Source organism: Adiantum capillus-veneris, chromosome 24, assembly GCF_014529385.1.
Source record: "Adiantum capillus-veneris isolate H3 chromosome 24, ASM1452938v2, whole genome shotgun sequence".
NCBI classification, from domain to species: Eukaryota; Viridiplantae; Streptophyta; class Polypodiopsida; order Polypodiales; family Pteridaceae; genus Adiantum; species Adiantum capillus-veneris.
This window is the reverse complement of record NC_140954.1, coordinates 55398872-55470960: the sequence shown is the minus strand read 5'-3', so window position 1 is coordinate 55470960 and position 72089 is coordinate 55398872. Positions and strand designations below refer to the sequence as shown.

Here is a 72089-nt window from a genome sequence, read left to right as displayed (position 1 = left end):
AGGACCAAAAGCTAGATCTCATTAGACACAATGTGAATGTCTCGGGATCTACGACCAGTACTAGTTTGTTAGAAGAAAAGAAAAAAAAAAAGAGGTAGAGCGTGGTACTTGCTATGCTTCTTTTTTGGCGTTATGCTCCCTCATTTTAGCTTGGCAATCAAGGGGCTTGTTGTAGCAAGGCTCTCTCCTAGGTGGCAAACCCAAGGAAATTTATGTTCCCCTTTTCTTTGGGTGGCTCCCATAATAATATCAGGGTGATGCCCTTTATCAACTATTATATATGGCTTTTTGGTCTTTGATAGATGTCGTGGCTCGTTGGGAGCATGGCTTCATTGTAACTTTTTCTGGTTTTTAACATAATCCACTTACTATTGTGAGTTTCGAAAAAAAAAAGGGAGGAAGAAGAAGGAAAGTAGGTCTCTAGAAGGGGAGAATACTTTTCCTATTGTTGATTCTTAGTTTTAGTTTTGTAAACGGAAAGTGAAGCTTGAGGTGGAAACTTGATGGTAAGAGAAGGGTTGGGCACCCAAAAGGGGGGGGGGGGGGGTGTGTTTCCCCAATTGATTTTTTTTCTCGCTCTCTCTCATACTCGGAAATGACAATGGCTTGAGAAGTTAAAGGACAAGTTTTAAAGGGGGACTTTTTTTGGGATTTCTTTTCCTCTTGCAAACTTTTTGAAAGCACGATTGACTTTTGAATTTTGAATTTGAAGAAGGCAAAGAAGTAGGTAAAGCAGCAAAGACGACACACATAAGCCCTCAAAACTGGAGTATGTACGTGACTTTGAAGATCCAAATAAGCAAGAGAAGTTGGCGATGTTAAGGCGACTATAGTAGCTAGGGGAAAGAGCAAGGTGGGAAATAAGATTACGCCCTCTCTTGGGCTCTCCTTTTGCCCACATCCTAGTTTTTTTCTGTCTTTTTATTTTGATCGTAAAGAACGGAAGGGGTTCATACAACCAATTTGGACCAATTTTTGTAATCAGATTTTGAATTCATTAAGTAGTATAAATTTTGGGGTGAAGGTGTCTTTTGTGCAAAATTTCTTGTGTTGAGCATCTTCTCTCTCTCTCTTTTTACCATAGCCAGAGGCCCCATGCCTTCTTGGCTCACCTCTCGAACCCCCGATCCCCCAACATCTTTGGTGAGCAATGCAGTAGATGATGCAGCATTTTGGTGCTTTCATACAACAACAACAACAAGTTCCCGAAGAGCAATTTGGTTTGAATGAATAGGTACAAGCAAATTTATTATGATGATTGATCAACCAAATGAAGTCGAGATAACGTAGGCAAAAGTGGACAAAGTGGTGGAAGAATCTATAGATAAGGTTTATGCTGAAAGCGGAATGTTTGATGGCCACGATAGTGACAAATACCTTGCATGCTATAGGTTATAGATGGAACGTAAAGGTGTTTTGATTAAGTGCATGATCAAAGAATTTGAGCAATCAATTAATAGCTCCAAAAATTGTGTGAGCAAATAAAGGGGTTGAAAGCTAGGAAAAAACTTAGGCTACCAGAATCCCCACAACGAAAGAGAGGGCAAAAATGATTGTACCTAACCCAAGCTAATACGAACCTTGTCAATTTTTGAAACTATGTGCTCTCTAAACTTTCTGTGATATATGGCCATCAAATGAAACTAAAATGATGCCGCCAAAACCTAAATTTAACCCACTATTCAAAGGCCTTTGCCACAAGAAAAGAAGTACATGGCGTAGTATGTGGAAACTTGAAAACGGTTTGCACTTTTGAATGACCCTCAAAACAAGAAGTGCAAGCAAATTTTGTGGTGGAATTATCTAGAGGAGCTTGCAGAGCCCTTAGTGGTTGAGTAATCACCTTGTACAAGCGTAAGGTTGCAAGAAACCATCCTTGGTTGGGTTGGGTCGGGTGCCCACAAGCTATGTGTCCCTTAAGGAACTCCATGGTTATGACAAAACGCATACGATCCAGAGAGATACAGTCTTGCTTGTGATAGCTTGTAGAAGTTGTTTTAGCCTTTGCGATGACATAAGCAAAATCTAAGCGGCTTCCCAAGGTGACGACTTTCAACAATATTCCATTTGAATGTGCTCGTGCCATATAGTGATGAGGGTCAACTACCTTGCTTTTGAAGGACCATTGCAAGCTCTAGCTGCCGTCATGCCTTAGGTCTGTATATTCCAGCATATCAAGCAATCTCAACCGTCCATTACATTAGCAGGACAGGGACAGTGCAATCAACAAGATTCCACCAATGAAATTCACTTAGAGAAAATTCCAACAAACCATATCACACAAACAAAATTCTAGCCAATCAAATGCAAGATTAGAAAAAGATTACAACACCTTAGTGATTCTAAAATCATATTGGGCATGACGGTTGGGAATCTCCCTCACCCCCATTGTTCCGAGACACAAAACAGGCTCGGCTCCCGTCTCTCCTTTTCTGGCCCGGAACAATGGGGGTCGGGAAGATTCCCCACCTCGTATCCGTTCTAGAATTGTGTCTCATGTAAACTTAAGTGATATTTGATAGTCAAGTGAAAATAAAACAATGCCACCCAAAACTCATAACACATTGCATGCTTAATTGCAAAGAAATGAGAAGCATACCTTGGAGCTTCAAGGTCCAAAGAAGATGCAGGTAATGTAAGTCCACCTCTCAAGAAAATAGCATTGGCAAAAGGATGATCATCGTAGAAAATAAGCTTCTAAGAGGAATAGAAGTTCATCCTTGGCTTTGTCCTCGATTAAAAAAGGAAAATGAAAACCTGCAAATAAAATTAATGTTTTCGAGAAGCAAAGTCACCTCTTTGAAACTCCTTTAGCCGCAACCACTACCTGCTTTTTGTACCATAGCCAATGGGACCACTTGCAGTGGCTCCCTCTTCTTTGAGCCGTGCTTGAGCTTTGTTAAAAAAAACTTGTACAACAAAAGAAATATTGTAGACATACACCAAAAATATAGCAAAAATCAAGAAGCCAGCATTGACTTTGAAGCTTCTTAGATCTTTGTAACTACTTTGAGAAATTGGTGTTGTTTTTTTAATTTAAAATGACGCATGCAAAAAACCTCCGGATGTGAAGAATCACTTGTGTACAAAGTCACAACCTTCCTTCAATTAGCACTCATGATGTTATAGGGTCAGATCAGCATCGAATCCGGAAATGAGCCAAGCTTTGGTTGCTACTATGCGAAAGAAAATTAAAATAGAGAGAAAAATTTATCTCCAGCTTATCGACATTACCTCTCTGATGATTCAAATCTTCTTCAAATAAGTTTCAAAAGAAGTTATTAAACTATGAGAACCTACTTTGAGTAGGGTAGGTGGCCAAAACAAGCACTAGCCAAACTATATGGCCGCTTGCTTGTGAAGACCTTCAAGGTATTGAGTATGGAGGGCAACTGACAATGCGCAATAATAGAGAAGAAGATGTATTGTGAACTAGGAGCCCTCAAGGGTGGTGACGATGAAACAAAACCTATAGAAAACACCATTGTGTAATATGCCATGATTGAAGTCAACCACCTCCTTCTCCCTTGCTTAGTGGCCATACCCACACAACTTTTAGTGCAAAAAAATAGCACAATGCTAAAATACATAGACGGCTTTCCTGCCCACAGGATTCACAACCTGACCTTTGATACCGCAGTGAAGATAGAGGGGAGCTCTTCTCCACCCAAAGACCTCCTATTATAGGCCATTGAACCTATCTTTAGGAGACCCCTAAACATAGCATGCTCAGTTGGCCTTGCCCAGGAGTCGTGTCCACGCCCTACTCTTGTCCTAGCAAAGGACTCTTTCGCTCTTTTTTTTTCTTTTTTTTTTTTGGGGGGGGGGGGGGGGGGGGGGGGGGGGGAGAGAGAGAGAGAGAGAGAGAGAGAGAGAGACCCATGGGACCAAATGCAAAACATAACAACGGTTGTTTCAAAGTGAAGACGTGAGATACATATCAGTTAGGGATTGAGGGTCCATCAAAAAAAGGAAAGCACATAACCCAAGGAGGGGCAGGTGACAGGAGAGCCTCTTTGGGAGTATTAAACTCTTGAATGATGGCTTTATCACCGCGGTAGACTTCTCATTTACCTTGTTTGCAAGCTTCATGCAAATTCTTAAGCTCACTCTTTTTATTCTCGAGTTGAGTCACGGTCAACTCCTCAGTGATCAGAGAGAGAGAGAGAGAGAGAGAGAGAGAGAGAGAGAGAGAGAGAGAGAGAACTTGACACAAGGCAAGAGAAAATACTCAATGAGAATAAAAAAATGAACCAAAGAATATACAAGATGGTGGCTTATATAGCCCCAATGAGGATGCAAATGGCCTCACTGTGTCACTGAATAGTGACTAAGCGATTGTGTTAGGTGCAGAGTGCTAACATAGAGAAGTATTCCATAGAGCTAACAAACCCCTACTTATAAGGTGATTTTAACCTATGAGGTGACACATAACTCAAAAGAGGTGATCTATTGGGAAAAAGAAGGTAGGAATGCTAGCATAAACTCCTTAGGCCTAGAGGTGATGATGCACCAACATAACACTAGATTAACTATCCATGTGCGGCTCAAAGGCTTATCAAAAGCCAACATGGCTTAGAGGTGATAATGCACCAACATAACACTAGATTGACTATCCATGTGCGGCTCAAAGGTTGATCAAAAGCTAACGTGGCTTAGAGGCATGTGTTTTGGATGTTCACAGGTTGGGCCACACATGTCCTAGGCACACTCAAAGGCTAGTATTATATTATAGTATATATTAGTTATAGATTTCCACTTATAGGAGAGGCATTTTAGTTCAAATCTTAGAAAAAACTATAGGTTTATGAAGAAAGAGGCGTAATTTAATTCCAATCCACAAACTCTGTAAAGGGTTTTTTTCTTATGCTTTGATTGCACGTGATATAGAGGATTTCATAAGCTACATCCTTGGAGGTGAAACTCATCACTTGAAATGCTACAAACTTCTATAACTGAAAAGATTAAACAACAAAAGCAAGCAAGGCAGAGAAATTTATATACGTTTGGAAGCCAAGGGAGGGACAAGCCTTAGAGATAAGACAAGTTTAGACGTGTAGTCAGGTAGGGTGCAAATAAGTTGAGAATTGGCTTGCTACTATGCTCATTAGTATGGAAAAACTTGGTGTAGTCAACTAGGATGCAAAAAAGCATATAAATGGTTTTCTTCTAGCAATGGAGTGAGAAAAACCAATCCTCCTCACTTTGTTGTCAATACACCGAATAGTCCTAGTAGCACACCAATTGTCAACTTGTTTGCAACCTGGTGGACTACACATGTCTAAAGTTTTGTTGTCTTTATGGCTCGCCCCACTTCATTGTTAACACCCCAATAATCATAGTAACAAACCAAGTCAACTTTTTTGAATGCTAGCTAACTACCCATGTCAAAACTTCCATTGTATTGATGTTGCCCCTCCCTTGGCCTTCAAACGTGTAGCTTGATCTCTATCTTGCTTGCTTCCCTATTTGAAATTCATGTGCATCCAAGTTTGTAGCATTTCATCAATGGAATCCCCATCATGAAACCTTTACACGTAAAAGTTATTAGGTCACAAATGACCCTTTTTTTTTACATACTAGTTTTTTTTTTTTATAACCCTTCTACTTACATGTTATGAGGTGATAAAATGACCCTTTATTTTGAAGAGCATACCGAATTTTTTTCAAAAATGCAATAACAAGTTTATTGTATAAATGTAATCAAGCCAATTCTCAAAATTTATCAAATAACATACCTATAATTTGAGCTTACATTGTTGTTGGGGGAGCAAATCACACCACCTATAAAGTGCATGCAACACTACCTAGATCAACATAATGTCAATCGAGGACATAAATGACACGATAGGCGCACAGAGGCAATCTCTATAGCTTGTCAGGCTGAGACCATCCCACACATACAACACTTTGGAAGGGCAACTAAACAAAAATCAGGAATCTCATTGCTCTCAACTACACCACCCAAACCCACATACACACAAAAGAAAGGAAACTCACCAAACCATACCAGAATTGTACGAAACTTAAGGAACACAATCCCCTCACTAGGATACACCTGTCTCAAAGCCTCGACACTCAAAATCCTCACTCCAAACCCATCTGTGAAAAACGCATATGAAGACAGACCAAGATTTTGAAAGTGCCCGAAATTGAAATGTATGAGTACCTATGCGTAACTCATGTCGCCACGATTCTAACGACTACTTGCACGTAGAAAACAGACATCGTTTGATACACTTACAACCACAAATAGCTCGTAGATGCATTAGCGCACGTGCTCTGTTTGCGTGGAATGCTTGGTGTTGTTGCATAGCTCTCTCTGAGCCTATCACAATGGTGCAATTGGATCTCCAATGCAATGAGCGAGCACGAAGTAGAGTCATGATGAGGCTCACGCTCTCTCTCTTCCTCTCTCACACACAGCCAGCAACAACTCAAAACCTTGATTATAATAAAGTTCTCTTTACAAAATGACCTAGGTACCTTATAAGGCTACCATAGGTTAAACCAAAAATAAAGTTCAATGGGTCAAATGGCTTTGTATTTACAATCTGGAAGTATCATCGCACTCCGGCTTCTGCAATGAGAATAGCTACTCATTAAAAATGATTTTTTTAACCATGATCCACATCATTTCATAACTCTCAAAAAATAAGACTTTGGTACGGAAATTGAGTTATGCCGTATTGTTGATCCATGGGTCAATACTCCCCCCTCCAAATTCATGTCGTCCTTGACATGACCTGATTATCAATGCCGGTGCGGTCTTTGTTGTCGTTTTTGCTTTGTTTGCTTTACTGCTTGTACATTGTCTTTTGGATACCTCTGCAAAGTTTTCGCTAGAATCTCTTTTGATGTCCAAGTGCCTATTGGCCTTACTATAACTTTAGGAATGACTTAATGCTTTGAGTCTTCAATTGTCTACCTCTTGTGTCAGCTCTTCTTCATTGGGGACTACTTTGTTCCTGCATCAAGGTGATCAAAGTCTCATTTGCCACTAGTAGCTTATGTGTGCTGTGTAAATCATTATATTGCTTCTACTTGATAAATGACTTAATGAAAGCATGAGAAACCCAAAGTTAATTTCCCAAGTTAGTAACTTGCTTCAAAAGAGCCTTATCTGACATCATTCGCGATAGATGACCATCTATGAGCTATCATTGTCCATTTGGCTCCAAAACTCATATACATGATGTACAGGGTATGTAGATGGCTATCATGGCTTCAAATTTGAAAAATTGCATCTGACATTCTAGCCTTGTGCATATGGCTTTGAGAAGTATTGTCATTTTCCTGTATCTTCTTCTCTTTGTACTGTTCAGGCATCTCTTCAGTCTTTTCTTCATCTAGATTATGGAAATTTATTTTTTTCATTTTTTCTCAAGAAAATCTCAAAAAATAACTAAATAAAATTAAAAATCAACTCAATAAAAAGCAAAATCATTCGAATAGAATTCTAAACTCTATGTACATTGTACACATGTCCCTAGGGCCTCATATATGGCTTTTGTCCCCATATTCCTCTTGTAACGCTATTATGATGGCATATAGTCTGAATTTTGTCAAAAAATTATCACAATCAAACGCAAAAATTCAATGCAACTCATAAAACATTGCCCTCTAATATTCATAATATTAGGTTCTCATTTAGAATGCCTTCCCCCCTCCTATTTGGAGTCCTCCTGGATGACAGGGTATCATCAAGGGTATGTGTTGTGCTTGGGCAATTAAAAATTGTGCCAATGCAAGCTTTGTAATGTAGCCGTATTATGCATACACGGTCAATGCATGGAAAAAATTTATGATGTGCAAGATGTGGATATAAGCAATTTGCTTATGGCGAGGCTTCCTATTCTAAGCAATGTGTTGGTCTTTGAAGCTCCTGTGTTGTTTGCTTGACTGGAGGTTGTAGAGAGATTTGGACTTCCTCTTTGGCTGCCTTTGGTTATTTTGCTTTCGAGCTTTTCCTGTGCATTCACTTTATCTTCTGATTAGTAAGCCTTGTGCAGCATGCAATGGTGAAGTGAGCGACTTGCTCCCTTCTAATTGTACTATAACCATAGGAGGAATTGAAAGAATTCAAGCAACGGTGCGGTGACAATAGTATTATTGGTTTCCTTTGGAACCCACTTCTTTGTGATTACTGGTTGTTTCTCTTAACGATGCTCATTTGGGAACCCATAATTGTCCCTACTTCGTTTGTCTTTGAAGAGACTTCTTTGAAATCCACCTTATCTTTGTGTGAGTCATTAGCGATCTTTGCTTCAACCCTTGCATGCTTGGTTGGGAACGGGATTCAAACTTTGGGAGTTGATACTTTAACCGTTTTGGAATCCAAATAAACTCTTAACATATTTGTGCTTTAATCCATTTCTTTGGAACCCAATCTGATTTGCAAAATCTTGCAACTTTGTGATTTTCTTAGCCGCTCTTGCATACTTCGATTGTTTTCCTTTTGGCATTGGATCTTGTGATTTTTCATCAAAGATATTCATCTTTGTGATCCATACCTGCTTTTGGCTGAATTGGCTCTTTGGTATCCAGATTTGTTAAAATTTTTGGCTCTGACTTGTTGTTCTTTTCTTTTGGCCTTCTATGGTTGTTACGAAAGCTGCTAGTGATAGTGATGTCATGAGTTCCTGGTAGGAGATGTCATAAGAATCATCACTATCATTACTATCCGCAACAAGGTTGATATCTTGCACTTTCCCTTGGTGGTTTGGTTGATTATGGAAAGTTATTATCTGTTTGCTCTCGGATTACAGTTTCTGGAAGGAATTTTCTAGCACATTGTTAGCTCGTTGACATGTTCGTGTTCTTCTTGACTGAGTCTTTTCTTCGTGTAGAAGAGCTACGTATGAGGATGCTTGTTGCAGTTGCGTCACCACCAGGGATTTTGGAATCCACTTCTGATGTTTATTCTTGTAGTGATGACATTGGGTCCTAAATATTTGATCTGAATAATCATAAAACCGTGCATTAGTTAAAGTGTCATTCATGTCACCTGCTGGGTTGTCTGGGTGGCATCTTCTTGAAGCTCCAACTGTTCTACAAAGTCATAGGACTTGTCTTCTTCTTCGTCTTTTAATTCGCCACATTCTTTTGTTTGATCTTCATTTCATGAACTTATTGATGCCTGGTACTCTTTGTTTTCCAGGATCACACTCACAGCAAAGTAAGGATTTCGACATCCAAGCCATCTTTATCTCAAAACTTTGTTGTTGGATCATCTTGAATAGTGCACACATCCAGAGTAGCCAAGATATGTTCCCATTCAAATGGCTCTAAAGCTTCTTTAGGAAATGGTTATGGGATATAATCCTTATCTTCGATATCCCTTTCTCGGATACATTCCTCATGCTTTAACTTCCACATTGTGAAGCTCCACACATCCACAATTCTTTAGCCATGCTAAAGTTTGGATCCTGCTATAGTAGTGAAATCAAATTATTCTATAGGGTTCTCGTCACATCCTTGTAACTATGGTCCTTCAAGTTTATCCTTGTCATGGTTTCCATGTGTCTAAGGTAGATATAGTTGTATCCTAAGTCCTAGACCATTTTCAATTGCCACATGAATGGTCTTCCCAATATTATGTCGTAATTGTTCTTCTTACCAAAGTCAACAATAGGAAAGGTATGCTCATATTCAATGCCACAAGAAGTAACAACTACTTTTTCTAGCTTTCCGACAGGCTTTTCCATGTGTCCATCTGCAAGCTGTGGTTTCATCCTGGTAGCCCTCACTGATGGCTTTCCCCATTGTTTCCAGATCTCTCTTGTTGTGATGGCAACACTAGCTCCACTGTCAAGGATTGCCATGGTTTTTACACCTTGGAATTCCACAAGAAGAGGGGGTGTTTCCATCTTCTCCCTCATAGTACTCACCTACCTTGTTCAATGGAACTAGCTTAGTGTTTAGTTGGGGCATTTCAAGCTCTTCGATCCCGCCAAATTTCTCTAGAAATTTTTCCACAGTAGTCCACATGTTTGGTCTTATTCTGAGAAACTCGTCTAATGTTATCGTGCAGGTGACTGGGGTAGATAGAATATCTATTAACCCTTTTGAATTGATGACCTTGTTGGAAGTTGGTCTTTGTTGTGCTCTCCCATATAGGACGTTAGTGTTCTTAGCAAATGGGGTTGACTATCCATAGACTGTACAGATCCTTTGTCTCCCCAATACGATTGCACTTCTAGATTCATTTGAAACTCAGTCTCAATTTCCTCTATTGGGGAAGAAACACTCCTCTTCCATCACCAGACTGGTTTACTCGTCTACTTAGCTCATTGGCTTCATTGACCTCTCTGACTTGTTTCCACAATTTGTCAAGACCATATATTTCTTTACAACCCTCAGGTATAGCTAGGTGAAATCCCTTGAAAGAGGTATCCATGGTATTCAACACTATCCTTGGTTCTAATGCTGGATCCTTGAGCTTTGATGCGTACTCGTGACTGGGATCTGGCTCTATTCATTCCTAGTTTGGTGGGATTTCTGGTGTAGGTGGGACAAGAATCACATCTTATGGTTTTCAAACTAGTGGTTCTAGTAAAGCTTGGGATGTTTGAATCATTTTCTAGCATATTTCAAGCCTTTGCTTTTATAGTTCCACATAGGGATATGTCATCCACCTCTGTTCTTGGGTTTGGTTGTTTTTGAGCTGTGTGTCATAGGCCTTTTAAAGGGCATCTAATGGCTCATTAACCTTCTCGACCAATACTGATCTTCCTGAACTAGCATTTCTTGGTTTCTCTTTCGTGGATGGTTCTTTTGGAGGTTGAGACGTCTGCGTAAGAGAAGGTGCAACCCTTTCCTCATGTTGTATTATCTTCTCTTTAGCTTGGGTAAGCTCCTCAGCTAGGGATTTCTTCTCTCGTTCCCTACATGCTTTCATCCTAGCCTTTCTAGCTTTCCAACTATTCTGTTTGCTCTTGGTATTTTGACTAGGTGCGTTGGTCTTTGGTTCACCTATCTCTGGACTCATGTCAGTTTTTGTTTTCTCTATCTCTAAGTTCTCATTAGCTTCCTTTTTAGTTTGCGCTTGCGTAACTACGTGAACTTGTATGGCGTTTTTGTTTCCAAGCTACTCGGTAGCTAAACGATTCCTGAGACATTTGTTGTGATCTTTTTTATTTGGTTTGGGTTTTTTTGATAGTTGGAGATCAAGTGAATGACACCCCAAGTGATCTCTATATGAGGACATTGTTTGACCAAGTGGTTGTCACAGCTTTTGTGACAATCCATCTCTGGTTGAGGAGCTTCTTCTTGCATTTCCTCTTGGCTGTAAACAACCTCTAACCTAGCTAAGCCGCTATTCAAATGAACCGCAATGTCCTTTCGTCCATCTCATACCTTCTTTCTTCAGGTCGAAATGCAAGAGGTGGAGGTTGTACCGGCCTCACCACTCCATGTGTTTCTCTCATCTTCTATCACTTCAAAGGGCAGTACCCGGTTTGGTTGTTACAATACATTGCAGTTGGTACTAGCGCTTGTTTATTAGATGCTTCCATCATCGGTGTGTATCTCATATCTATAGACATTCTAGCACTTGGCAGTGGAGGTTATTGTCCTAAGACATGTTGTGGCCTTGAAACTCCTGCAGGACTTGGCACATTCTTCGTAACATATCTAGGTGGAGTAGATGCTACTGGAATAGGTTGTACATACCTCCCCTTAGCATATTCCATGCTATAGCACTCTTCCCTTGTGAGGTTTGTCCATTTTCCCCCAATTCCGCACCACTTAGGCTCCCTCAAATTAGACCTTATAAGAGGAGTTAACCTCGTGACTATGTCGTTGATAAACTTTTTCGGATCGATAGGTGTCGCTTGTTTTGCAATGGACTCAGTCATCTGTGAATCACTGTCCTGAGAGGATGTGTCATCCTCTTGATTCTTACAATTCTTTTCTTTATATTCCTCACAATTATCCACCAGATCAAGAGCTTCTTTGATCAATTTTTTAAGCATCAAGATCCTTATCATATGCAGATCCTTTTGAAGGCCCGCATGTCTCATTCCCTAGATAAAGATCAGCATTAGTCGTGACTACATAGGTAGTTCTGCTCTTGGACAGAATTTGACATATCTCTTCAGCCGTAATGCTGCTTTTCATACTGATTCACCCTCTTTTTATTTGAATCTATGGATTTGTGAGATCGTATTGTGAGCTATGTCTTTCTGTGAGAATTCTTCGATGAATTCCTCAAACAGCTCGTCTAGAGTCTCAAAATCCCGTCTTTCCACTGAGTCAAACCATATAGCCACGTCATCTTCCAGAGTCAGTCCAAATCTCGCAAACCATGTTGCAAAATCTGAAACTTCCTCTGCTCTAATTACTCTTCTGAAAGTCGTTACCTGATCTCTCGGATCTTTATCTCTAGAGTATTTCTTGTTTACCAATTTATAGACTTGGGACAGTCTAACTCGCCGATTGTCTACAAGTCTAACCATAGACTCTCCCAATCCTTCTCTAGTTATCGCTCTAGGAGGGAATCTAGGTTGCTCCCTTTTTGGAAATTTCATAGGAATTCTTGTGTTTGGTGGGGATATCTATGGTTCTTCATTGACCAAATATCCACCTATTTTGAATGCAGTCTGTGGATTTGTTCTTTCTACAGCTTTGTATTCTTGTCCGTACTCGTCAACAACTACAGATTTTCATGAACAATTGACTCCATATGTATAGACATATAAGAGCTTGTAATCAGTCAGCTCTTCTAGGTATGGATTTGAGCACCTATAAAGGTTGAATGCAGTTTGTGGATTTGTTCTTTCTACAACTTTGTATTCTTGTCCGTACTTGTCAACAACTATAGATTTTCATTAACAATTGACTCCGTATGTATAGACATATAAGAGCTTGTAATCAGTCAGCTCTTCTAGGTATGGCTTTGAGCACCTATAAAGGTTGAACTTACTGCCGTCAATGTATCTATGTAGTCATTCACTCCCATGATCTGTCATCCAAAATCTCTCAACAAAATTGGTTTTTATCAAGTGCAAGTTTGGAAGATCCATTATGGGAGGATGCTCCTCCATCGTTAGGATCCCGAAGCTTGTATAAGCTGAGTTTGAATCTAAAGAAGACATGATTTCTGGGCTTAACAACTCTAATTTGATGTAAGAAGATTTATTCCAACGTGTTCAAGTGCTTCGGTTAGGAAAAAGTTGAAACTATGTCCAAAACCGCGATCGTTTCCTTACAATTCTCTCAAATTGTCACTTTTAGACATCCCTAACTTTCGGATGCATTTTGCGGCCTTAAATGACGTTTTTTTGAATACTGACCAACAATGAATAACCCCAAGGTATTTTATTGTTGTTCAAGGCTTGCACTAAGTCTTGTAGAGCTACTCTTGAGCTTTGTTTTGATAAAAAAAAGTTTCTTAATCCAATACCGGGAGCTCAAGTTATGGCCAAAACAGTCTTCTATCACATTGAGTCTTCCTGTAGGTCACAACTCTTGTGATTTCAGAGTGTCAACATTGGATACATGCTTTGGTGCACTTATAAGTGTCCAAATTTTGCTTTGAAATGATATTTGGGATTCTAAGGTCAAAAGGAAGTCCTTTGACTAGTCAAAGTTCCTTTATGGTAGGCCTTGCCTTCCAGAGTTAAGCTCGTTTGCAGAGCTCTGACTGCGTCCGGAGTACGCCGTAAGGCGTGAATTCCATCCCACTTGCTAAGAAAGATATTCACTGCATTCTTATTGCGGTCTCGGTCTTCTCCCTTAAAAATCGGTGGTTTGGTGTTTTTCAACAATTCATCCACCTCTTTTGTAGTGAGAGTATGCAACGTATCAGCATTTGGGCCTTGCCCTAGATTAGAAGGGCCTTGCCCTTGTGTAGCAACGTGCTCATGCATGTGTGTGTTAGCAAGACCCTTGGACTGCTGTTGCATTAATTGAATTACTGATGTGGATAGTTTAGTAACGTTTGCATTTAAAGCTTTAAAATTTTCATCCATGAATGTCATGCGTGTCTGAAGTGCACGAAATTCTTGAATATCGAGCAATTCGTAAGTGTCATCACCTGCCATAGCGCCGCAGGTACTCTCCTTGAGAGAATCCGGCCGCGGGCCATCATTGGCAGGATCAGGCGTACTTTTCTCAAAATCAAATGTCATATTGATATCCGAATCCATGGCAACACAGTGCGGTGCAAGGAGTAGTCATAAAAAATACCTGAGATTGAGAGCACTCGCAAAGTGTAATTAGCCTTGCTAATTTCGTCAAAATTGATAATATCCCGGTGGAAATCGATTTGAATTGTCCGCCATATACGGAAATCCGCAATTCCTTGGTAGCCGAATCAATTAGACTTGCAATGGTTAATTGATTTTGCAAGGTAATTGTACTTTGAACTCCCATCGGAATGGTTTTCTTAAATCTCTGAGTTTCTGCCGGTATTACGCAGAGAATTAGGCGCTCAAAGTTTGTGCCGGCCGTGTCGAGATGCTGTACCTCTCCGGGCCTTGCCGAATCCGCACACGAGGAAGGGGGTGGGGTACCCCACTGTGGATACCGCCCCTTATTGTTGAAAATTGGGTGTGGCCACTAACCCCCAAGGGGGTTGGGTGCCCGTGTAGTGGGAAATAAACTTCACACAGCGGCTATGGCCGCTCAGAGCAGCGTGCGAGAAAAGAAATCCGCCATGGCCGTCACTGTGGTGAGCTAGGGGCTACGGCCCAGTGTCGTGAAGTGCTCCCCCGCCCAGCGCGCAGCCGTAGAGCCCGCGAGGGGTGATTTTGATGCAGGTCCGCCTCAGTGGCTCCTCCTTGCAAGGGGGGTTTCCCACGGATTGCTTGCCCTGTCGTCCTTCGCACAGGAGAGGTGTTCCACGACTTGGTGACCCCAACATGCAACTTGCTCATGCAAGGTTGTGTGGCTCCCCTCCTCCACGGCTGTGCCTTTCCCAAAAAAAGAACCAAGCTCTTGATACCAATGTTAGACAAGGGGAACTAGAACCTAGGAGTCCACCACCCAACCACCCACTATATAGCATAGCCCCTGGCCCTTTGCCCTAGTTGGACTCCCTTTCCACACTGCCTAGCCCGGCCCTGCCCTTGTCTAGTCCGGCCTTGCCGGTGTCCTGACATACACCACCCAACCCACATACACACAAACGAAAGGAAACTCACCAAACCATACCAGAACTGTATGAAACTTAAGGAACACCATCCCCTCACTAGGATACACCTGTCCCAAAGCCTCTACACTCAAAATCCTCACTCCAAATCCATCTGCAAAAAAATGCGTATGAAGACAAAGCAGATCTTCGAAAGTGTTCAAAATTGAAATCTATAAGTACCTATGTGTAGCTTATGTCACCACAATTCTAACAACTAATTGCACGCAAAAAACAGACATCGTTTGATACACTTAATGACCACAAATAGCTCGTAGATGCGTTAGCACGCTGCTCCGTTTGTGTGGAATGCTTGGCGTTGTTGCGTATTTCTCTCCAAGCCTATGACAATGGTGCAATCGGATCTCCAATGTGATGAGCAACCAGGGAGTAGAGGCAGGATGAAGCTAACACACACTCTCTCTCTCTCTCTTTCTCTCTCACACGCAGCTCAAAACCTTGATTATGATAAAGTTCTCTTTGCAAAATGACACAGGTACCTTATATACTAAGGCCACCATAGGTTAAACCAAAAATAGAGTTCAATGGGTCAAATGGCTTTGTATTTACAATCTGGAAGTGCCATCGCACCTCGGCTTCTTCAACTAGAATAACTACTCATTACAAATGATGGTTTTAACCATAATCCGCATCATTTCATAACTTTCAAAAAATCAGACTTTGGTACGTAAATTGAGTTATGCCATATTGTTGACTCCATTTGGAGGTCCCAATTACAACTAGACGCTCCCCCAAACCGCAAGGTGCTCGTAGAGATGAACCAAGTTTTGCATTATTCTCTCATATACAAGATGGTCATTTTTTAATGATGCAGCCAAGTAGGGTCTCGTGGATTCAAGGATCAACATGTTCAACATCATACACTAATTGAACCAAAGGGCTTGTTCAATCATATTTTTTCTTCCAGCAAGATGCTATAGATTCATAGAATTTTTAGTTTTTCCTTCTAGGACAAGGGCTCCACAACAATCTATTTTCTTATTTATCTTCAAATTATTGGTTCCAATTATTGGTTCTTGTAGCAAAGTGCTCACCATGATTTTTTAGCAAAGTGGTTTCACATGAATGGCTATATAGCCAACTTTTTGATCCCCCATAGCAAGATGGAAATCTCTTTATAGATTTAGGGTCCATACTAATAGCAATTTATTTTATGGTGTAATACATACCATACCTAATTTATGGACTAAGGTAGTCTATTTCGTTCAAATCTTTATTGAAATTTTTGTGATAGGAGATGCCAAATTTGTCTTAAGTTCATCAAATAAAGAGTGGAGGTCAAATTTTTGAGTTGATTTTTAAGTGTAGCATCAAGGATGCTCTATGACATTGAGGAGGATGTGCGAGTATGATGAGTATGATGGGCTCATTGCAAACCAAGATTAAACCCAAAACCTCACATCCTCTCCTCTCTTACCCGCCTTACCTACCCTCCCTTTGTCGCCATCGTCCCCTTGCCTAATCCCCTATCCCCAACACACTCGCACCCAAAACATTAGTGCGCACTCGTTTTCACAAAACACATGTCTTCTTGTTTGTTTTAAGTGTAAGTGTCATTCACACATCACCTTGAATCTCCTATAAGAAAACCAATAGGTCTTTGAAATACATAAAAAGGAGACTCAAGCACGTGAAAAAATATCCAAACATTAAGCTTGCTCCTAGGATTTATGCCGATTTCAAAACCATCCAAAAAAATTAATGAGAATGCTTACATGTTGGAATTACCTCCTCACTTCCACATAAGTAATATAAACCACTTAGAGTCAATCTTTACACGGGAAGCACTACCACAAAATTTGGTTTCCAAGCTTTGTGAGCATGTCCACGTGGATCCACACAAAATAATATGGACTGCAAACATTTTTCATTTTCTTCAAAAATAGGAGGTGATGCAATGTTCTCTCTCTCCTATTTTTGATTTCCGATTGCAATGACACAACTGCAAACATTTTTCATTTTCTTCCAAAATAGGAGGAGATACATTTTTCATTTTCTTCAAAAACCTCTCCTCTTTGAAGTTGAAGTAGATTGTGTCATTGCAATCGGATATCTTACAATTTCCACAAGGGACACATCAATGCACCACCCTTTTGCCCTTTTTTGAAATCTGCTTCATCAAATTCCTCCTCGATGTCTTTGACTTGATACAAAAGTCCAGATCCAGCAACATCATAATTGGGGTAATCCCTCAAGTCTTTCAAAAGTCCTGGTGCTTGTAGCTACTCATCTTCCCATCTCTCAAGTGAACTCATTCTCTTTAATTTTTGCCTAAACAATCCATTTTCATGCCCGATCCTCCTTTTTGATAATAATCACAATAAGCCCTTTCCTGGACTCTTGCTCGGTTCTCATGCATTGCTATAACCAGCTCATTTTCAGCTTGTAATTGTGAACATTTTGTCTTTGCTCGTGTAGTGATAACTTTGATCGTTGGTCAAATGTGGGTGTCTCATTAATTGCATCCTTCTTCCACTTTGGTATGTCATGCACACAAAGTCTTGTACCATGAAGGTCTCGAGCTTGATGCTGCTTCTCTGTTTGTGCCTTGGGATCTTCTTAAGGAAGATTCAACTCTTATGGAATCAAGCGTAGTCCTTTGCCGATGGTCTCACAACTTTCTCCTCTTAATATTCTCTATAGGAGAGAATTAGTAGAAGAACATGAGATTTGTGAGGTAGAACATCGGTGCACGAAATGTTGTGAAAGTTTCGCATGTTATACGAAGAGCATCCTACACCATGAGGTTCTTGAGTGAGATACCGCTCCCCCTTTTCTAGCATGGGATCTTTCCAAGGACGATTTAGATCCTTTGGGATGGAATCAAGCATGATACTTTGCTGATGCTCTTCGAAATCTCTCTCCTTTGTGCCTACAACAAATTGAGTAATTGCAACACCACACATATGGCTAATTGAGGCACTTATGAAGCAATGTATGGTTAATTATTCTATAGAATGTTGATCAAAACAAGATAACTATTGCTTTAATCTAGCATGAAGCTCTTAGATTTTGGATCTTGAAGCCTATTGGCAATCAAAGCGTGAAAGGGCCCATGTTAGTATGTCTTTTTTGAAGCGTTCATAAATGTACAACAGCTCTTTCAACTCTTTGTAAAACCATGCAAATATATTTCTATACTCTTTAACGGTCTTGATCGAAATATCTTTCTCTTCAAGAGATAAGTTAATCACTCTGTATGTTCGCTTAAGATCTACACTTGGCAAGGTTAGGTCTATTTGCTTAGCATTTTTTGAGCCATCATAAGATTTCTTAAGCCTTTTCAACTCTCTTGAACCACAATCTTCTTATCTTGAAGCGTATACAGTTTGTAATGAGATGGCAAACTATACACGCTTGTACCTACCTGGCATGCCCATGATGCTGTTCTTGAATGTGCGCAAAGGAGAGATCCCAAGAGAAATGTTTACGCTTTGCGAGAGCAGATAATCACGGGCGTGTTACCCCATTAAATAGCTGGCCTATTTTTACCAGCTTCCGACTCAAAACGATTCTTCTTCGTCCATTCGTATGCGCTGTGCGAGCCCTAGTTAGTTGGCATCGCGAGAACTCGTATCGTGCGTGCGTGATCTCCAGGAAGAGGAGGAGGAAGAAGAAGAAGGAGGAGGAACAGGAGGTAGATGCAGAAGCGCTGAAGACAGGAGACGTAGCCGAAAGCATGGAGCTCTTGCGGTCTCAGCTCGCGAAAGTTAGGATTCCAGAGCCTTCCAACCGCATCTACAAACAGGAGTGCTGCATTTCCTTTGACACCCAGTGAGCTTCAACACTCTCCTTGCTTTTCTTTTTTCAAAACATGAAGGTCACATTTTAAAAGAAGTATTGCATTTTTTCCAACCCACTGATGTAATTATATGGCATTTTGGAACGACTAGAGTGGAAAATTACATGGTTGACTCCAAAGCTCTTCATCTTTATTTGGTTCCTTGCATGTTGTATCTCAGTTTGATTAAATTCAACAAAAAATTGGGGAATAAATCATTCATAACATTTAAGGATGGTATATGTAGTGGTATTGACATGCGAGAGAAAGAAAAGTCACGATGCTTTGCTACTCCATCCCTATATAAATTCACATCTTTATTGGTTTGGTTATTGCGTGCCAGAAGATGTTAGTGATGATGACTAATGGTAGAGCGAGCAACAATTTGCAACCTTTGCTTAGAAGATTTCTTAAAACTTGTTACATGCAATACTTATTGGGTCGCAAACGTAAACAACGAGATATATTTTTACATGCACACCTTTTGATTGATCCGTATTTCTCTATCTAGTGCATACACCTTGGACAAGATAATTCTTGGAGGTCTATTTGACGAAATGGCTACCAAATTACTTATGGTGTATTGAATATGGTTATCGAATTGCTTGAAATTATAGAAGCTCTTTTGGATTGGGCATAATTTGCAAGTGTTGAAGAAGTCAAATATCTTTTCACGGTTGTCTTGAAATCATGTCTCATCTTTCTTTCACTTTTTTTATAGCGTGATTATTTCACAGATAATGTTTAAGATATGAACACACTTAACATAATCAGACTCCCTATGCTCTTGCTAGAATTCCTTCAAGTGTTTTTGGCCCAATAAGAGTAAGACATCTAGAATTTTTGCGTTGGTGATTATGTAGAAGTCCTTTTCGTTGTAAGCTCCAAAAGCAAAAGCTTCAACATAAAATTCTGTAAAATGAATCAAGGTTTACTATATTTGATGTACGGATCTATACCATATTGTACGGCGTACTGTACAACGATTTAAAATTCCCCTCTTGTGTAGCTTCTTGCTCTACCACGCTCATAGCATTCACTTGAGGGGTAGGGCTAGAAGTTGAAGCAGTAGCGGATTCATTTTTAGATTCTTTCTTTGTACAATCCTTTTTCATGTGACCTATTGTGTGACAAAAAAACATCTACGTTCCTTTGCATACAATGCTTGTTCTTTACTTAATTGACCACCTACGATTCGTTGAGCAACTTTCTTATCAGGTTTGAGTTTAGGTTTATCAGATTTCCTCTACCCTTATCCTTATCTTTGTCACTCTTAGATTGAGATGTAGATGGAGAATTAGATTGAGAAGACAAATTTGGAGAGTTCTTTTTATTGTTACGATTCCCATTAGAATTTTTGTCCTTGTCTTTAGAGGAGTTAGTAGAGGAAGAGGTACCATTACCGTAGGCTGCCTTGAGCTTACCCTTGTGCTTCATTTCTTGAGTTGAGCCAAGCCTATCGCCTCTTGTAATATCTTTGGATCACCGGCTTCCATGTCAAACTTGAACGTGTGGTCAGTTTGAACGAGCGGTCCAATCCAAAGAGAGAGGCCTCCAACCTTTCCTCATCCGATTTCCTTAATTGTTCACCTAATTGGGACACACAATTAGCATACGACATCAGAGTTTTACCTTGTTGAGACAAAGCCCAAAAATCCTCCTTCAATCGCTTCAGGTGTTGTGGAGGCAAGAAGCGAGTCTTTAGATCCTCCTCGAACTCCTCCCAACTAAGCTCGAGAGGGGGAACGCGGAGAGACTCAGCATGGGCCCCCTTGTGGGTGTCCTCCATCTACATATCCTTCCAGGTGATAGCATCACTCATGAGATGCATGGAAGCCAAGAGAACAAAGTTATTATTAGACTTTTTAACAACAAAAAAATAAGATGTAAATTGATGCAACCAAGAATAGATGACAACCACATCCATCTTACCGTCATACTTATTGAACGTAATCTTCTCGAGAATTGGTTCGTTGATGGTTTGTGTAGCATTGGTCGCCTCTGCGATGGTCTTGGCAAGCTTTGTCATAATCCGGCTACGATGGGGAGGAATCGGATTGAATCGCAAGAGAGGTGATGAGATCACGTATGAGTGCTCTCTCCTGCCGTCTAGCCTCCGTGACTGTCTCACGCTATCATAAACTGTTGATGTGTCAAGACACTAAATACCGATTGGGTTAGGGCTCCCCGAGCCTAACCCTAGCCAACTTGCAGATCTTGGCTGAGGGGCCTAAACCCTAGAAGAACAAGAAGAAGAAAAAGACTTACCAACTTGTAGATCCTCGGCGAGTGGACCTAATCATCAAAGCTTATGGCACCCCATCCGATGGGGCCTAAAATAAAGCACACACACTCATAGAAGAATTATGTAGCCAATTGATGACGTGGCACGATTGTATGGATCTTTCGCAAGTGGCGTTCACTGTCATGCCGCATTGTACGGACTTCTGCGAATTGCGTTGGCAAGTAAGAAGTGACAGATTGTATGGACAACCATTAGCGCTAGATTTTGGGGAGACCATATGCTTTTATGTAAATTGCTTTTAGGGCCAAAGGCCTTTAAATATGACTTGAGGGCTCACCCTTTGGCATCCTACCACGTGGTGACTCGAGGGCTCGCCCTCGAGTCTTTGGCATCTACTACGTGGAAGGTGCAGAGGAGTGCTGTCTGAGTTGTACTGAGTTGAAGCAATATAAAGTAATACTAAAATGGATGCTAGGGTTTGGGACTAGTGCTCTCTTGGGGTGGAACTCAGCCACTTTGTGTTTTGTGTGTCGTGCATCTCTTTCAATTCAATTGTTTTGACGTGCTAAAAGTCTGATTTAGTCTGTTCTTTTCACTTGGCACGGGGTGCGGACTCTTTACCGTGGTATCATAGCTCCAATTGTGTGCTTTTTTGAAAGCATACCGATATTACCAAGAACAAACACATCATGATGGCGTTTTTGGATTCTACAGAGTACCTGCAGTTTCTCCTCGACAAGCTCCTCGACATACGTTCGCGGCATTCTCAAGAGAATCTCCCGATGGTGCAAAGTTTTCAACAGTTCTTGAACTACATTTTACCCCCTCTGATGCCCCAGGTGATACCATCCCCTTCGGCTGTCACAAACTGTTGACGTGTCAAAGCCTAAAGAATGGAGCCAACTTACAGATGCCGGTCGAGGGGCCTAAACCCTAAGAAGAACCCTAAGAAGAACAAGTACAGAAGAAGAAGTCATACCAACTTAATAATTTATAGGGGCCCCGTTCGATGGGGCTCCAAGTGACATAAAGATTAAAATAAAGTAGGACCTGCAAACTGCATGGCAGTTTTTTCGAAAATTGCACTGACATGATGATGTGGCAGGCTGTACGGATCTTTGCGTTTTGCGCTGGCTGATGATGTGGCAGGCTGTATGGATTTCCGTAAATTACGCTGGCAGCTTTTTGGCATTGCTTTTAGACCAAATGCTTTTGATTATGAAGGCTTTTCACTGTAAACTGCTTTTGGGGCCTAGGGCCTTTAAATATGAGGTTAGGGCTCATTCTTTGGCATGCTTCCTGGAGAAGGTGCAGAGTCTGGAGTACCGGCTTGTACTGTGTTGATGCAATATAAAGGAAATACCGAAAGGGGCGCCAAGGTTTTGGGGCCAATACTCCTCTGGGGTGGAATTCCACCACTTCATGTCGCGTGTCGTCTCTCTCTCTCTCTCTCTCTCTCTCTCTCTCTCTCTCTCTCTCTCTCTCTCTTTCAGTTCAGTTGGTATTGAAGTGCTAAAAGTCTGTTCTTTTCTATTGGCACGTGGTGCCTGTCTTGTGACAATTGGTACCAATCAATTATTTAAAATAGAACGGGTAAATTTTTCCAGTGTTGTTTGGGAATTTATCTGTGTTTGAATAGTATGATAAGTAGAACAATAGCCGGACGCAGCACATAATAGTTCAAAACAAGCACATGAATAAGATGGTGTCCCTAGTTTGCTTAGAAAAAACTATAATTAAATATTTTTTCGGTGGCCGCCCAAAAGTGGCTTGCCGGACATAGTGGAAATACGACTCGGTGGGAACTGACAGACTTAGACGGAGAGCTACGAAATTGGCCGGGTCAATAATCCCCCAGATTGACCAGAAAACTAGGGGTTAATGCCAGTTTTTGAATGTAAAGGTTAAAAAACCTTTAAATTCAGTGGCCGGACAGTATGAACGAGGTCAAATTTTTAAACATTAAAATAAGGCTTAAAAACTCGACATATGGCGTAGGATTTAGAAAAGGCCAGCGTGGGCAGCATGTGAGCAGCTCTCTCTCTCTCTCTCTCTCTCTCTCTCTCTCTCTCTCTGGCACCATCTGGCAAAAGAAAAACATGCGCTAGGCCTATAAGAGGCTAGCGCTATCTATTGGCACAGGTCTGCAGTAGTTTTCGAGACACAGAGAACACTCTCTCTCTTAGTGCTCTATTCAGCCCTCTCTCTCTCTCTCTTTAGCCATCTCTTGCTGAGAGCCCCTTTGAGAACAATGCGGAGCCTACACAGCTTGTGGCGAAGGTGCAAGGCAAGCCATAGAGCTTGTGTGTGTCTTTGTGGGGAGTAGACGCACTCAGACAAGCACGGTATTGGCTGTCTACACGGAATTTCAGCATTCCGACGATGTCCATAAGTAATTTTCAGCCACGAAACACTCGAGAGGATACCACCTACGCTAGTAGATAGCAGCAGAAACTTCTCCCGTGCAGAAGGATACAATATGAAGAAGAAATAGCTGTTCACTGCTATAGGTATGATGAATTTCAGCGAGTAGGCTTACGAATTTATGCACTTGTATACATCAGAATTATATCCCGGATATGAACAATGTATGCCGTTTCGGTTTTATGTGCTTGAAACGAGTTGGAAACAATAAGACAAATCTCCTTCAAGGGGGGGGGGGACCAATACATCTTCTGGTCCCTAGTGCTGTGTCCTTTCTTTTATGTCATTTTCTCATAATATCTTGTGCAGAAGAATGTCTTGTGAAAAAGTGAAATTAGCTTTAAAGTATTAAGTACACTCTTCCGTTTCTGTGACAATGGTATTAGAGCAAGGTCCTCTTGATTCCTTTCTCAAGGAGAGACGGTCCATGGCGGAACAATACCCGTCATGGCAGGACACGTAGAAGAGCTTGAGTGGCTCAAACAACAGATGACAGAATTACAGACCGCTCTCGCTCAGCTAGAAGTGCAGAAAGTGCTTAAGATCCTTGAAAAAGGGAAAGCAAAGATGGTGGAAGAGCCACTTCAAAATCCCCCAGTACCAACTCAAAGTTCAAACTTAGGGAATACCTTAGATTGGGGCCCCACCCCAACACGTCCTCAGAGGGACCCTGCAGTAGGAACCTCCAAGCAACATGAAGAAGAAGAGGAAATCCCTTCACTGACTTATTCGCCAATTTACTCTTGTATGAAGAACCTGGATAATATCATTCTTGATGAGGAACTTGAGCTACCCCAGACGAGGCTGTAGATCAACCACCAAAAGTAGAAAAGCAAGACAAAGAACATAAGAAGAGTCGGCACAAAATTCCGGTGGACAAGGATTCCAAAGCCATCACCAAGAAGCGGTCCCGACACCACAAGAAGAAGAAGAAGACGTTCAAAGTTGGAGATAAAGATATTAAGTTCGAATGTTATAATGGAAAGAGGATCGATACGAAGTCTCGCTTTTATTCGACAATTTGAGGTGGCCTTTGTAGAAGGTAATTTCTCCGCGGGCTCAAAACTACGCCATGTTAGCATGTATCCGAAAGATATAGCTAGCAATTGGTGGCTTACCACAATTCTTGAGAAACGGAAACCCAAAGACTGGGAGGAGTTCAAAAAGGAGTTTTATGCTCAGTTCTTTCCTCCCGACTTTGCCAATGATGTGAAGAAAGAATGGGATTGGCTCTCCCAAAGAGAGCATGAAGTTGTGTTCGACTACATCGACAAATTTTGGGCCCCTCCTTAAGGTTACTCCCTTTATGAAAATGTTTGATGCAGAGAATATACGGAAGTTTGAAGCGGGACTCCACCCAGGACTTCAGAAAAGAGTATGAAACTCTAGCCCCGAAACACTCTTCAAATTATGATACAATCTGCCTTGATAGTTGGTAACTTGCATTCGAAAGGAACTCCTTGTAAATAGGAGTTTAGTACCTTTTACAAAAAGCAGAAGACTCTCACTATTGAGGCAGAAACCCCCACTTGAAAGCGGCCTTCAGATCAACCCAAAGGCCCAAAAAAGAAGCCAGAGGGAACAAAGAAAAGTAAATTCCTCACCCCCTCTCAATTGAAGGCTTACTGGAAGAGGGAAAATGTTTCTATTGTGGCGAGAAAGGCCACAAGAAACTAGATTGCCCACAGCTTAAGAAAGATTCCCCTCCTCCTGCATCAAATTAAGTACTTGATGTACAAGCCAACACCAGGAAGGAGAAAGGAAAAAGGCAGCTACTCAAAGGTTGGGGCAGTTTGAAAGGGCAAAGAGTGTTGATCTTGTTTGATCCAGGCTCCACCTACAATGAATTTGTTCGAGATTAAATACCGCTTATTCGTGCTATCCTTAGATCTCAAGAAAAGCATAAGAAAGCAGTAGATAAATCTCGGCGTGATCTCAAGCTAACCGAAAGACAATTGTTCTTCTTAAGTTTGATAAAGCGCGACTTAAGAAACGAGCCAATCAGGACAAGAAAGTTGAAAAACTTTCCAACAAATATTATGCCCCATTTAAGATTACAGAACAGATAAATGACGTAGCATTTAGATTGGATCTTCCAGAGAATTGGAAAATCCATATTACTTTTCACATGAGCTTTCTAAGACTTTTCGTTGGCAAGCCTCCTGTAGCACCCGTTACAGAACTACTACTTCTAGAACAGATCATACACCATCAGGAGCACCAACTAAAGTCTGGAAGAACTCATCGTAAGTACTTAGTAAAGTTTAAGAATTACTCCCCTCTAGATGCTCAGTGGATGGGCTCGCCCTGTACCACCAACAGAGACAGTTCGGGATCTTTGGCTAGAGCCGATCCATACTCTCAGAGGACAGTTCGAGCGACTCCAGGACAGCTCCTTCCGCATGTGGTAGCGTAGAGAGGCTTTCCTTCGACTCTGGCGTCCTGGGCCTTTCTTCACTATGGTCCAGGGTGTGCTCAGCTGGCACTACCGTCCACCTGTGTGGCTCTTTCCTCCTCCCATCTCTTGATTTAGCCTCATTGTACATATGCTGTTTTTTCATTGGGAGAGTCTCCCCATCATGATTGTTGTAGCTCTCTCTTGCAAAGTCTCTTGCAGAGGTGGTTGTAGCCCTAGGGGCAGTTTTCATTAACTAATAGAAGGATCTTTTTCTCGGAAAAAAAAAAGATGCTCAGTGGATGACAGAACAAGAATTGAAAGATTTATCAGACATCGTGCATAAGTATCATGAAGCCTTACAGTTGAGGACAACTGTTTAGAAGCAAGAGGGATGTAATATTTTAGCTATGGCTACAAATAATATGAAAATGATTTTTTGTGCGCACAGAATGAATTTATGAACTTATGGATTTATTGGTACCAATTCAACGCAAATTGTGTGACGTTCCTACTGGGTGCCATGTCATCAATTTTTACGCAAGGAATTTTTTTGTGTGTGATACTGCTTTACTTCTAGTGACTTATGCCCCCATCGGACGGAGTCCCATAAGTTGGTTGGAACCTCTTTAAAATTTGGCCCACTCCGCGAGGATCTGCAAGTTGGTGAGAACTCCTTCTGCTGCTTCTAGGGTTTAGGGCCTAGGCCCTTTGGCCGGTATTTGTAGGTTGGCTCTGTTCTTCAGTGGCTTGACACGTCAACAATTTGTGACAGATATCAGCTGCCAGTAGGATATGCTGCTATAAAGCCAGAGACGGAGATGCATTATATATGTTAGTGCACATTGTACTACGAGAAACGGGGTTGCTTCCACTGTCTATTCAAAGATGGCTATTCAAAGACGGCTTCCGACCCTTCTCCAGAGTCATGAGTTTTCAGGACTAGAGATGCCTTGGACTGTATCTACTTGAGCTACACATACACAAAGACATTTTATTGAGGTGATCTGGAGAGAGACAACCCCAGAGACTAGTTACGGATTTCTTCACACTAGACAATGGACAGATAGAGGAGCAACCACCATTGCAAAGCGAAGGTCATACTCACATCCGCGGTACTCTCATTGACTGAGCATTAGAGCTAGGGAGATCGAGACGCCCGTGAGTAAGGAGAGGAGGAAAATAGCGGGCTGCTGAGCGCCAACTCCCTCTGTCTTAGCTCGAGCAGGCCTGTGGAGGGGACGACCTGCTACTGCTGAGGTGACGACCTGCTGCTGCTGATTGGAGATGAGTTGCACCTTGTGGAGGTGACGACCTGTAGTGGAGAGCAGCGCGCAGGGCCTGTGGGGCAGCAAGGTGCAGGTTTTCGGATAGCAGCCAGCAGGGTCGTGCCCTCTGCTTTACAGGGTGTTCGTGTGCAGGTCGCGGGCCAGTCTCATAGAGGGGGCTTATCGGAGCCGCGTGCTGACCCAGTTGGGGCCGCGTGTATTTGTTTCCATTCAGGTGCAGAATGAGGAGCAGACCCCGCTGGGGCTGCAACTCGTCTCTGGTAGGAGTATATGCGTTGCGCCCTGCGGGGTTGAATGTTTAGCCGTGAGCTTTCCCAATCCTGGAAGGCTTGACAGGTTCAGTGCTAGACAATGGACGCAATGCCCTTCATTTTATTTTGCTCTATTGCTAATGCCCGCAGTGGGTTGAGGTTGTGAATATACCCACATCGGGTTGTGGATGCTCACTTGCTGCCTGGTTATTGCTAAGCCAAAGTGTTTTTTGCGGCGACCAAGTATGAGGAAACAAAACGATAAGCTTGACCCTTTAGAGGATGCAGTTCAAAAGTGCAAAGAAGAAATGACCGAAACAATAAACAAGATCAACCGCAACTTATTGGGCACAATAAAAATGCTATCTCGCTTTTCACCATGCAAGCCCTTCCAAGCTAAAAAGAGGTTGCTAAAGGCTTAAAAAATTAGTAAATAGAATACATCAATGAAGTCCAACTTTTATGTTGAACCAATTTAATGGAGTTGCTTATTTCCAGCTTTTCCTGGCCATTGAAGTGACCCCATGAGGATGAACCATCTCGTTAGAAGTTTCTCATCAAGTTTATATATTTTGATAGATGGATATGCTTGTGTATCCTTAATCATTCTGTGACTAATGGAGAAAATTGCTTTGTTTAATCAGTTTGGCACCAATGATACTGTACATTTTATATATGGTCCAAACACTTTCTATATATTCCTAAATGAATCCTATATCTAGATTTATGGTACTCACCACAAGACAAAATAACATCCATTTTACCGTTGCAAATAGGGCATGCACAAATAAATGCGCAGAGCACGTTGTGTATGCAAAGTTCAAGGGTTTGAGGAGGCCGTCTGGCCACAAGGGTGTGTAGCATTGCGTGAGCTATATCTATACTTGGCCAGTGCCCAACCAGGTGTGATCAGCCAAGCCAATACAAGAGGGACTCCTATGGTTGGTGGTCCTATGCCAAGAGCTCCTCTCAAACAACTCACATGCGGCGTCCAACGCCAATCACCTAGTCTCAAGCACATTAACCCCTGATCATGCTAGAGTTTTCAACCCAAAGTAGAGCAACCACCGAAGATTCTTTGTCGCCAAAAGCAGTCTTTCCTTGGGCACCTCGTTTTGGAATATATGTGTTCTTTGGAAGCTAAAATGGAAAAAGTAGCAATAGATGAGAGAAGGTCATGGGTTTTTGACTAATCTACTTGGTATCTATGAACCTGCAAGTGTAGCTCAGGCCGCAAAAACTATTCCTCCGAAATTCAGACGGTTGGCTTCAGTATGAACAAGATAAAAGCATTTTGGAATGATGACTAGAACCTAAATCAAAACCCATACTGAAAACAGTATTTACAACTTTAGATGGGAAACAACTCAATCCCTCTGTATCAGTTCTATCGTAACATCTTTGAGTCTCCATAAGGACATTTCCTCTCCACTATACGTTGGCTAAAAATGCTCGACGAACGCATGGTGGCCCAAGAAAGCAAGATAGCTACAATGGGAGATCGTGTGACGGCCAAAGACGAAGAGACTGCGTCACTCAAGAGGGAGCTCGAAGAGGCACGAGCACGAAATACACTTGAAGAGGGAGAATTGCAACCTTCAGTAATAGAAGAGCTAAACACGAGCAAGTGCGAGCCATCAAAGAGGGGGAAGAACAACACAACGAAATGACGACCTCTTGGGTGGACGTTATTACAAAGACTCAACAGAAAGCAGATGAGGCTGAGAAATGGATTGAGGTTGCCAAGAAAGGGAAAAGCAAGGAAACAACTACATCCACACCTACCATCATTGACCTGACACTTGAAGAGGAGCAAAGAAGGCGTGTGCGCTCTCTACATGTGAGGATTTGCGGTCTTAAAGACAAAGATAATGTGGACGAAGAGGTAAAAGAACTCATGGCTTTGATGGGGGGTTCATGAGCCGATGCACTCAAGAGCTTGGAGAGTGGGCAACAAGAAAAATGGGAGCAAGGGGGAAACCTCGAAAGAAAGGGCACTCATCCTTCATTTTCCCTCCATGGAAGCGAAGGACTTTTTCAAGGAGAGACCAACTCTTAAGAAAATGGGCATCTTCCTCGGGGATGACCTTACCCTCTCACAAATAGCTCATATGCAGGAGGTATTGCCAGAGATTAGAGCGGCAAGGGAAAAAGGTAAGATTGCTTTTTACCGAGATGGAAGAGTGGTGATATTGGAGCCACGCTCCACATGACGGTGTGAGACCTATGGGACCACACTCAAAGTTGCTACCTTGAATTCTAATGGATCTATGCGTCTAGATGTGGGTGCTTTTGAGGAAAGTTTTAGTGGGAGAGATATCATCTTCTACTCTGAGACACATCAGGCCCCTGGGCAATCTATGCCTCATATTAGTGGATACAGATGAGAGACCGCATGTAGACAGGAGACACGATTAGAGCACAGAGGGTGGGGCTCAAGTGGAGTGACAGTGTTATTTAGGGAGGAGTTGCAGCCATTGATACATATAGCTCGCAAGGATGAGCAAGCTAGGTATATGTGGGTGAGATTTAGAGCAGAGATAAACATATATCTTTACATTGCTATTTGCTACTTTCCGCGAGTACGTCAGTGTATGCACCACCTAGAGGACAGTCCCCCTTTTCTATTTTGGATGATGACATCTGGGAGTTTTCTAGAGATGGTGGATCATCATTCTAGGGGATTTCAATGCTAGGATTGCCCATCATCAGACAGTTTTTTATGATACTTCAGAGGAGATGCTGAGAGAGCTGGATGTTGCAGAGATGGGCCTATCCAGACTATCACAAGATGGGGAGCATACTGAGTATGGACGGCACTTGATAGACATGGGGGTTGCACGTGGATTGGTCATCTTGAATGGCCTACAGAGATTTCCCGATGCAGAGGGTTTTACATGCTTTCCACACAAACATGGAGCTAGCACACTGGATTATGTCATGGCACAGCCGAGTCTCATCTCTAGTATCCAAGACCCAGACCTGTTGGTGTGGCAGTGGACCATGCTCTTGTGTCGCTGACCATCTCTTTCGAGTTTAGTGTAGCACACACGCCACAGGCAGCAGCTCCTACTCGCTACACCTTCACGCGGGAGACGGACTCTGTATACATAGATGGGATCTACAGATGCTTGTGTACAGAAGAGCCAGGGTGACCTTTGGAGGAGCTTACTACTATACTAACACAGACGTTACATAATGCAGCAGCAGAGGCATACCCACACACACAGCCTGAGCAGAGACGCCGTTTTGGGAGCATGCCCCAGAACAGTTGGTATGATGAGGAATGCCGTGAGACCAGAGCTAGACTTCAGAGGGAGGTGCTTTTGGGGGCCATCACTCACAGAAAGTCACAGATTGACTTCCGATGCCTAGTGCGGCGAAACAAGAGGGCATTTTTGGCTCGCCTAGAGGAGGATCTATACCAGCTATTCTTGAGTCAGGACTCACGTGAGGCATGGCGGCTCTTTCATGAGCACTCCCCCCCCCCCCCCCCCCCCCCCCCTGCCATTACCTCTACAGAGGCCTGGGGCCAATACACGTCATCCCTATACACAGTTCTTGGACAGCCGCCCCTTCCCGACCCCCCCGATCCATGCCCCCACACGTGCCTTTTTCACTACTGAGATGGTGAGGAAGGCCATTGACAGGATGAGGACTGGGAGAGCATATGATCATGATGGCTTAGTGGCTGAGCACTTCATGCATGCCTGAGATCTACTAGCAGAGCTCCTAGCAGTTATGTTTAACCGTGCCATGTGTGAGGGCTTGCCTGATACGTGGAGCCTATCTACTATTGTACCTATCTTCAAGTCAGGAGACCCTATGGAGCTTGGGAATTATCGCACTTTCATGATCGGACACACATTGGCACGGTTGTACGCATCCATTCTTGAGCAGCAGTTGAGTAGATGGGCAGAGAGGGAGGGGATACGCGCGGCCGGGCAGGCAGGATACATGCGAGGTTTTTCTACTCTTGACCATATCTTGACACTCAGAGCCATCATTGAGGAGGGCAGATCACATGGGAGACGGATCTATTGCAGCTTTGTGGACTTCCGCAAAGCATTTGACACAGTACCAAGAGCTAGATTGATGCGCAGATTACAGCAGATGGGGGTAGTACCATAGTCACAAGGGACGCATTCCGGGACGGGGAACGGGGGATGGGGAACGAGGCTCCAATGGATTTATAGTGTAAAAAAGAGGGCGAGACGGCAAGTGGGGACGGGAAGCCCGAAAAAGGACGTCCCCTGTTACTATAGGGGGTACCCACAAAGCTCATTTGGGGGTTCATGGCACTATACAGTTCAGTAGGGGGACATGTACGCACCTCAAAGGGCCTATCTACAGTGGTTCATTCCACTATTGGGGTGAAGCAGGGTTGCTCTCTCTCTCCTACTCTGTTTGGTATGTATGTGGATGAGGTTTCTGACTACATTGAGAGAGATGGTGATAGAGGTGCACAACTGGCAGGAACATGGATTTCACTATTGTTATATGCTGATTATATTGTGTTGATCTCCGACCCTCCGGAGGGGATGCAACGTCACTTGGATGCTTTGCATAGGTTTTGCCCATGAAAGTGGTTTGTCTGTCAACCTTGGTAAAACCAAGGTCATGTTATTTAATACCGCCCCACAGTGGATCAAGAGGTCAGCGCCCGCATTCACATACAGCCAGGAGACAGTGGAGTATACAGATGCTTACACCTACCTTGGAGTGGTTTTTAGTGGACCAGCATTTTCATTGAGAAGAGCAGAAGAGACTAGATTGACCAAAGCCCATGCAGCATTGGGTAGATTGGAGAGGATGTGTTCACATGTTCAGTTTCAGGAGCCTCAGACGAAGCTCTGGCTCTTTGACACCCTGATGGCTTCTGCATTGCTCTATGGAGCTGAGATTTGGGGACCTACATTGGACCATCATGGGAGGACAGGTCGCACTGATGATGGGGGGACATGGAGAAGCCACTAGTCTCTATGATCTCACGGCTCATTATAGCCAAGGCCTCAATACCATGTGCCATTATCCGAGCAGAGCTAGCTGTCCCCTCACTAGTGGTTGAGGCGCTCACCAGATCCGTCTCCTTCATACACCGCATGTGGGAACTTCCCAGAAACAGATATGTCCACCTTGCACTTGAGTCCTCTCGACAGTTAGCCATGCAGGGAGATACAACATGCTGGTATGGGGAGATGACATCATGGTTTCAGGCGCATGGGTTCAACATAGACAGACTACCCCCCTTCCAGTACTCACTGGATGCACCCTCTCTGACTCACACAGTCCGAGATCACCAGGCTCATCCGCCAGGACCTGACTCAGCTAGACACCAGGAGGACATGGATATAGCCAGCGCATGAGCTGGGCACGAAGATGGCTTTCTACAGAGAGCATCTTCTCCAACTTACGGAGGACGGTTTTGTGACGAGACCCAGATACATGGACACCCAGGTCCCACTTGTCTCATGGGATACGATGTGCTATTGGCCAGATATGCACATCTTCACACCAGCTGCGGATCGAGACTGGGAGATACATCAGAGTACCAGCAGAGGCTAGGACACGCCTTCTGTGTGACTTGGAGCCCGAGACAGAGTTGCACTACACATGCCACTGCCCCGTCTACTACGAGATACGCGGCCGCTTCCACTGCTTGCTCAGAGAGAGCTTCGGACCACTCTCCAGAGTCATGCGGTGCGAGGATCAGAGATGCTTGGGTCTGTTTTTGCTTGAGCTGCGCAGACACAGAGAGAGCCTGATGAGGGGAGAGGACAGCCGGTCTCAGAGACGGATCACAGACTTCTTTAGAGCAGACACTAGACACCTGGAGGAGCTATAACCACAGGAGAGCTCGCCGCCTTACACCAGAGGCACACTGAGCGACCGAGCAACCGAGCTAGGGAGATCTAGACGCCCACGACTGCGGAGGTCTACACAGCATCGATGGAGGCTGCATCAGAGGATTCGGATCACTCTGGCCCGACATGCACGACGCCCGATCAGGCTATTGACCATGTAGGAGATTGATGAGATCGGCCAGCGACCGATGTTGGATCTTTTGTGACCTGTGATTTAGCTATCCCACCTAGTTGCTTAGATGACACCTAGCTGTTTCGTTTTCGGATTCCATAGCATTTTATTTTGTCATTTTTGTTACTCTGACTTTATATCAGATCCACCACATTGCAACTTTCTGGTCTCATAGGTCATTCTGGCCTTCTGAAGACATTAATATAACATTTCATTTCATTTCATTTCTCTCTCTCTCTCACATTCCCGTGGTCATGTTGCTCTACCTCTGCACACTGACATGTGGGACATCTTGTATGCTGTGTGGGAGCTCTCGTAAGCAGCACGAGTGCTTTTGTATTGAAATGCTGCAAGCGGCGCATGGTTTAGGGGCCAATGTCACCAGGAGGTGTATTTTTCCTGTTGCCTTCCGTAAATAAGTACTAGATATTTTTATTTATTTTTATTTTTACTTGTTTTTCGTGGAACCCTTGAAAAGGTGCAAGTGGACATTGCATGGCCAGTGTGAAACGGCTACGGCCGAATAGGTTTCTCACAGCGGGAGTCTGGGTCGGTCAGTCTGGGACTGGTCGAGCCAGTTAGCACTGAATTCTGATGAGTATGGAAGCCTGTGTGCGCCAAATGAAATTTGGCCCTCTTGGAAAGTCACAACTTTATAAGTCAGTGGGAACTAGACAATTAACTCAAAAGGGGCAAACTGGACACATGGCGGCTCCTGGTGCAGTTTTTCACTTCCATTAGCAAGAGGGGGCGCCCAATTTGAGAGAGGAGGCTGATTTGACTCATAAGTGACCTACAGTGTGTGTGAGTAGTGGGTGCAGGTCTACAGCTTTAATGGAAAGCTTGCCTTCTCCTCTGTCTCATGTAGCGCGATGATTTGCTCTCGTGCATCTCTCTCTCCCCTTTGGCACATATGGTAATGCCCCACTAGTTGGGCTACTCAATTGAACATGTACAGTTCTGGGGGTTTATGCGCGTTTGCCAAGGCAAGAGCCTTTTGAACAGGAACTGGATTAGCTAATTGCAAATCCCCCACAGGTACGCACAGTTCCATCGCGAGAAATTGCGAGTTCGGAGAGTTTTCTCGCGTGAAAACTCGTCCAATTCACAGGGGAACTGTCCCATTGCGTGCGGGAGCCCTTGGGACACGCGTGGGCGTGTTCGCTCCGCTAAAAACGATCCGAAACATCGAATTACAGCCTGCTGTGTTTTTCTGCAGGTTTAGGGTTTCGCACCTAAACTGCAAGGGAACACCGGGGGAGGCTCGTGAGAGCCTTGGGATGCGTGTACAGGCTTTTGGGCACCCGGCAGTGAAAAACAGGGAATTACAGCCCGCTGAATTTCTGTGACAGCTCACCAGAAAGCCCAGACAGCGAGGGAATCCGTCCTAGACAGGTGCTTTTGACCTACAGGGGTTTTTGCGCCGTTATGTTGCCAAAATTAGGTCAAAAACCTGCGTTTTCAGCCCTCGCCAGGTTTGGACAGCTTTGTGAAATCTTGTGCGAAGTGGTCGGATCGTCTACCTTAATTTGAATAAAGAAATACCGAAAGGGGCGCTAGTCTTTGGGGCCTACAGTGTGTCGGTCTCGTGTGCGCAGTGATATTCTAGTCGCTGGATGCAATTGTGTTCTCTTCCCTACTCAGTGCTCTGTGTAAAGTTAACAGGTAATTGAAATAGTACCGCCCTCTACGTTGTACAGGCCGGTTATATGGTTCCATCGACAGGATAGTCACTTTTTCTTCAAAAAGTGCAGCGTGGATTGTTGTGGGTCAAAGCAACACAGAGCTTGTCGTTATGGGAGAGAAGAGAGACCAAGTACCTGAAGAGGGATCTTCCTCACATGGCACGGAGAAAGTTCGTTCAACTCTTCACGAAGAGGACAGGTTGTTTAGAACTCAACTGTGAACTCAACTGCGTTGCTGCATGGACATGTTTCAGCAGTTGGCTAACAACCCAAGGATGCAGGAGTTCTTACAAGCTCCGACACAGGGTTTTCAGCCTCCTACATAGGGCATGACTGAGCCGTTGCAGGAAAAGGAAATTTCCAATGCGCAGAGGACTCATGATGCTCGAGGGAAAGCCCATGTGGTTGAGCAACTAGCGGTGTCCAATGATCCAAAGCAGCTTGCTTTAGCTGGACAAGAACCGTTTGTGAATGGTCAAGGGAGTAATGAACACGCTATGCATCAGACCCTTCCATTACCTAATACTTATCCTGGTTATTTTGGAGGTGGTTGAGTGTTTCAAGCTATGGCTGGACCTTCCACAGGTTATATGCCAGGGAATGTGTTCGGGACAATGCAAACAGGCATGGGTAACCCTATGTACGCGAACATGGGAGTCCAACCAGGTTTTCAGGGTGCCTATGGCCAGTTTCGAGTGCCTGGAACACAATTTGGTATGGCTGGTTTTTCGCAGCCATACGTACCAAATGCAGATACCACAGGTAAAACAGTTGATGCGAGTGCTGGAACGAACAATCATGGAGCACCATTGTTACAGGCACCTGTTTATGATAATGTGGCTCCTTTGAGTCAGCTTAAGGATTACAAGGAAGGTGGGCAAGGAGTGAAGTTTGAAACCTTTAGAGGAACTGAGAATCAATTGAAGGCTTTGACCTTCATACAGCAGTTCGATGCAGCTTATGCTGGAGGAAACTTCATGGAATCTTCAAAGATACGCAAGGCTGCCACTTTCTTGAAAGGGAATGCGCTTCAATGGTGGACCGCATTGTTGAACCAGGGTCAAGCCCCAACAATGTGGGTCCAATTCAAACAGCTTTTTGCGCGTGCATGGTTGACAAACACTTTTGAAGTGGATGTGATGATAGAATGGCACGAGTTGAATGCTAAACAGTGTGCGAATTTGGAAGAGTACAATAAACAGTTTTGGGCCGCACTGTTGCCAGTCACCTCTTACAGGTTTGTGCCATTGTTAGAACAAATTGAGAAGTACTGTTGCGGATTGCCCAAGAAAATCAGGGAATATTGCACCAAGAGTACTGTCATGAATATGTTTCAGTTGATAGAGAATGCAAGAGTGGCCAGCAATCTGTCAAAGGGAGATTCCGATGGATTTAATAGCCACAAGAAAGCGTCCCAGGGCAAACAGTGTTCAGCCAAGGGCAATGTTGCAGCAAAGCCTTCTGAGCCTCCCACAAAGAAGCCCTCCGCTGAAGAAGGTGATACGTCTAAGAAGTAGTCTAAGTCTTCTTCGGGACGAGGACAAGGACAAAAGAGACATTTTTCTGGCAAAACTTTTGAAGAAGGGAAAGCTCTTAGGGAGGCCAAGAAATGCTACATTTGTGAACAGGAAGGACATTTTGCAAATGAATGCCCACAGAAGAAGTCACAGGATAAGGATGACAAGTCAGACCATAAAGGGAAGAAGACAAAGCCAAGTGCAGGACTTGTTCCAGGTTTGGTTGGAGACCAGCCAAACACAGATGCCACAGAGCTGTGCAGAGCTTGGGGCAAAGTTAGAGACCAAATAGTGCTGGTTTTCTTTGATCTAGGAGCCCGCACCAATTTCATATCACCAGAATTGGCATCAAAGTTGGGCATTCGTGCAGAGGAGATGGGTATGACAGGGGAAGCAGGTTTGGCATGCCCAGGTCATTCAGAGCCCGTTACTCCCATTTTGGGGAAGCTTCGTCTGCACATTCAGAGCTATGTGGATGCGGAAGAATTTCATATTATGCCACTTGAGGGTTGTGATGTGTTACTGGGTATCCCATGGTGTTACAGGTTGCATGCTATGGTGGATACTTACAACAAAAAGATTACCCTTGTACATAGAGGAAAGACTCATGTCCTTGATGTAAAGCTTAAAGGCGAGTCTGTTCCAGTTGTTTCTGCTTCTGCTATTTCATCTGTAATAAAGAATCATCTTTCTGCTTACTTGATCTTTGCAAAAGAAGTACCTCAAGTTGTATCTAATTTGTCTACCTTAGATAAAGACAGGTCAACTTTTTTGAGTGGTTTCAGTGATTGTTTTTCGGACTCTTTTCCAGGGGAGTTACCTCCTGAGAGACCCGAGGATCATACCATAGATCTTGTGCCAGGTTCTAGTCCACCGAATAGACCACCATACAGGGTTAGTGCAGCCCAGCAAAAAGAGATTATGAGTCAGGTCAACGAGCTTTTAGAGAAGGGGCTGTATCAGCCCAGTTCATCCCCTTTTTGTTCGCCTGTACTGTTAGTGCAGAAGAAGGATGGTTCATGGCGCATGTGCATTGACTATCGCGCCTTGAATAAGAATACCATCAAGAACAGGTTCCCCATACCGAGGATAGATGACTTTCTTGATCGGCTTGAGGGAGCGTCATTGTTTACAAGGATAGACCTAAAGAGTGGCTACCATTAGATACGCATTAGGCCAGAAGATGTCCATAAGACTGCGTTCAGGACAACATTTGGTCTCTATGAGTTTCTTGTTATGCCATTTGGTCTCACAAATGCTCCGGCCACGTTTAATAGAATGAGGGACAGAATTTTTAGACCACATAGGGTACCTTCTTTGATGACATGATTGTCTATTCGAAGTCTGAAGAGGAGCATAGGGATCACTTGACTGCAGTTTTCAATGAGTTACGTAAGAACAGGCTACTCATTAATGCGAAGAAGAGTGAATTCTTTTGCAAGAGATTCACTTCCTTGGGCGCATTGTTTCAAAGGATGGGGTACGCATGGATCCCGCTAAAGTGGAAGCAATTAGATCATGGCCAGACTTGAAGTCCGTACATGACATTCGAAGCTTTCTAGGCTTATGTTCCTACTACAGGAGGTTCATCCGAAATTTTGCTGAGATTGCTTCTCCACTCCATGCACTACAAGGAAAAGGAGTTACTTTCAAGTGGACAGCCAAGGAAATTTTAGCGTTCAAACACTTGAAAGAGAAGCTAACTTTAGATCCGGTAATCATTTTGCCAGATCTTTCAAAACCTTTTGTGGTTCAGTGTGATGCGTGTGGCCATAGTCTTGGTGCAGTTCTAATGCAGAATGGCCGAGTAGTCGCATATGAGAGCATAATTCTTTTGAAGACTGAAAGGAACTTGCAAGTCTATGAGAAAGAATTGCTGGCAGTAATTCATGCTCTCACTAGTTGGAAACACTATCTGCTAGGGACTGATTTTGTTGTCCAAACAGATCATCAAACCTTGCGATATTTTCTCACACAGACGAAGTTGTCCGAGAAGCACATGCGATGGGCAAACATCTTGTCAATGTTCCATTTTCAGATTGTGCATGTGCAAGGGAAAAAGAATGTGGTGGCTGATGCGTTGTCACGAAAGCCCCAAATTTCAGCAGTGTCAATTCCGTATCATTGTGAACTAGACGAAATGAAGACACAATATGCTGAAGATTCAGATTTTGCAAGGATCTATGATCAGCTTGTTGATGGGCAACATCATGAGCGCTATATGCTTAAGAATGACTTTCTCATGATGCATGGAAAGTTATGCGTTACCAAACAGTTACGGCCCAAGATTTTGATGGAAAGTCATGCTCCACCTTATGCTGGGCATCGTGGAATTGATGCGACAGTGAAAGGGGTTGAGGCATTCTTCTATTGGCCAGCTTTGCGTTAAGATGTTGACACATTTGTAAGATCATGCTTAGTATGCCAAAAAGTCAAATTTGACAGACAAAAGCAACCTGGATTGTTGTAGCCATTGCCGATCCCAGATAGGCCATGGGAAAGCATAGCAATGGACTTTATCTTTGATCTTCCAAGGACGCAAACAGGCAATGATGGGATTTGGGCTATCATTTGTAGGTTCAGTAAGCAGGCCCATTTCATTCCTGTGAGGAAGAAAATAAAGCCAGAACACATGGTCAAGATATTTATGAGCAATATCTTTAAATATCACGGGATGCCTCAGTCAATTGTCAGTGACAGGGATCTACGTATGACGAGTCTTTTCTGGAAGGCATTGTTTGAGAACATGGGCACTACGCTAAAGTTCTCTTCTTCGTTTCATCCGCAAACTGATAGGCAGTCAGAAGAGGCAAATTCTATTGTCCTGGACCTGCTCAAATGTTATGTGTTAGAGCATAAGGCAACACCACCTTCCATTGGTTGAATATGCTTACAATAACACTGTGCATACGTCAACAGGTAAGGCACCATTTGAGATAGTGGAAGGAGGAAAGAAGGTCCCGCCCATTTTGCAGACTAAGGACAAGATTTTTGAGGCAGACAAGTATGTGCAAGATATGGATGAAACATACAGGAAGATAAAGATTGCTCTTGAGAAGACTCAGGCTAAGCAAAAGAAAGCTGCTGATCGTCACCGTCGTGAACTTGTATTTTCACTTGGTGATTGGGTGCTTTTGCGCTTTGAAAAGGCCAGGTTAAGGAAAAGGAAAGGCAAGGAACGCTTGTTTCCTAAGCTCAGTATGCGATATTATGGTCCTTTTCAGATTTCAGAAAAGATCAGCGATGTAGCTTACAGGTTAAAGCTACCAGAAGGCTGGAAAATACATAATGCTTTTCATGTCAGCCTTCTAAGACCCTTTGTTGGTAACGTGCCAGAGAATATGCTTGATGAGGAACAACTCGAAGTGGAAGAATTGGATGAAATCCTTGTTCCTGAATAGATATTGGCACATAAAGAAAGAAAGGTTAGAGGAAAGGTTGCAAGACGCTATTTGGTGAAGTTCAAGAACTATCCATCGTTGGATGCCAAATGGATGGAAGAGTCTGAATTGGTTGATTCACCTCAGCTATTGCAATTGTATCTTGAAGCCTTTCAGATGGAACCCACAGTGACTTGATGTAGCCTTTTTGGAGCAAGGCAAGAGCATGATTCATGATGCTCAAGAGAGTAGTTAAGCAATTGTATCTACTCTTTCCATACAGAATTTAGCTAGAGAAGTTTGTGCTTTAGAGTACACTAAAAGGCTTCTATGCTTGATATATGTGTCGTAGCCAGGTTGGTGGGATTGTTTAATCGTCCAATGCTACATTTCTGGAAGCATGTATATCTTGGATTCCCATCATAGAATATATGTGATATCAAGAGATATTGCATGTATTATTGGCATGCAAGCGAGGTCGCTTGCAGTATTTCAAGGGTGGGGTGTGTCACCAGGAGGTGTATTTTTCGTGTTGCCTTTTGTAAATAAGTACTAGATATTTTTATTTATTTTTATTTTTACTTGTTTTCCGTGGAACCCTTGAAAAGGTGCAAGTGGACATTGCATGGCCAGTGTGAAACGGCTGCGGCCGAATAGGTTTCTCACAGCGGGAGTCTGGGTCGGTCAGTCTGGGACTGGTCGGGCCAGTTAGCATTGAATTCTGATGAGTATGGAAGCCTGTGTGCGCCAAATGAAATATGGGCCACTCGGAAAGTCACTTACAACTTTATTAGTCCGTGGGAACTAGAGAATTAACTCAAAAGGGGCAAACTGGACACATGGCGGCTCCTGGTGCAGTTTTCCACTTCCATCAGCAAGAGGGGGCGCCCAATTTGAGAGAGGAGGCTGATTTGACTCATAAGTGACCTACAGTGTGTGTGAGAGTAGTGGGTGCAGGTCTACAGCTTTAATGGAAAGCTTGCCTTCTCCTCTGTCTCATGTATCTCGATGATTTGCTCTCGTGCATCTCTCTCTCCCCTTTGGCACATATGGTAATGCCCCACTAGTTGGGCTACTCAGTTGAACATGTACAGTTCTGGGGGTTTATGCGCGTTTGCCAAGGCAAGAGCCTTTTGAACAGGAACCGGATTAGCTAATTGCTAATCCTCCACAGGTACGCACAGTTCCATCGCGAGAAATTGCGAGTTCGGAGAGTTTTCTCGTTTGAAAACTCGTCCAATTCACAGGGGAACTGTCCCATTGCGTGCGGGAGCCCTTGGGACACGCGTGGGCGTGTTCGCTCCGCTAAAAATGATCCGAAACATCGAATTACAGCCTGTTGTGTTTTTCTGCAGGTTTAGGGTTTCGCACCTAAACTGCAAGGGAACACTGGGGGAGGCTCGTGAGAGCCTTCGGATGCGTGTACAGGCTTTTGGGCACCCGGCAGTGAAAAACAGGGAATTACAGCCCGCTGAATTTCTGTGACAGCTCACCAGAAAGCTTCCAGATAGCGAGGGAATCCGTCCTAGACAGGTGCTTTTGACCTACAGGGGTTTTTGCGCCGTTATGTTGCCAAAATTAGGTCGAAAACCTGCGTTTTCAGCCCTCGCCAGGTTTGGACAGCTTTGTGAAAGCTTGTGCAAAGTGGTCGGATCGTCTACCTTAATTTGAATAAAGAAATACCGAAAGGGGCGCCAGTCTTTGGGGCCTACAGTGTGTCGGTCTCGTGTGCGCAGTGACATTCTAGTTGCTGGACGCAATTGTGTTCTCTTCCCTACTCAGTGCTCTGTGTAAAGTTAACAGGTAATTGAAATAGTACCGCCCTCTACGTTGTACAGGCCGGTTATAGCCAATATTCTTTATATGGAACTTCACCTCTCTTGTGTAGGTCATTGTGTCTTTTGAAGTTCCAGTTTTGTTGTTGAAGGTCTCCGTGATTTGATTCTCTATAGGTATTAGTGGCTGTCAGGTTGTGCTAGGCAGTTTGGACGATTTCCAGATAGTGGCCTAGCTTTTGAGTTTTGACTTTTGTGCCCTTGAGGCAACCTGGAAGAACAATGTAGTTTAGTCGATGCATCTGATTGCTCCAAAGACTGTTTTGGCCTCCTGAGGATGTTAAAACTTAAAGTACTCTCTTTTTTTCCTTTTTTGAGAGTTCACTTGAGGGTTCGATGGAATTCTTTTCATGTGTCATAATCAATACACCATCTTGTCTGTGAGATGCTTATAATAAATTGCTCAAACCGAATGTTATGGATCTGGGGGCATTTTCTCTGACACTAGGCAAATGTTCTCTTGTTTCAGAAATCGGAAGGAGGGCTCTATGTTGATCTCTGCTCGTTTCTTGCTTTTGGTAAAGAGTATGCCACCTGGCAGTATGAGAAAACAGGCAACTCGGTGTATTTGAACATAAAGGACCATCCCAAACCAGATAATGAAGATCGACCTCACAAAAAGCCTACGCTTCTTGCTATAGGTTGTTTTTCTACCTTTTCCTTGTATCACATCCATGACATGTCTCTTATTACAGTTTTTTGAATTTTAGACTGCTTGTTGGTAAGAGTCTCATTTGTGTCCTGAATTTTGATAAAGTTCAGGTATGGAGGGAGGATTTAATGCTAAAGAGCAAGAATATGATACAACATACAGCATTGTCATACTACCAGATTTTTTAGAACTTCCATATCCGAATGTGCAGCTGCCAGAAAAGGTGGCTGTTTTCATTTTTTTGAATGCATGGCATTGACTTGCCTTTTTCTGGGTCTCTGTCATACCTGATTGAATTCTAGTGATCTCTTGGCATTTTATCTCTGAGATGTATGTAATTGGTAGGTCAGGCTTGCAGTGGATGGTGTTTTAGCTGCTGTTGGAGCTGAGCGAAAAGAGCAAGTTGCAGCTTGGACTGCTGAGAAGAAGCGAGTCAGTGCTTTTGCTTGCAACCTTCAACAACTCGAAAATGGGGTGCAGGTGCCACCCTCCGGATGGAAGTGTGCAAAGTGTGATAAAGTAGACAACCTATGGTTGAATTTGACAGATGGCATGATATTATGTGGAAGACGCAGTTGGGATGGGACTGGTGGCAATAATCATGCAGTAGAGCATTACCAGGAAACAAAATATCCTCTTGCTGTTAAGCTTGGTACAATCACTGGTGATTTAGAAGCTGCTGGTGAGTAGATGCTGTTAATTTCACCAAAAAGTTATCCTTGTAGATCAAATAGGTCAATTACATTTTTCACTGTTTGCAGTTTGTGTTTTTTCAAAAGTGTAGCTCTTTACCCGTTTCGGTCTGCGAAGCCAGTAGGCTTAGTGTCTGATAGGTTTTCATCTCATTGGTGAAACACGCGCGCACACACACACACACACACACACACACACACACACACACACACACACACACACACGCGCGCGCACACGTTTCTTTTGTGTGTAAATCATTTGTTATTGCTTTACAAATGGGAAACCCCGATGCGAGGAAAACCCACCAAAAATCTCATGACACTACAACTTGATTTGCTACACAAGGGTAAAGCTTCAGAGAAAAGCAAAACCCGAGTGTCTAAAAACATTGTCCAAAAAGCTCCAGATGAGATGCGTCCAAATCATGTAGTTTGCAAGAGTCATATATAGACTGTTGCAATGAGCGGCGAAAGAAGACATAGATGTCAAAGCGTTCCGCATTAGTGAATGCCACATTCCTGCTCATCTAAACTCGACCAAAATGCCCAGAATCTCACCCAATGCATAAACGTAGAGTATTCTGCAATGGATGTCGAAAGGCGTCCAAATATCCAACAAAATTTGTCAAATATTGTCGATGGAAACCTAGCTCGTAGCTGATGTGAAAGCTTTATCAAGAAGTCTTTGGTTTCCACATAGTGCCACAAAAGGTGTGGAATTGTTTTGATAAGAGAAGAACATCTCAAGCAACGAGATGACGTGATACCTCTCTCAGATATAATTTTGCCTATAGGCAAAATTCCAACAAGGCATCTCCATAAAAACAAACGTGGCTTATTCTTCCAAAGCTTTTGAAGCGTGGATTTCCACCATTTTCGAGATTTATTAACTCTCCAAACCACATTTCCATGAACATGTATCCAAGGAGAAGGTAAAATAGCACGATATACTTTTTTGGATGTCATTTTTGCCAAGGAAAATAAATGACATCCAGGAGAGGTATTGCGCAATTGCCAATCTCCAAGCCTATTAGAAATATTCAAAGATGGAAATGGGATCAGCAAGTTGTGTATCTTGTGCCAAATATCTTGATGATGCATACCAAGAGAAAGAGTTTGGCATGCAACAGTGAATGACGAAACATGATCTGTGTCATCATCACATCTTGTATGCATCTGACTCCCATTTTCATCAAATTTTAAGCCTTTATGGGTTATGAAAATGCCAAAGGCTGTGAAAAAACAGCAGACCAATGTATACTTTCTTGGGAAAGAGAGTTACCAAAATGAGGTGATCTTGCAGACCAATGGGCTTGTGAAAGAACCAGGCATGTATCAACATGGTTGAATGCGTGAAACCAAAAATTGAACCTTCAAATTTGCCTGTAACCACCTTCCTCTGGTGTGTAATCCAATTTCCATTTGCATGCGGTTTCATAGAAGTGCACATAGAAGCCAAAATCTGCGCCCATGGTTGGGATTGTTCAAAAAACGTAAGTAATAAAGTGGTTTTTCTTGCGAGTACATGATAATGAATATTGAGGATATTCAAACCTCCATGCATTTTTGATGTACATACCAAAGCTGCTTTAAGCAGATGCAAAGCTTTACGCTTTGGATGAGTTTTCCATGATAGTTCAATAGCCTGCGACATGAATTTAGAAATAGCCACTTTTGTCCACGATGCAAGTGGAAGATAGAACTGAATGTAAGCCATAACAAAAGATTGAACTATCCTCAATCTAACATGAAGAGGCCATGTAGAGAGTTTCCAATAATGCAATTTGGCTCTAAGCTTGTCCATTGCCCATTGAAGCTGTTGTTTCACAGACAGGTGCCAACCTATCGGGTAACCCAAATGTCTGACAATTTCAGTAGGCATAACAATTTGACCCGACCAAAGCGTAGAATGCGATTCGCATATCTTCAAAGGAAACCATTTAGATTTAGCAAAATTAACATGGAGTCCGGATGCTTTCCCAAATAAAGACAAAGTGTCCATCAACTGACGGGGAACCTCAGGATTATTCTTAGGCATAAAAAAGGAATCATCAGCATATGCCTGAGCTAAGAAGGAATCGTTGCTTGGTATTTTCAACCCACGCAATGTCCCTTCATGAAGAAGGTTATCTAGATACAACAAACAACGGATGAGTTGCAACAGCATAAAACAATGCACTCAAAGGGCAACCTTGGCGGACAGAGCGTCCCAAAGTCCATGGCAAAGGAACCTCACCAGCCAAAAGGCATTGAGCAGATGCATTCATATAAAACAAATAAACAATATTTGTCATTTTTGGACCAAAACCCAGTTTATACATGACTTGAGAAATGAAGTCCCATCGAATCGTATCAAAGGCTTTAGCAATATCAACTTGCAACATAAGTACATCCTGATGAGTGTACTTTGCATATTCAATGGCAAATAAAACATTTGCTATATTATCATGAATTTGCCTTCTTGGAATAAAACCATATTTCTTAGGGTGTAAACCGTGATGTAATATATCCTTAATGCGATGGACAACGATTTTGGAAACCAACTTATAAATCACCGGCATGATAGTATTTGGCCGCCAATCATCAAACTTTTCAGCCAGGGATCTTTTTGGTAGCAGGTTAATCAAACCATGCTTCCAAGAGGAAGGAAAACTTTGATTACGCCATACATGATTAATCATTGAAAGCAATATGCCTTTTAATTGTTCCCATAAGTGTAGATAAAATTCAACTGTGAGGCCGTCCCAACCAGGCGATTTCCCTTTTGCCATTGATTTCAAAGCATCCGATAATTCCTCCTTAGTAAAAGATTCTTTGAATTCAGCAGCTTGCTGATGATCCATAATAGGCTGAACCATATCTAAGTAGGAAGGGATCGAGCTGCCAAGTCTGACGATGAAGGAGAAGAAAGCTCCATGAAAAGTGAAGAAAAGTGCGACAATTTCGTGAGCTAAATTTGATATGGAAGAAATCCAAGTACCATCAGACTTTTTTATCCTATGGATAGAATCTCGCATGTGATGCGAGATTCTGCTTGTACATTGTATCCATGAGGTGTACCTCATTAAAACCCCTCAAAGCAACAACAAAGCATCCACCCTGAAGGGATTTTATCCACTGTGCCACATCATTAACTGATGGGACTTGGGAGTTTACGATAATAACTGCTGATTGTAAAAGCTTTCTCAAGGGGGCTGCTATGGCTGGAAGCTTCTCTTGATTTACAACTGGGTGTTGGTTTGCCCCATTGAGATCTATTGGAAGAGAACTGCTGCTCAAGGGCTTCATGAACATACTGAGCATCTGACAAAAGTTTAGAAGAACCATCTGATTGGAGACGCGTAGCAGCTGGAGATCTACCCCTGCAAGAGAAGATCCGAGCCGAGGAAGCAGATTCAATAAGGAACACACACACGCACACACGCACGCGAGTGCACGCACGCACGCACACACACTTTTTTTTTGTAAATCAATTTGATTTAACTATCTGTGGGAAACCTCAAAGAGAGGAAAACCCACCCAAAAGATGTACAAGGAAAGGAACACAACAGTGTTCAACTGTACAAAATATCTAAAAGCATTCATAAGAAAGCTGATGTATCTCTGCCGTGATATCACCAACTTCCAAGGCAAACCGCAGAGACTGCCGAAGGGAAATCTTGAAGAAAGGTAGAGGATCCGTGTGAATGCTATGGAACATATAGCCATTACGCTGTCGCCACAAGCTCCAATATGCCCAAAACCTGACCCACATGAAGAAGGCTGCAAAGCACTTCAACGTCGGCGAGAAGATACCAAAAACCCAAAACCGCTTATGGAAGATCGTCGAGGGAAAACATAACCGCATACACGCAGATACCCGACGAAGGAGTTCTCGAGTGACACTGCATTCCCACAAGAGGTGACAAACATTCTCCTCGGCAAATAAGCAATGGACACATGATGATGGGCGGATACGGCGCTTCCGAAGAAAGGTACCCACCACTGGGAGCACACCAAGTAAACACCGCCAAAGAAACAACCGCTCTTTCAACGGCAAACGGCTTTCCCAAATTGCAGATATAATCCTACGCCACCAAATATCGGATTTATGCATGTGCCAAATAGCGTTGCAATGATCAGCAATCCATGGACAAGAGCATATGCCCGGCCAGCAGAGATATCTTGAAATGACATTTCCCCAAGCTTCCAGTTAGACATTCGATCACCATCAGCCAAAGGGGAAACAGGCAAAAAACCAGCCAACATTTGTTGTAATTCTCTCCAAAACTGGCGATAGTGCATGCCCAATCCAAAACGGCGAGCGGCAAATGGAAACTCGAAAGTAACACCAGCTGCATCCACTACATCCTCAACCATTCGAATGCCACGACAGGAGAGAAAATACGCCTGGTGAGGCGAGCGATCGACCAAAGTAAGAGAAAAAACCCGACTCCAATGAAGGCTCTCCGCACGAAGCGAGTTTCCTTCCCTCCGAGCATTCCATGAGAGATGAATCGTAACCTGTTTCCATGCAGAAAGCAAGGTGGAAGATAGCGGGCATCCAGGAATATGACCATCCATCTTACCAAATACTGCCTCCCACATGGATGATTGCCAGTGATGACCAAATGAGGATGTAACCACATGCTGACTCAAGTGTGCAAACATAAGAGTCCAAGGCTGAGATTGATGCACAAGTGTAGGCAAAAGCATAGCCTTCCTAGCAATGACATGCCTACGCAGGTCCAAAATATTCAAACCCCCAAAGCGCTTTGGTGTTCAAGCGCAAACCTTTTTTGTGAGCACTCGTTCGCCACAAATGAGACAAAATGGCCGACATGAGAGAGTCAAGACAATGCCTGGGCCAATGCAACAATGGCAAAAAGAACTGAACATATGCCATGAGGATACTCTGAACAATTCGCAAGCGAACATGTAGCGGCCAGGTAGAAAGCTTCCAGTAATGCAATTTAACATTCCAGCGATCCATAACCCAATCCACTTTCTGCTTGTGAGTAACATTCCATCCAATTGGATAACCCAAATGCCTAGTGATTACATTTGGAAGAACAATCTCTCCTGGCCACAGCAGAGCATGCCAATCACAAGAACGAAGCGGCAGAAGCTTTGATTTACGGAAATTGACTTTAAGACCAGCCGCAAGCGCAAACAATTCCAAAGCATTCATAATTTCTTGAACATCGTTTTGCTGATTACGGGGCATAAATAGGGAGTCATCAGCATACACCTGCCCAATAAAAGTATGACCCGAAGGTAACTGCAAACCATGAAGACGCTGCGCAGAGGTCAAGTGATCAAGATGCATCAACAAAGGATGAGAAGCAATTGCATACAGCAAAGCACTAATAGGGCAGCCTTGCCTAACCGAACAACCAAGCGGCCACGATTCTGTCAGTTCCCCTTCCAGAATTCCCGAAGAATACAGTCATACAAGAAATGAACCACATTGGCCAACTTAGGACCAAACCCTAGGCTTCTCATTGTGGCAGCAATGAAATCCCAGTGCACAGTGTCAAAAGCCTTTTCAATATCAACTTGCATGACGAGCACATCTTGTTGCGTATACTGTCACTAGCGTGTGACTACTATCTATCCTTTTTGTTGATTTCTTTCTTATTATTTATTTACTTTCACTTTTTGGAAACACCCCTCGGGAAATCTAACTGTCCTGCATTGCATAGCTAGTGTGGAACTGTCCAGAGGGAGTCCAGGCCTGAGGGCAAGAGAGCACTAAGGTTGGACAAAGATTATGGTTAGCCAAAGTAGGGTCATTGACTAGCCAAAGTAGAATCCTTTGCTACAGAGGCTACATTTCAGTTCTGGGTGTGGCTACAGTGTACAAAGGGGGTCAGATGACCTAGAAAGATACAATGGCAGCATCTCCTAAAATTTGGGGAACTGCTATTTTGGGACCTGAAAATGTGTTTGCGTCATCACATCCGGAATGACAAGGGGAACATTTTCTTACTCTGTCGTGAAGTCAACTAGGCAACCGGTTGGGAGATTTTTAGGTGGCAACCCTGAAACGGGAAAATGCTTGTAAATGTGACAAGTGGCACATTCTGGTGCACTTTCCTCATGCAAGAGAAGGTGGCGCTGAATTTTAAGCTGGGAGAGGCTCATTTTCAGGTTTTGTCACAGGCTAAGAGCTATGGAGTGCTTGCTTTCCCTCCTATGTACAGTGCGGTGCCAGGAGTGATGCCCTGCACGCTACGGACTGCCCTCTCTCTCCCCTATGGCAGTATGTTATGCCCCACCAGTGGGCTTTTCAATTGACCAATGTACAGTTGTGTGGGTTCATGCGCGATTGCCGAGGCAAGAGCCTCTTGCATAGGTACCGGATTAGATAGCGGCTAATCCCCCGCAGGTACAGGTGAATTCGGAGAGGTTTCACGCCAGAAATCTCGTCCGATTCAAAGGGCAAGTAGCCCTACAGGTGCGGGAGCTTGAGGACTTGCTATGGATGCGACTGGCACGCAAAACGGAGCCCAAAACAGTAAATTACAGCCTGCTGTGTGTTGCTAATTGGACTATTTTCTTATTTGTAATGATTAATCTCTTTTATAGGATATTTTATTGTGTACACTAGGAATTGTTAAAAGATTGTAGCTATAGGAACTGCCATCAAGAACGGACAACTCGATGTGTCATTTGATGGGTGACGGTAAACATCGCGAAGGAGTTTCCGTAAGTTCGGTGGAAAGGGCCGGGTTACGAGTGCCCCTGATGCGTCACATGATGGGTGACGGGTGCATCAGTAAGGGGGCATTCCGTAGGCTAAGGAGGAAATCCGAACTGAGTAAGAAAATACGTGTAAGAACGCAAGCACAAGAATAAAGATGGGTTCAATGAAGCTTTTTACGAAAAGCAGGAACAGTCGCGGGAGGACAGATGTTTTCCCGCGAGGAGTCTGTGTTTGCATTGCATCTGTGTCGTGTCCTGCACCCGGGGACGCCTGGAATGTGTTCGTGTTGCATTGTTTTCATTAACTAAAGGAGTTTTTAAAGTTTGAACAGGTTCACACTTTATTTTAAAAAGCGGTCACTTTTAAGTGACCAGTCCTTTATTAATAAAATAAAGCAAGCAAGGCTCTTATAAAAAAAAGCCAGCGCTAAAACCTACGCAGGGGGCTGAAATTGCGATCTCTCTCTCTCCTCTCTCTAGGAGCGCAAGGCTCTGCTTTTTGGGCCTCTATTCCAGCCGGGTGCCAGACCCTATAAAAGGGTAAGCCAGCGTTCCAGTTTTCAGCAAGCGGGGAGCAGCAGAAAGTGCTAGCGCTGGGATTCTGGAGTAGAGACTGACGACGGAAATTGCAAGTGTTCGCGTGACGACTGAGTACGGAGATTGATTCTCCGAGCAAGGAGCGACAGGTATAAGGTGTTTATACGCATTGAGAATTGTTGCTCTGTGTGGTTTGTTTTGCAGGAATCTCCCGTCTTACGAGAGGGCCCTTCACTGGAAGTATGGCTTCACGCCTAAGTCCCTTACAGGAAAGTACGGCTTCACGCCTAAGTCCCTTACGGGAAGGAACGGCCTTGTGCCCAAGCCCTTTTATGCAGAACGGAGGGGTTTCCTCGGGTTCTCGTGCTTGTATAAGAATTCTCCCTGAATAAAAGAATACTCTTAACGGGGGGGGGGGGGGGGGGACCAACCCATCTTCTGGTCCCCAATACTGTGTCGATCTTCTCCCTTCTCTCCCTTTTGTAAAGTATTTTATTTTTCAGATTTCTAAGTGCTCGTGTACGCTCCCGTTTTGTGACACTGTGTATTTTTGCAGGTTTAGGGTTTTGGCCCTAAACGGTCCCTAATACCCCCAGGAGGTTCGGGGACGCGAGGGGACCACTGTACAGGTGATCTGGCGCATTTTCGGGGCTGAAAACAAAGAATTCAGCGTGTTGCAGATTCTCGCCAGGTTTTGCAAAGTGCCCGTATGCGTCGGGAAAGTCATTCAATGCGTGGGAATACTGACTGTGAAGGGTCCTAGTACAGTTATGTTGCCGAAATCGGGCCGGAACAGTTGAAATTCAGCCAAGTTTGTGCGGGGCAGCTTGTAGGGAACCACAACGTTTATTCCCTCTTATAATCAATAAAGAAATACCGAAAGGGGCGCCTTAGTTAGGGACCAATCTGGTGTCGGTCTACTCATACAGGTGCAATCTAGCATCCTGTATCCCTCTCCCCTTTGTTGTGTCTTGAAAGTACAGGTAAAGTGGGCGACAAATTAAATGGGTGAAAGCAAATAAGGTTTAAGTCTAAAATCTACCGCCCTTTTTGAAAGTACAGGCCGGTTTCATGGTTCCATCACCGGGATTAAATCACTTTTTTCCATAGAAGTGAGCCTTGGTCAGGTTGGGTTTGAAGACACAGGGGATCATAGACCAGACACAGGAAATTGCAATTATGGCTGACAGACCAGATGATGTGACTGAAGAGGTTTCCTCTTCACAGGGTCAACAGACACATGAAGTGGGTGGGTCTTCAAGACCACCACAGACGGATGATGATATATTCAGGACCCAGTTGGCTACTGCTGTGGCTATGTTCACACAAGTAATGCAGAACCCGAGGTTTTTAGCCTTTCTGCAACCTCCTCTTCCGTCTTAGCAAGTTGGGTCACTGGATCATATTCAAAAGCCTGTTAAGGCTCAAGCACAGGTGATTCATACTGCACAGTCAATGGAAACACCTGTGGAGAACATGCAGTCTCCACAACCTGTACCTAAGGTGCAAGAACAGGTGGCTGAGATGCCAGTCTTTCAAGCTGTACCAGTTCAGTCAGCCACTTTTCAGCAGCCTATAGTTGGTTCTAATGGGCACGGAAGCAACCTACAGGCTATGCAACAGGTCTTCTCACCACCTTCAGTACACCCTGGCTATTTTGGAGGTGGATCGATATTCCAGAGCATGGCTTGTCATGCACTTGGAAATCAGTTTTACACGCCAGGAACAGTGTTCGGGGGTGCTCAAACGATGATGCCTAACCCCATGTATGGTGTCACGGGCATGCTACCAGGGTTTCAAAGCGCTCGGGGCCAATTTGGGATGCCACAGGCAAATTTTGGTATGGCTGGAATTACAAATCAGCAGCCAAATATGGCATTTCCAGGTCAACTTAATTGCGGTCAGGGAACACAAATGAACCCTAACAATGTTCCCATGTTTCAGTCACTTCCATATGACAATTTAACGCCGTTGGAGAGGCCAACTCCGTACAAAGAAGGTGGCAAAGGTGTGACATTCACGACCTTTACAGGGTTTGATGACAGGAAGAAGGCTCTCTCATTCCTCCAGCAGTTTGACAAGGCCTATGCAGGGGGAAACTTTACAGAGGCTTCAAAGGTCCGCAAGGCAGCCACTTTCTTGACAGGGAATGCGGGACAATGGTGGACAACTTTATTGCTTCAAGGGCAAGCTCCGTCCACATGGATTTACTTCAAGCAGATTTTTGTAGCAGCATGGTTATCTGATGACTTTGAAGCAGATGTCATGACAGAATGGCACCAGCTTAATGCTGCTACTTGCAAGAATCTGGATGATTACAATCGGAAGTTTTGGAAAGCTCTACTTCCAGTAACTTCCTATAGGTTTGTGCCATTGACAGAACCGATTGAAAAATACTGTTGTGGCCTACCCAAAGGATTGAGAAAATACTGCACGAAGACCAAAGTCACTACTTTGACGCAGCTCATCGAGGTAGCCAACACTGGCAATGGTTTGCTCAAGGGAGAAGATTGTGAATTCAATACTGGCATCAAGGACGGATCAGCCAAGAAAAATTCAGCGAAGAAGTATGTTCCCAAGGAGGTTCCTAAAGTGACTCAGGAGCCAGCCAACGCAGGGAAAGACAAAGCTACGGCTGAATCAGAAAAGGAACCAGCGAACAAATGGAAAAGACGGTTTCCTCGCAAGTCGGAAGAGCAAAAGAAGGTCCCGAGGTCAGAGAACAAATGCTTCATCTGTGAGCAGCCTGGCCACATTGCGTACAATTGTCCTACGAAGAAAAGGCCAGTTGATTCTGAAGACAAGGAGGACAAGAAAGGAAAGAAGCCCATGGTTGGTCTAATGCCAGATATGGTGGGCGACAAGCCAAATTCAGATGCAAGTGAGCTTTGCAGAGCATGGGGAAAGGTCAGGGATCAAACAATGCTTATTTTCTTTGATCCAGGTGCCAAAGCCAATTTCATTTCCCCAGAATTGGCTTCAAAGTTGGGAATCAGACCTGAAGAGATGGGGTATACAGCAGAGGCAGGTTTGGCATGTCCTGGCCATACAGAGGCTGTGACACCCATCATTGGAAAGTTGTGCCTACATATCCATTCCTATGTAGATGCTGAAGAATTTTACATCATGCCACTGGACGGATGTGATGTGTTGCTAGGTATTCCTTGGTTATTTCGTGTACAGGGAATCATGGATGCCTACAACAAAAAGATCACTGTACAGAGCAGGGGAAAGACTCACATTCTTGATGTAAAGCTTAAAGGGGAGTCTATTCCCACTGTATCAGCTTCTGCTATTACTTCTGTAATCAAAAGCATCTTTCTGCGTACTTGGTTTTTGCACGTGAAGTGTCAGATTGTGATGAATCAAATTTATCTGTGCTAGATAAAGAAAGGTCAATGTTTTTACAACAGTATAGTGACTGTTTTTCCGATTCATTACCGTCTCAATTACCGCCAGAGAGACCCGAGGACCATGCGATAGATTTGGTGCCAGGCAGTAGCCCACCAAATAAGGCTCCGTACAGGGTTAGTGCGGCTCAGCAGAAAGAGATAATGGGCCAAGTACAGGAGCTGTTAGAAATGGGGCTGATTCAGCCCAGTTCATCTCCATTCTGTTCTCCAGTGTTGTTGGTGCAGAAAAAGGATGGCTCATGGCGTATGTGCAACGACTACCGTGCACTGAACAAGAATACCATCAAGAATAGGTTCCCTATATCTAGAATCGATGATATTCTGGACAAATTAGGAGCAGTAGCTATGTTTAGCAGGATAGATCTAAAGAGTGGGTACCATCAGATCCGCATTAGATTAGAGGATGTGCACAAGACTGCTTTTAGAACGACGTTTGGCCTTTACGAATTTTTAGTGATGCCCTTTGGTCTCACAAATGCTCCTGCTACGTTCAATAGGATGATGGACAGAATTTTCCGTCCACACCAGCAGTTTGTTGGTACATTCTTTGATGACATGATAGTCTACTCAAAGAATGAAGAGGAGCATAGGCATCACTTGGCCATTGTGTTTGAAGAGCTACGCAGTCATAGGTTGCTTATCAATGCAAAGAAAAGTGAATTTTTTCTGGAAGAGATCCACTTTCTTGGACACATTGTCTCAAAGGATGGTGTCAGAATGGATCCTGCAAAAGTTGAAGCGATCAAGTCATGGCCAGATTTGAAGACGGTGCACGATGTCCGAAGTTTCTTGGGACTATGCTCCTATTACAGAAGGTTTATCCGAAATTTCGCTGAGATTGCTTCACCTTTACATGCTCTTCAAAAGAAGGCAGTCACCTCACAGAAAGAGATTTCAGCTTTTAATCTCTTAAAGGAAAAGATGACTTCAGATCCAGTCATTGTGTTGCCAGATCTTAGGAAGTCATTTGTGGTCCAGTGTGACGCCTGTGGTAGTAGCATTGGTGCAGTGCTAATGCAAGATGGCAGGGTAGTAGCCTATGACAACAGAATTTTGCAAGGGCCAGAGATGACCATGCAGGTCTATGAGAAAGAGTTACTGGCTGTGATTCATGCGCTCTTAAGTTGGAAACACTACTTGCTAGGTGCAGATTTCGTTGTCCAAACGGACCATCAGACCTTGCGATACTTCTTGACACAGACAAAGTTATCTGAGAAGCATATGCGATGGGCAAATATCTTGTCCATGTTCCATTTTCAGATTGTGCATGTGGAAGGCAAGAAGAACGTTGTGGCTGATGCCTTGTCAAGAAAGCCACAAATTTCAGCTGTGTCGATTCCTTATCATCATGCACTTGATGATATGAGGGAACAATATGAAAACGATGAAGATTTTGCAAGGGTCTTCGAGCAGCTAAGGCATGGACAACGTCATGAACACTATCTTCTCAAAGATGGGTTCATGATGATGCATGGCAGATTGTGTGTCACAAAGCCATTGCGACGCAAAGTTATGGAAGAAAGTCATGTCCCAATGTATGCAAGGCATCGTGGTATCGATGCTACAGTTAAAGCGGTTGAGACATTCTTCTACTTGCCTACATTGAGAAGAGATGTGGATGCCTTTGTGTGAGAATGCCTAATTTGCCAGAAGGTCAAGTTTGACAGGCAAAAGGCACCAGGGTTATTGCAACCACTACCTATTCTAGATAAACCATGGGAAAGTATTGCTATGGATTTTATCTTTGATCTTCCGAGAACGCAGACAGGAAACAGTGGTATTTGGACCATTATTTGCAGATTCAGCAAACAGGCTCATTTTATTCCTGTCAGGAAGAAGATAAAACCAAATCAGATGGCACGGTTGTTTATGAGCAATATTTTCAAGTATCATGGCATGCCACAGTCGATTGTTAGCGACCGTGATCCACGCATGACAAGTTTGTTCTGGAGAGGCTTGTTTGAGAATATGGGCACAACGCTCAAATTCTCTTCGTCATTTGATCCTCAAACAGATGGGCAGTCAGAAGAGGCAAATTCTACTGTCCTAGATCTGGTAAAGTGCTACGTGTCAGAGCATAAAGGAAAGTGGGAGCAGTATTTGCCATTGGTCGAGTATGCATACAATAATACAGTGCATTCATCAACTGGCAAGGCACCTTTTGAGATAGTTGAAGGTGGCAAGAAAGTTCCTCCCATACTGCATACAAAGAACAAGATATTTGAAGAAGATAAGTATGTTCAGGACATGGATGAAATGTACAAGAAGGTCAAAGTGGCCTTAGAAAAGACTCAGGCAAAGCAAAAGAAAGCAGCTGATCGTCACCGTCGTGAAGTAGTATATTCACTTGGTGATTGGGTGCTTCTATGCTTTGAAAAGGCAAGGTTAAAGAAGATGAAGGGCAAGGAAAGACTGTTTCCAAAGCTCAGCATGCGTTACTATGGGCCTTTTCAAGTGTGCGACATAATCAGTGATGTTGCATATAGGCTGAAATTGCCTGACAGTTGGAAGATTCACAATGCGTTTCATGTGAGTCTTCTCAGACCCTATGTGGGTGATGTGCCAGAGGATATGCCAACTGAAGATCGGCTGGAAGTCGAGGAACTTGACGAGATCTTGGGCCCAGAACAGATTTTGGCACATAAAGAAAGAAAAGTGAAAGGCAAGGTTACTAGGCATTACTAGGTGAAGTTCAGAAACTATCCACCAATGGATGCTAAGTGGATGGAAGAAGGTGAATTTGCAGAGTCACCAACTGTGTTATCACTTTACCTTGAAGCCTTCGATTTGCAACCTACCTTGACCCCTTGAGTTTCAAAGCTACATGGATTGTCAGTGTGACAATGGCTTCTGAAACAAAAGATGTACATGGTATTTAAAGTGAGCTCAAATGAAATACCTGTTACATGAATGTTAGAGCTGTACAGATTGCCAGTTTGGCAATTGCTCTTATGGAATGTCCAAAAGTTTGGTTAGTGCTATAGAAGTGAGTATTTCTTGTCAGTTTGTCAAGGATACAGTAATTGCTTCTATTAAAGGGTACATGTGTAACTGCATTCTTAAACTGTTGGTTTGGGTATGCTCGAAAGTGTTATTGGGCCCAATGTGTACTATAAGACAATGGCAAAATGTGTCGCTACCATTTTGTCATTGGAAAGTTAGTGACTCAAAGCAATGGCAGAGTGCGAAGCTACCACTATGTCATTGGGATAGGGTTCACACGCAGGCAATACATGTGTCGACGAGGTGTTGAATACACCAGGGTTGACAATGAGCATGTATGTGTCGTACTTGTGTCGACAGGTGTTGAATACATCAGTGTTGACTGTGAGCATGTACGACATAGATGCAAACGAGGACGTTTGAGATTTCAAGAGGGGGGTATGTCACTAGTGTGTGACTACTATCTATCCTTTTTGTTGATTTCTTTATTATTATTTATTTACTTTCACTTTTTGGAAACACCCCTGGGGAAATCTAACTACCCTGCATTGCATAGCTAGTGTGGAACTGTCCAGAGGGAGTCCAGGCCTGAGGGCAAGAGAGCACTAAGGTTGGACAAAGACTATGGTTAGCCAAAGTGGGGTCATTGACTAGCCAAAGTGAAATCCTTTGCTACAGAGGCTACATTTCAGTTCTGGGTGTGGCTACAGCGTACAAAGGGGGTCAAATGACCTAGAAAGATACAATGACAGCATCTCCTAAAATTTAGGGAACTGCTATTTTGGGACCTGAAAATGTGTTTGCGTCATTACCTCCGGAATGACAAGGGGAACATTTTCTTACTCTGCCGTGAAGTCAACTGGGCAACCGGTTGGGAGATTTTTAGGCGGCAACCCTGAAACGGGAAAATGCTTGTAAATGTGCCAAGTGGCACATTCTGGTGCACTTTCCTCATGCAAGAGAAGGTGGCGCTGAATTTTAAGCTGGGAGAGGCTCATTTTCAGATTTTGTCACAGGTTAAGAGCTATGGAGTGCTTGCTTTCCCTCCTATGTACAGTGCGGTGCTAGGAGTGATGCCCTGCACGTTACGCACTGCCCTCTCTCTCCCCTATGGCAGTATGTTATGCCCCACTAGTGGGCTTTTCAATTGACCAATGTACAGTTGTGTGGGTTCATGCGCGATTGCCGAGGCAAGAGCCTCTTGCACAAGTACTGGATTAGATAGCGGCTAATCCTCGGCAGGTACAGGTAAATTCGGAGAGGTTTCACGCAAGAAATCTCGTCCGATTCAAAGGGCAAGTAGCCCTACAGGTGCGGGAGCTGGAGGACTTGCTACGGATGCGACCGGCACGCAAAACGGAGCCCGAAACAGTAAATTACAGCCTGCTGTGTATTTTTGCAGGTTTAGGGTTTTGGCCCTAAATGGTCCCTAATACCCCCAGGAGGTTCGGGGACGCGAGGGGACCGCTGTACAGGTGATCTGGCGCATTTTCGGGGCTGAAAACAGAGAATTCAGCGTGCTGCAGATTCTCGCCAGGTTTTGCAAAGTGCCCGTATGCGTCGGGAAAGTCATTCAATGCGTGGGAATATTGACTGTGAAGGGTCCTAGTATGGTTATGCTGCCGAAATCGGGCCGGAACAGTTGAAATTCAGCCAAGTTTGTGCGGGGCAGCTTGTAGGGAACCACAACGTTTATTCCCTCTTTTAATCAATAAAGAAATACCGAAAGGGGCGCCTAAGTTTGGGGCCAATCTGGTGTCGGTCTACTCATACAGGTGCAATCTAGCAACCTGTATCCCTCTCCCCTTTGTTGTGTCTTGAAAGTACAGGTAAAGTGGAAAGTACAGGTAAAGTGGGCGACAAATTAAATGGGTGAAAGCAAATAAGGTTTAAGTCTAAAATCTACCGCCCTTTTTGAAAGTACAGGCCGGTTTCATATACTTAGCATATTCCATGCCAATCATAAGATTGGTCAAATTATCCATGATTTGACGACGAGGAATAAAACCATACTGAGTCTGATGAAGTCCTGTAAACAAATAGTCCTTGATGCGATGGACCAACATTTTAGCCAAAATCTTGTATATCACCGACATCGGAGTTATGGGCCGCCAATGAGAGAACTGCTCGCAAAGCGCTTGCTTGGGCAGCAACTTAAGCAAGCCCTCTTTCCATGAAAGTGGTAGATCCTGTTTTTCCCATGCCGCATTTATCATAAAGATGAGGGGTTGCTTAAGAGCATCCCAAAACGAGAGGAAAAATTCCACAGTAAGTCCGTCCCAACCAGGAGATCTCCACCGACCCAATGCAAGCAAGGCACCATGCAATTCAGCGACAGAGAAAGGATCCTCAACGCAGTGTGCCTCCTGCGAGGACAAGATCGGACGAACATAAGAAAGCAACAATTCACGTGCTCGACAAGCTGCTGAAGACGGCTGAGATGGAGCAGCAAACACGTTACGGTAATGTGAGACTATAACCTCAGCAAGTTCCCTCTTTGAAGAAGTCCAAGCACCTGAGGGAAGCATAACCCGCTTAATCGACTGTGAGACTCTCGAATGATGCAAATGCTTAAAAAATTTCTTCGAAGCACACCCCTTATCCATAAAGGCCTGTTGACGTGCACGCGTCTGCCACTTAGCAAGCTTCCTCTTATCATTTTGTTGAATACACACTTTAGCTTCACATAACTCCGTCATTTCTGAGTCAGACAATGGGCGGAAATCAGCCAATTGTTGTAATCGTTGACTAACCTGTTTTGCATCACCGACATTCTCCCGAATGCGTTGCATATGCTGCCTACGATAGTCAGAAATCACACTTTGTACTCTCATGACAAAACGATACCAAGCAGCATCCACATCAATATGCATATGAGCCAACAGCGGAGGAATAATATCGGCAACCATATGACGAAAAACTTCATGAGTAAGATAGGCATTATTAACATGCAACAAACGTTTCCTGTGAAGAGGCCGATCACAAATAGACTGTCCAAAATACAACGATAGCAAGAGGATAATGATCCGATAGCTGCAGAGCATAGTCTATCCTCATGTCACATACAAATTCTTCATACTGTTGCCCATTAAGCAAATACCAACGATCCAATCGTGCTCTATAAGAGGAGTGAGCAGCATGCTGAAAGGTGAAACCAGAGGCATCAGGATACAAAGAACACCATATATCAATCATTTGAGCAGAGGCAACAAAATGATCCCAGTTGTGTTTCTCTGCAAGCAGCATATGCAAATTTCCTGTGGTACTGTCAAGCAAACCAGGAGTATTATTGAAATCTCCACACAAAAATGCATTCGATGTCCATGGGCGAGAGGAGATTTCCCGCCACAAAGTAGCTCTTTGCCCACAGGCCGTATATGCATATGTACCTCCAAATTCATAAACTCGACCATTCAACAAACACTGTACAACCATCCACCGACCATGCGGATCATTGTATAACAGAACAGGCTGAAGCTCATGCCGAATCAGCATCAACACACCAGAGAAATCTTGCGAGCCAGCATACGCAATCCAATGCATTCGATGTCCATGGGCGAGAGGAGATTTCCCGCCACAAAGTAGCTCTTTGCCCACAGGCCGTATATGCATATGTACCTCCAAATTCATAAACTCGACCATTCAACAAACACTGTACAACCATCCACCGACCATGCGGATCATTGTATAAGAGAACAGGCTGAAGCTCATGCCGAATCAGCATCAACACAACAGAGAAATCTTGCGAGCCAGCATACGCAATCCAATATCCAGCAAAATAGGAGCATTGACCAGGAAACTCGTGCTGATTGTGCTCTTGCAATACAACCATGTCTGCTCTACATGTATGTACATAGTGCCAGGTCAGCCGCCATTTGTCAAGGTTGCATAACCCACGCACATTGTATGAGATGCATTTAATATGACTTTGCATTGGAAACATATGTACAAAAGCACAAGAATCAAAATCAAGTGGAGATGCCCATAGACATGACACGACACACACACACACACACACACACACACACACACACACACACACACACACACACGCACGCACGCACGCACGCGCACACACACACACACACACAAGATGAGCAGGAAAAACCCTGATTGGCTACTGTACAGGCTGAAGGCTAAGCGCTGTTGGCAAAGAAAATTTGCGCAGAGGCTGAGGGCAGCAGGCTGATCGTGCGCAGGCAGAGAAAATATTCGCACAGAAACTGAGAGCTGGCTGTTCGCGAGCGCGCGCGCGCGCACACACACACACACGAGATTAGGCTTTAGAAGATATATGCTACCAGCTGGCTCTATTTATTCATTTGTTTGCTACCCTTCTAGCAGTTTTTACCTTATTCTTTTATCATAAATATTTAAATTACATTACAATGATGTAATTTTTTTGTCTCGTAGGTCTTTTAGGCCTACTCCAGACCAAATAAACAACTTATTTCTCTTTCCCTTTCTGTGAACTAGTTTCTTACCTAATTTGTGTTCTTTCCTGATGCTGGATGTTTCTCAACTTCCATTCTAGGATTGTAATAATCCAAGTAAAAATTTTGAGTATTGCTTTCTGCTTGCCACCATCTTTGTGCAGATGTATATTCATACATTGAAGATGACACTGTGGAGGATCCTTGGCTTGCTCAACACTTGGCCCATTTTGGAATCGATTTTTCAGCATTAAAAAAGGTAATATGTCTAGCGTAGACAGCTATTTATGCACATTCGAAGACTGCCAAATTTGAAGGAGAATTAACACGTGGGTCGTTCTCCCTCTATGAATATGTGTCAACATGGGTTCCTGATGCTCTTTTATGGTTTTAAAGGTTTGGCACAAAACCAAGTTGGCAAGCTTCTAGAACTCCAAAGTTTAGTTTTTGGTGCGATATACGTAGGCTTTTTGCGAACTGTGTTGCCTCAATAGTGGCACTTGATCAATCATATGCTGTTCTCATATGCTCTTAAATATTAGTTATTTTGTCTATTGCCATTTTTTTTCCTACCAGTGCAAATATGGAAACTTCAACGTAAGGTTGCTCTATACTTGAGTTTTTTGGCAAACATGTGCATTAAATAGCTTTGCAGTCCATACCTGTATACATGCATTGGCCCAGAGTAATCACGTATATGTGGTCTTTGTTTCAATAAAGACCATCTGTTATGTACTACCAACTCCACAGATTCAAAGGCTTTGGCAGAGTCTCTACGCATTACAGCCTGCATGATTGCCAAAGGGTGCTCTCTATCTCCCGCCTAGTAGCATGGAGTCTGCTCTGAAGTCTCATGTATACAAGAAAGAGAGTGCTCTAAGCATAGGAAGTTAGTATTAGGAGTTCATCTCGTTCTCAACAGACTATATGTGTGCTCTCACATGGATGGTTTGTGTAGGCCCTTTCTAAGAAAGTTTAATGTCACCGAACAGAGGGAATCTCTTATGTACCACATACCGGAAGTCCTCATTTTTTTTGCTGACCTTTTCTGTGCGCTTGTATGGGCTGGCTTCTGTAAGGAGGTCCTCTGTTAGTATTTAGTTTGTTTCTTCAATCAGGGCTTTGACTATTTACGTATCTAAGAGCCAAAAAAAAGGTCAGGCACACAAAATAAATGGAATTTCTATGTCAAGCAGCTATGAACAGAGTGCATTTCTCATAGCAGCTTGTGTGTTTTGTTAACTGTTGCAATGCCTTTCCTTGAAGATGATTGATAGAAATGACCCTGCACAAAACTAGGGGCATAGATACCAAGAAATTCTTCCGTTTAAGGCAGGAATAATTTTAGACGACAAAATTTGATTTGTACAAATTTGACAGTCTTGTGTCCAATGTTCAAGGAAAGTTTGTCTCAGCTTACAATTACGCCGGTTACAAATTCAATAATTCGTTGAGAAGAGAAAAAAGGAAGTCTCCATCCTAAATAACAAAAAGCAGTGAAAAAATAGAGAAAAGTAACTCACTTTTTGAGGTTTCTTTTAGAAAACAAATAGTGGAATTGAGTCCACAAAAATATGATATTTTGCAAGCATTGCTCGTTTCATGTCAATTACCCTGTATGCCAGTTTATAAAGATATACTGCTTTTTCATCTCCAGTTCTTTAGTCTAAATCGTCATCTGCAAAACTCCAATAGTAGTCCTAGTCAGGTCAGAATAACTTGATACTGGAAATGTATCCAGAAATTTTAGTCGTAATAGTTGACTCGGTAAGCAATTTTGACCGTAATAAGAACTCTTTAGCTTGAGGTTTGTTCTGAATGGATTTTTTCATCAGCAAAGCCTGAGTTTAATTAAGGAGCAGCTAATGTCAATAGACTTGAACAGAGTAGCATCTGAGTAATGCAGACATCAAGAACATCAAAGAGCGAATCTCTTTTGCATTGGGGCTATACCCTAGGGTGTTTTCTAAAATCATGAATTTTTAATTTCAACCCTTGAAAAATGGTCACACACATGGCACTGTATTGTCATCTGATGGGAGGCATGTCCAAGTGGCAGTTCTGTAGCAGAATGTTGTTGAGGCTCAAAGAAGAGCTTTTCGTTTTGAGGTAGTTATGTATGCAAAGCCTTGAGGGCACGTTAGTGTGTCTGAACTTACGGATTACCTGCTTGATATGCTTGATATGCTTTTAACTTGAACCTTACAGAGAATGTGTATGCCACTTACGGATTACCTGCTTGATTTGCTTTTGACTTGAACCTTACAGAGAAAATGTATGCCACTTCATAGAGATGAGGCTGCCCCAAATTTCGTTTTTGATGTATTCTGATGGATAATTGGATTTGCCAGACCGAGATGACCACTGCTGAAAGGGAACTAGACCAGAATGTCAATTTTGATTGGAACCGTATTCAAGAAAGTGGAAAGGATTTAGAGCCAGTAAATGGGCCTGGCTATACCGGGCTTGTGAACCTTGGGAACAGGTTTTTGTCCTTGTTTGTTAAGGTTTCTCTATTGACGCCTGTTATATGGGGATTTTCTTGCTTTCTATTGCAATTGGTAGTTGCTGAAGGCTCGTCTCCTACTAATGTTTGGCTTGTGCTTCTTTGTCAGTTGTTACCTTGCCTCAGTTATGCAAGTTGTTTTTTCGACTGAAAATTTCCAGCGACGGTACAGTCTTAGCTTTCTAAACATTTTACTAACTGAAAGGAGGGAAGCGAGTCAGCATTAAATATGGGGACTTAGTAATTCTGTGTGGCAGATACTTTGCAAATATTTCACTCAAGGAAGCTTTTGATAGAGCCCCTGCTGATCCAACAGTAGATTTGAACACTCAATTGTATGCTGCCGGAGACCTTGCCTATTTGATGTTTCTGCTTATATTTCTGTTCATGTGCTCTCTGCTAATGAGGGGTTGTTTTTCCCCAGGACAAAGCTGGCTCATGGGTTGCTGTCTGGAAAGTACTCTGCATCTGTTGGAAGAAGGGTACTTGGACTCTTATTGAGAAAGTTTGGCTATTTTGAGTTTCATACTAGCTGATTCGTAATATTCTAGGCTCTTGTTTTCCAGGTCGATGAGGCAGATTCTGCACTACCTGAAGTGGTAAATCTCTTTTGCAACCTTTTGGAGAGAAGATCGCACTGGTGTCTGTGCTCATGTTACCTTTGTCCAGTTTCTTTTTTCTTTGTTTTGTTCCCTCTTTTTTCTATTTCCTCATTACATGCTGTTTGTTTTGTTCTTTTATGTCCGCATTACTTGCCAATACTGTGGTTATTGTTTAATTCTGAAAATCTTTGGGCCTTTCTTCTGAGCAGGCTCTGTTTCTAAGATGTTTACCTATTCATCCTTCTTGTTCTTCTTCTTTTTTGGGGGAGGGGGTGGAGGGGATGGAGGAAACACTCTATAGTGACGCTTTGCAAGTTTCGTTTTTGATGATACAGTGCGGTGCAATATCTAGTTTACGAATGTTATGCACTAAGAAAACATGCTCTTATGTGTGATGCTTTATTTTAGGAGCAAAATGGTATCCCACCTGCTATGTTGAAATCGTTGATTGGAATGGGACATCCAGAGTTTAGCAGTTCACGTCAGCAGGTACATGTTCTTATTACCCATTTTATTTTTTTAATGTCAGCAGGTAAAAGTTCTTAATCCCGCTTCATTTTTTTAAACATTAGGGTATTGTAAGGTCACGATTGGTTGTTGACGAGGAAGAATGTAGAAGAAGAGGACGAGAACAGAGATTTTAACGCTGTCCGTAGATGAATGGATAGTTGCACATCAAAAAACTTGTGAATGTCTGTGAGAAAATGAGGTAGATTGTGCCGTGTTGGAAATTGCTAAATTTATGTAGAACGACAAAGGAATTTGATTTTTATAACTAGAGGTATTTTTGGTAGAGGAAAGGTAAACACATAAAGAGTCCACATAATTAAAATAATAGACATCTACACGCGCACACACAGAGGGTGTCCTTGGCAGTACCTTTGACAAATCTTTGCAATGCAATTTATCAAAGTCCCAAAAGAAATCACTTACCATATTGTATATTATTGATACATCTTTGAAAGAAGAACCTAAAAATACAAATTCCGACAAGTCGACACAAACTGCAAAAGTTTTACCGTTCTCCAATTTTTCTTTAGTACCAATAAGGTGAAAAACAATTGGTCCTTTTATATATTCTATGAAGCACGTTTTCCTTGTCCTGAAACAAGACCATTCAAAACCTCGAAACGGCCGAAACCACAAAACGTTTCATGACATCCTGCCTCAGCCTGAAACTTATTGTAATCTTTCAGGCATAAGCAAAGGCACAGGTCAAGCATTTGTAAAACGAATCAATCATACGCCCTAAGTTTAATGTTCAAGTACAAAATGCTTGAGGAGACCAGAAGTTGACTGTCAATTGGATGCTATAGGATTCTTGATTCAGATTTTTCTGTCTTTGAAGACTGAATATGCTCATTCAGCTGAAGACGGATTCAAACCAAGATAGTGTTTCTGTTTCTCTCAGGATGCATTAGAGTATTTTCAGCATGTTCTTGATCAAGTCGAGCGTTGCCACACAAGCAATGCACCACAGGATCCCTCCCGTTGTTTCAAGTACTATGTGGAAGAGAGAATTGCATGCTCTTCTTCTGGCAAAGTCAAGTATAATAAGCGAGCAGACAATGTGCTCTCACTCAACATACCTTTACAAGCTGCTGTAAATAAAGGTATCCTGTTTTGAATTTTTAAATGATTGCAATGTTGTTGACAGTGAAACTAAAACTATTTTGTAGAACGGTGAACCTATACAACACTGATCCAAAATAGCATTCAGAATTTTGATTATTGAATTTAAAGCTGATGCTGCTATGCTAATAATACAGAATTGTGCATTTCTGGATCACTGGCTGACATTTGTGATGGTTTCTTTGCAGATGAGGTGTCTAACTACCTTAGAAAGAAAGCGGAAAGGGAAGCATCCGGGGAGAAAGTGTGAGTTCCATGGATCTAGATAGCTCTCTGTTTCTAAGAAATCATTTAACCATCATGGCTTGTGGGGTTTCAGTTTGGATAAAGAGATAGTTAGACCCAGGGTGCCTCTGTCTGCTTGCTTGGAAAGCTTTGCAGCTGCTGAGCAGGTCCCAGACTTCTATAGTAGTGCAATCAATGGCAGGACTGTGGCCCTCAAGTGAGTAAAGCAAGGGATAGTGTTTCTGCATCTTTGTTTCATTTTCTCCGTATTTTTTTATTGTTGTGTATACTCACAGAAGCTCAAAGCTGGCATCTTTTCCCGAATATTTGGTGCTGCACATGCGCAAGTTTGTGATGGAAGCTGGATGGGTCCCTAAGAAGCTTGGTATGCCTATGCTGTTTGTGCACATAAATTGCGCTGTTTTGAATGAGTTTGGAAAAGATTGTATTAAAATGTTTCTTTTGCAATCTAGATGTTTTTGTTGATGTACCTGACATCTTGGACATAAATTTCCTCAGAAGCCAGGGGTTGCAACCCAATGAAGAGCTCCTACCGGAGTCAACAGGTGTTGTTTTCTAGCAAAGGATACCTTGCATCAAGTTGGCTATTAAAGGGATATTTTGAAATAAATTTTTTTGGTTTATGCAGATGATGGTCCTCAGGTTGGTCCAGTTGCTGATGAATTGATTGTGTCTCAACTCATGGACATGGGTTTTCCTCGTGTACGGTGTGAGAAGGCTGCTATAAATACCTCAAATACAGGCTTAGATCCTGCCATGCAGTGGCTTTTGTCCCATATGGACGATCCAGGTATCGGGCTACCTTCCAGGATTATCATGTTAGCCATTTATCAGCACATCAAATAGTTCTCTGCACCAAGTTCATTAATGGAGTGTGATTTGCTATCAGATATTGATGCCCCAATAGCCGTTGCAAGCAAGAAAGGCGCTGGACCTGCAAGTGTGGCTGTTAATCAGGAACATGTGGAGACCCTGGTTTCATTTGGATTTCAGGCTGATCAGGCACGAAGAGCTTTGAGAGAAACAGTGAGTCCGCTGGCTTGTGTGTGCTCTTTTAGTTAGCCCACATTCGATCCTTGTTTATTTTTTATGCTGGTCTTTGTTTCATAGGGTGGTGATGTAGAACGGGCAGCTGAATGGATATTTACGCATCCGGATGAGATGAGTGCGATGGATGTTGATGCAGATAACTCGAATGTGCCTAGCACTGGCCCACAGGAATTGTTCCCTGATGGAAGAGGAGGTGAATTTTATTCTCCTTGTCGTTAATTTATATCACAGGTGACCTGTAATTTATTTTTTCCCACTTGTCATCCTATGTCAGAGTACAAGCTTCTGGGATTTGTAAGCCACATGGGGAGCTCGACCCAGTGTGGACACTACGTTGCGCATATCTACAAGGAAGGAAGATGGGTTATCTACAATGATGCTAAGGTTGCAGCCTCAGGAGACCCGCCCAAGGACATGGGTTATCTATATTTTTACCAAAGATTGTCCTAGATAACCAACTATACAAGCTATCCCTTTGTAGATACAAAATCACAAAGCTTGCTCAATTGCATTGTTCCCTAAACACTTCAATGTTAGTGGATAAAGTGCAAATCGAATTTTGCTAAAAAGGTTTTGTGCCAGTGTTAAAAAGAAAGTGATAAGAGAGAACGTTACAGAGGAACAGGAGCAGGTAGTTGCTTTGGAAATTTCTACAGCATATGTGGTGAATTCCATTTGAATGATTTCTCAAACTTGTTAGGGGTTCACAAAGAGTGGTCGCACTCTTAAGCGTTACAGAGGAACAGTAACAACCAGTTTGCTTTCCAAATTCCCTTTACAGTGGATTTGGTGAATGCCATACGGTTGCTCAAGGCATATGCCAGCGATCCTGGCAATTTAATTCTCGTTTTGTCTTAGAAATTCGGTCACCTTTTGTTTCCTTGATTCATTATAAGTCTTTCTCTCATTTTTAGTCAAGCTAAATCATCTTACAACTCTGATTCAATTGCTCAACTAAGCCATACACAGCTCAGATACGAGCTCACTACCACTTCTGTCGCCCGCCATCCCCCTCTCTTCCCCTTTTCCCTTTCCCCCTTCCCCTTCTCCTTTTTATGATTGCTCTGTCTCCCAAGTATGCCTTGCCCTTCGCTTTCACCCATAAACACTTCATGCAGCTTGAGGATTGGAAATTGCCGCCCTATGGTTGCAATAGCAAACTTGGATGGAGGATGCCTCACATGGACTCTGATGCAGCCCCATTGGAGGCCAACACTGCTTTTTTTGGTCGTTAGGAGAGAACAAGCTTAGCAACGGGGATTGACAGGTGACGGGTAACCTTAATCATATGCAGGATTTTTGGCATGCTCCAGCAGAGGGGATGTTTGGGCAACCTTAGTCATTTGTAGGACTGTTGGCATGCTCCAGCAGAGAGCATGTTTTGGAGATGTGGCTACAGACTCCTTTGTTGGCTTCTCCTGTCCTTCGTGTGGGAGAACTCTACAGAGCCCATTGATAGTGTTGAGTGCATTTTCTCAGCCAGACCTGCTAAAGACTTTCTGGCTTCTAGCACGATTCTGCCTGTCAGTCTCAGATGGCTCCAATCTGTGACAATTGCCTGTTTGCCGATCCGCTGTGCATCTTATTGTTTGTTGTTTACGAGGATTCTTGGCCAAGGTGAGAGGCATGGTGGGCTGACCATGGGCTTTGGTTCAGCAGTTTTCTTGTCACACTGTAATATCTCTTCCTCGCAATTGGTCAAACAATAGCTAGTCCCTGTCCAAGGCACTTGCAAAGATTGTGCACCTTGTTGCTGCAACAACCCTAGCTTTCTTAAGTTTCCCGTGAGGATTTTCTTTGTGGTATGTTCAGTGGCTAGAACTGCAACCTGGCCTGATGGAGGATGCATAGAAATTTTGATGATCTAGGAGCACCACGGATGCGAGAGCCGCATCTGGCATTGCAGTCTTTTACTTTGACAGTCGCTATGAATCTTTTTGGTGGGCTGGTATTGGCACTAGAAGATCATGTATATCATTTGTGGGTTTATGATGGAATGCTATTATGGAAGGCTAGTCATTGTGCCAGGATGGGATCAATGGCTTTAGAGTTTTAGGGGGAGATAATTGGTTTTGTTGAATGTCTATGCTTCTGATCATACCATCGTCAAGGATTGGTTTGTTGAGGGGCACTTTTAACATGTTGGAGGACCCATCTAGTAACACTAGTGTGCATGGCAATGAGGTTTTAGTGAGGGAGAAATTATGTATGATATTGTGATTGACTGATGTATGGCATCATGAGGCTTTTGTGAGATAGTTTGAGTTGTCTTTATTGTCATAGACTGTATTTATTTGGGCGAGTGCAGTATCTTTGACAAAACATACACCTTTTGGGAGACCACAACCTTTGCCCGTATGCAGGATGAGGAGTTGATGATATTGCGTATGGACTTGGAGAAGACTTAGGATAGGGTGGATTGTAGCTTTCTTTAGGGGAATAGGCTAACGATGGGCCACTACGTACAGCCAGGCGTTGACCGAAAGAGAAAGAGGACCGAGGTTTGCATTTGCTAGACATGGTTGTGCTCTTGCACCTTTCTTGTTCTTGTTCTTTGCTGAGGGCATAAGCAGTTAACCTACACCCAGGAGGTTGGTCTCCAAGGGTTACACATGCCTATGCATGAGAAGCTGTTGATGCAGAGTTTACTGTTTATGATATGGCATTGTATCTGGATTGTGAGGATACAAATCTTCTGCTTTGTAGGTTGGTCGGTCATCCATGATTGGTGTCCTGGAGAGGGCTTTGATGGACTCCCACAAATGTAGGTGCAAGGCTGCATAGATTGCCCCCTGCCCCCCTCCCCCGTCTCCTCCTTTTCTTCTGAGCATTTATAGAAATCGTTTACTAGGGGCTTGGCTCACCTCTCCTTGGCAAGGAGGATTGTGGTGGCCAACCAGGTGCTATTGGCAAGGATGTGGTACATGACTTCAGGTTGGATCTTTTTGAGCTCTTGTATAGGTCGTATTCCCTGGCTTATTGGGAAATTTCTACAGTCTTGCAAAGATGGACAGATGGTACGCACAAAGGTTGCTTGGGAGGCCATCACCATACCCATCTCATACAGCAGATTGGGGTTCATCGGCCCTATATTTTGGAGCCGGGCATTACTAGGGAAGCTGTTGTTTGTGGACTTCTCCCAGGTGGTAAGTCCCAGGAGTTTCTTTTCGCAAGGATTCCGGCTAAGGCCTAGCAGGGAGCTCATGACAACTAGAGAAACTTGAACTCACCACTATATGCCCATTGAACCAACAGGCTAATCCATACCCAACATAACCACAAATAGTAGCATAAAATCAAGCTAATATTTGTTGTACATATTGTGCTCCTTATTTAAGAATGGCATTGTCCTTGATGGCGGTGTAGCCTTATCAATACTTTTTAGCACAGGCTTTACACCATCAATAGGATACATGGACAATGATCATTACTCAAGCAAAGTATTGATTTGAATTTGAACGTAGATATCTTACGTCCACATCATATGAACCTCATCTACAGTCATGTGCCATTTTTATGTGCAGTATGAGTTCTTTATTTATTCTATCACTATTCTAACATCATTAGTCACAATACATTGATTCATATAGACATAACAATAAACATTTTGCAGCATAGAATGGAAACCTCTTGTGAAAATATCCCAAACTTGTGCTACCTCCTTTGGGTAGTTGCATCAATGGCTAGTGTTGCCTCATCTATCAAATCTATACAATTAATTGAGCGAAGGGTTGCCTCATTTTATGAAATGATACATGTATCGGTGGACATAGAGGTCCTACAATCAATTGGACATAGAGTGGTGCGCACATCTACAAGTTGCTTTGTGTGTGTGTGTGTGTGTGTGTGTGTGTGTGTGTGCGTGTGTGTGTGTGTCTCTCTCTAGAATTATAAATTATCGTGTAGCCCTCTCATCCTTCCGAAACTCTTGGTGCACTCACAACAATATCCACTCTTCTCATTAAGATAGAAATCTTGATGCACTAGAATCTCATTCAGTTCTCACTCACGTGGCCATCACATCAGATCTCATTGATCTCTACAGATGTCTAGATGGACTAAGTTCAAATCATTCATCAGACAAAACGTTGCAAACATTTCATCTTTCCATCACATACTCTTAACAACACTCACATGAAAGAGCATGTTCAATTGTAGAAAATTTCCAATTCAACGTACATAGTACCTAGCTAGGTGCGGCTGGGGGCAAGGGGTTGCCGGCCCCGATAGGGGGGGCAGTATAGAGCATGGCCCCAACCGCACCTAGCTATCAAAAGCTTCCTGTGTATGCAATCAACACTTCATCTATGTGAAATCCCCTATCACTGCATACATCCATTTTCCCTGCAAATCATTAGGTTCCATTCCAGTGATTGACGAAGTCTCTCCTTTATACAAAAGGGATGCCTTTGAGTCAACAAAGCACAAAGCCACTCTAGACCCAAAGGATACTTGGCTCAATACAGCTTCGTGCATTTCTGTGTAAATCTATCGTGATTCTTGTTCTTCATAATGATCATTGTCAATGTATTATATTTGTGGTGTGATGTTGATCTTGTGCTTAACAAAATTTGGCCAGGTTGCATGAGCATTAAGGACGACCACTTTTTCAAGGAGGAGCCATGTTATGCATATGAATAATTAGCTTGATTTTACGCTATCATTTATGCCCGTGATTATTATTGAAAAATTGACATTGATCTA

At 43.1% G+C, this 72089-nt stretch overlaps 1 protein-coding gene across 1 annotated transcript; it reads left to right on the top strand.

The window, feature by feature from the left end:
- Positions 1–24916: 24916 nt before the first annotated feature.
- Positions 24917–68077, top strand: UBP14 (ubiquitin-specific protease 14). The gene is made up of 20 exons (XM_086498203.1): positions 24917–24979; positions 42462–42633; positions 42755–42867; positions 42990–43326; positions 61514–61608; positions 63701–63834; positions 63965–64021; positions 64113–64190; positions 64280–64337; positions 64422–64454; positions 64866–64946; positions 65869–66070; positions 66278–66335; positions 66409–66531; positions 66611–66699; positions 66788–66880; positions 66964–67125; positions 67225–67361; positions 67446–67578; positions 67660–68077. Exons 1-20 carry the CDS (start codon positions 24917–24919, stop codon positions 67833–67835), a joined length of 2394 nt encoding a protein of 797 aa, XP_086354329.1. The 3' UTR covers positions 67836–68077.
- The last annotated feature ends 4012 nt before the right edge of the window (positions 68078–72089 follow it).

What these genes read in the sequence shown, in the direction of transcription:
- UBP14 (XM_086498203.1), top strand. Translation starts at nt 24,917, where the DNA reads ATGTTTGATGCAGAGAATATACGGAAGTTTGAAGCGGGACTCCACCCA. An exon ending in GAAGCATCCGGGGAGAAAGT is followed by an intron (nt 66,336 to 66,408) that starts GTGAGTTCCATG and finishes GTGGGGTTTCAG; the next exon opens with TTTGGATAAAGAGATAGTTA. An exon ending in GTCCCATATGGACGATCCAG is followed by an intron (nt 67,126 to 67,224) that starts GTATCGGGCTAC and finishes ATTTGCTATCAG; the next exon opens with ATATTGATGCCCCAATAGCC.